The sequence below is a fragment of the Nicotiana tabacum genome, chromosome 19, assembly GCF_000715075.1.
Source record: "Nicotiana tabacum cultivar K326 chromosome 19, ASM71507v2, whole genome shotgun sequence".
NCBI classification, from domain to species: domain Eukaryota; kingdom Viridiplantae; phylum Streptophyta; class Magnoliopsida; order Solanales; family Solanaceae; genus Nicotiana; species Nicotiana tabacum.
This window is the reverse complement of record NC_134098.1, coordinates 118,009,176-118,081,264: the sequence shown is the minus strand read 5'-3', so window position 1 is coordinate 118,081,264 and position 72,089 is coordinate 118,009,176. Positions and strand designations below refer to the sequence as shown.

Genomic DNA, 72,089 nt, shown 5'->3' with positions numbered 1-72,089 from the left:
ATTTTTATCCGAAAAATTTGTAAATTCATATGGAATTAATTCCTATGATTAGTATTGAATATATTGAATAGTTTGTGAATAGATTTGAAGCTTTCTGAGGCAAATTTAAAAGGAAAAGTTGTGGTTGAATAATTAATTGGAATTTGCAAAGCGAGGTAAGTGTTGGGGTTAACATTGACTTGAGGGAATAGAATCCTTAAATTGTTTGTTATGTGAATTGCATGTAAATGACGTATAGGCTAGGTGACGAGTGTCTATACGTCATCAAATTAATTGTTTGTCTGCTTACTTGAAAAATCACAAATTATTTTTAATCATAAATTAATTATTATAATAACTATTTCTCTCTTATTCTTTGCAAATATAAATTCTTGAATTCCTGCATTAATTGTTACATGCTATTTGAATTATGTGCCTTAATTGTTATTTGACATTTAGTATAATAAATATTAAACTGCTTATTTGCTCCCTGATTTCCATAATAATTTGCTATTTGTCATTGTTTGCTTCATAATTAAACCATAATTATTGTATGCTTGTTGTCTTGTAATTTTATATTAATTGTTACATTTATTGGGAAAATTTCTTCTATAAGAATTGGTAAATGAAAATGTTGGAGGGGCGGGTTGCACGCCGCAACATGATTAATTATAATGAATATATTAGAGGATCGAGTTGGACGCCGCAACAGACTTATTAAAAGTCTATATTGGAGGATCGAGTTGCACGCCGCAACAGACTTATTAAAAGTCAATATTGGAGGATCGGGTTGCACTCCGCAACAGACTTGTTAAAAAGTTAATATTGGAGGATCGGGTTGCACGCCGCAATAGACTTGATTAAAATGAATATGTTGGAGGAGCGGGTTGCACGCCGCAACAGAACTGAATGTGAATATATTGTGAGAGCGGGTTGCACGCTGCAATAGAATTGAATGTGAATATATTGTGAGAGCGGGTTGCACGCTGCAACAGAATTAATGGAAATGATAATTGGTTATGACTGCTGAGTTGCCTTCAATTATTATAAATGAATTACCTGATTTATTTCTATTATTGTTGTTGTTACTAATATTGCGTACAGGTTAATGTAAGTGAACCGCCTTAGCCTCATCACAACTTCGTCGAGGTTGGGCTCAGCACTTACCAGTACATGGGGTCGGTTGTACTGATAATACACTCTCTACTTCTTGTGCAGATCTTGGAGTTGGTCCCAGCGGCGTACCATAGACTTGCTCGGATTTCAGCTATCAGAGGAGACTTGAGGTATAACTGCATGGCGTCCGCAGTTCCGAAGTCCCCGTCTATTGTACTTTACCTGTGTGTTTATTTTCACACAGCTTTATTTTATTCAAACCTTTAATTTTTTATTCTAGAAGCTCGTGCACTTGTGACACCAATTCTGGGATGGTATTTAGACACCGTTATTATTATGGATTATTTCAAAATTGCTTCCGCATTTGCTTCCTTGTTATTAATAAATTTAAAAATTGTTTTACAAACGGTTAATATTATTCTAACGTTGTCTTGCCTAGCAAGTGAAATGTTAGGCGCCATCACGGTCCGAAGGTGGGAAATTCGGGTCGTGACAGTTGGTATCAGAGCACTAGGTTACATAGGTCTCACAAGTCACGAGCAAGCTTAGTAGAGTCTGAAGGATCGGTACGGAGACGTCTGTACTTATCTCTCAGAGGCTATGAAGTTTAGGAACAATATCACTTCTTTCTTATTCTGTCGTGCGATTTTATTCTATCATTGATGATTGAACCATTCTACTCTTATTCTCTCGCAGATGGTGAGAACACATAATACCTCTACCGATGGACAGGGACCAGAATCCCCAGTGGCAACTATGGTCAGGGGTATAGGTCGAGGCTGAGGTCGTGCTAGAGGCCAAGGCAGAGGCCGAGGTATAGCTCAGTCAAGAACTCGAGTAGTTGCACCTGTTGAAGAACCTCAAATAGACCTTCAGGAGGAGGTCCCAGTTCAAAATGTACCAGTTGGACCGGTTCAGGTCCCAGAAGGATTCATAGCCACTCTAGTGCTTCAGGATGCTCTAGTACGATTGGTGAGTCTTATGGAGGGTGTGGCCCAGAATGGTACATTTCCAGTGGCACCAGCCGTCTCACAGGCTGGGGGAGGAGCACAAACTCCCACTACCCCCGCTCCGGAGCAGATGGCTCCCCAGAATCAGGCTCCAGCAGCCCCGCCAGTTGGGGTAGTTCAGCCAGTTGTTGTGGCACAGACCGGTGATAGGCCCGCCATGTCTTTTGAGGCCTTATTGAGACTGGATAAGTTCACTAAGCTCTTTCCAGTTCACTTCAGCGGTACACCTTCTGAGGACCCACAAGATTATCTTGAACGCTGCCATGAAGTGCTGCGAAACATGGGTATAGTTGAGACCAATGGAGTTGATTTTACTGTATTCCAGATGACAGGTTCCGCCAAGAGGTGGTGGAGAGATTACACATTGACCCGACCAGTCGAATCCCCTGCACTTACATGGGAGCAGTTCTCTCAGCTATTTCTCAAAAATTTCCTCCCTATCACACTAAGAGAGAGATTCTGCAAGCAATTTGAGCGTCTACAGCAGGGCAGTATGACTGTTACTCAGTATGAGTCCCGTTTTATGGATTTGGCCCGTCATGCTCTCCTTTTACTACCCACGGAGGGAGAGAGAGTGAGGAGGTTCATTGAGGGACTCACTCACCCTATCAAACTTCAGATGGCCAAGGAGACCGGAAGTGAGATTTCTTTTCAGGTGGCTGCTAATGTAGCAAGGAGGATCGAAATGGTTCTTGCACAGGAAAAAGGGTAGAGGTCCGATAAGAGGCCTCATCAGTTCGGTGGTTACAGTGGTGCCTCGTCTGGAGGCAGGGGTAATTTTAGTAGGGTCATCCTCCCAGACCGTTTCATTCAGCACTTCATGTATCTCCCGGTACTTTAGGGAGTCACAGTCCTATTATGCCTTACTCTAGGTAGCCAGTATTCAGTGCACATTCAGATCCTATCAGTGCACCACCACTCCAGAATTACTTTAGTGGTTATCCAGCCCATCTGGGTCAGCTTCAGCTTCAGCAGCCACGGCATCGGGATGGGTGTTATGAGTGTGGGAACATTGGTCACATCATGAGGTATTGCCCTAGATTGGCGAGTAACAGATCTCGACAAGATTCTCGTGCCATCATACTAGCACCGGTTGCTTCACTGCCTGCTCAGCCAGCTAGAGGTAGAGGTCAGTCCATTAGAGGTGGAGGTCAGTCCATTAGAGGTGGAGGTCAGACCGTTAGAGGTGGAGGCCAGCCAGTTAGAGGCCGTCCCAGAGATGCAGTTCAGAGTGGTGGGGCCCAGCCCCGGTTTTATGCTTTTCCAGCTAGGCCTGAGGCCGAGTCATCTGATGCTGTGATCACAGGTATTATTCCAGTTTGCCATAGAGATGCTTCAGTTCTATTTGATCCATGATCTACTTATTCCTATGTGTCCTCCTATTTTGCTTCATATTTTGTTGTGCCTTGTGATTCTCTGAGTGCTTCTGTGTGTGTATCTACACCGGTGGGAGACTCTGTTGTAGTAGATCATGTCTATAGTTTGTGTGTGGTTACTATTGGTAATCTTGAAACTAGTGTGGATCTTCTACTTCTTGATATGGTAGATTTTGATATCATCTTGGGTATGGATTGGCTGTCTCCTTATCATGCTATATTGGACTGTCATGCCAAGACAGTGACCCTAAATATGCCGGGGTTACCTTAATTAGAGTGGAAAGGAACTCCTGGCCATTCTGCCAGCAGGGTTATTTCTTATATGAAAGCTCGGCGTATGGTAGAGAAAGGATGTCTAGCCTATTTGGCTTATATTCGCGATCCCAGTGCGGATGTCCCTTCTATGGACTCAGTACCAGTTATTCGTGAATTTTTAGAAGTATTTCCTGCAGATCTGCCGGGGATGCCACCCGACAGAGATATTGACTTTTGTATTGATTTGGCTCTGGGCACTCAGCCCATTTCTATTCCACCATACCGTATGGCCCCGCCAGAGTTGAAAGAATTGAAAGAGCAATTACAGGACTTACTTAATCAGGGATTCATTAGATCCAGTGTCTCGCCCTGGGGTGCACCAGTATTATTTGTAAAGAAGAAATATGGCTCGATGCGGATGTGTATAGACTATCGGCGGTTGAACAAGGCCACTATCAAAAAACAAATATCCGCTGCCAAGAATTGATGACTTATTTGATCAGCTTCAGGGTGCCAAGGTATTTTCAAAAATTGATTTGAGATCTGGTTACCATCAGTTGAAGATTAGGGCATCTGATGTCCCTAAGACAGCTTTTCGAACTCGGTATGGGCATTACGAGTTCCTAGTGATGTCATTTGGGTTAACAAATGCTCCAGCATCATTTATGGATTTGATGAATCGGGTGTTCAAGCCTTATTTGGATTCTTTTGTGGTTGTATTCATTGATGATATCTTGATTTACTCCAGCAGTCAAGAGGAGCATGAGCAGCATATTCGAAGTGTGCTTCACACCTTGAAGAATAATCAGTTATATGCCAAATTTTCAAAATGTGAGTTTTGGTTAGACTCAGTTGCCTTTTTGGGACATGTTGTATCGGTAGAAGGCATAAGGGTGGATCCTAAGAAGATTTAGGCTGTTCAGAATTGGCCTAGACCTACTTTGGTTACAGAGATCCGGAGTTTCCTGGGTTTGGCAGGTTATTATCGTCGGTTCGTGGAAGGGTTTTCATCTATAGCAAGCACATTGACCAGACTAACCCAGAAGGGTGTTCCATTCAGATGGTCAGACGAGTGTGAGTTGAGCTTTCAGAAGCTCAAGACCGCTTTGACTACGGCGCCAGTATTGGTATTACCCATATGCTCAGGATCGTATACGGTATATTGTGACGCATCTCACATTGGGCTTGGTGCTGTATTAATGCAAGATGGCAAGGTAATTGCATATTCATCGCGGCAGTTGAAAGTTCACGAGAAGAATTATCCTGTTCATGACTTAGAATTGGCAGCCATTGTTCAGGCGTTGAAGATTTGGAGGCATTACCTCTACGGGGTCTCGTGTGAGGTATTTACTGATCATCGTAGCCTTCAGCATGTGTTCAAACAAAAAGATCTTAATTTGAGGCAGAGAAGATGGTTGGAGTTGTTGAAAGACTATGATATCACCATTTTGTATCACCCCGGAAAGGCCAATGTGGTGGCCGATGCTTTGAGTAGAAAGGCTGTGAGTATGGGCAGTCTTGCGTATATTCCGGTTGGTGAGAGGCCATTAGCTGTAAATGTTCAGACTTTGGCTAATCAGTTCGTGAGGTTAGATGTTTTAGAACCCAGTCGGGTTCTAGCTTGTACAGTCGCTCGGTCTTCTTTATATGAGCACATCAGAGAGAGGCAGTATGATGATCCTCATTTACTTGTCCTTAAGGACACGGTGTGGCACGGTGATGCCAAGCAGGTTGCTGTGGGGAAAGATGGAGTTCTGTGAATGCAGGGCCGTATTTGTGTGCCTAATGTGGATGGGCTTCGTGAATTAATTCTTGAAGAGGCACACAATTCCAGGTGTTCTATTCATCCAGGTACCGCTAAAATATATCAAGATTTATGGCAACATTATTGGTGGAGGAGAATGAAAAAGGATATAGTTGCATATGTAGCTTGGTGTCTGAATTGTCAGCAAGTTAAGCGAGCATCAGAGACCTGGTGGTTTGCTTCAGAAGTTAGAAATTCCTGAGTGGAAGTGGGAGCGTATCACTATGAATTTTGTTGTTGGGCTCCCACGGACTCAGAGAAAATTTGACGCAGTTTGGGTCATTGTGGACAGGTTGACCAAGTCAGCCCATTTCATTCCAGTGGCAGTTACTTATTCTTCAGAGAGGTTAGCCGAAATTTTGTGAGATTGTCCGCCTTCACGGTGTGCCCGTGTCTATTATTTCAGATCGAGGTACGCAGTTTACCTCATATTTCTGGAGGGTTGTACAGCGTGAGTTAGGCACGCGGGTGGAGTTGAGTACAACATTTCATCCACAGACAGACGGACAGTCAGAGCGCACTATTCAGATATTGGAAGATATGCTTTGCGCTTGTGTTATAGACTTTGGAGTTCCTTGGGATCATTTCTTACCACTTGCGGAGTTTGCTTATAATAATAGCTACCAGTCGAGCATTCAGATGGCTCCATATGAGGCATTATATGGAAGGTGATGTCGATCGCCAGTTGGTTGGTTTGAACCGGGAGAGGCTCGGTTGTTGGGTACCGATTTGGTACAGGATGCCTTGGATAAGGTCAAGATTATTCAGGATCGACTTCATAAAGCTCAGTCTAGGCAAAAGGGTTATGCCGACCGTAAAGTTCGTGATATTGCATTCATGGTTGGAGAACGAATATTGCTCCGGGTTTCACCTATGAAAGGTGTAATGAGGTTCGGAAAGAAGGGCAAGTTGAACCCTAGGTATATCAGACCTTTTGAAATTCTTGAAAGGGTGGGTGAAGTAGCCTACAGGCTTGCATTACCACCTAGTTTATCAGCGGTTCATCCGGTGTTCCATGTGTCTATGCTCCGGAAATATCATGGTGATCCGTCCCATGTGTTAGATTTCAGCTCAGTCCAATTGGACAAAGATTTGACTTACGAGGAGGAGCCAGTGGCTATTCTAGCCCGGCAGGTCCGACGGTTGAGGTCTAAGAGTTATCCTTCAGTTCGAGTGCAATGGAGAGGTCAGTCGGTAAAGGCATCTACCTGGGAGTCCGAGTCGGACATGCGGAGTAACTATCCACACCTTTTCTCCAGCTCAGGTACTTTTTTCTAACTCCGTTCGAGGACAAACGTTTGTTTTAGAGGTGGAGAATGTGATGACCCAAAATGTCACCTTAAAATTTAATAAGTAATTCTATGTCCTAAGACCTCGAAAAGCACCATTTATCATTCCTCGACTTGTGTACGCAGTCCGTACATTTTTCCGGAAAGTTTTTATGTGAAAATGGATTAAAATGGGAAACAGAGCTTTAAAAGTCAACTAAGTTGACTTTGGTCAACATTTTGAGTAAACGGTTTCGGATCAGTGTTTTAAAAATTTTGATAGGTCCGTATCGTGATTTGGGACTTGGGCGTATGCTCGGAATCGAATTCTGAGGTCCCTAGCCCGAGTTATGGAATTTTGATGAAAAATTAAAAGCTTGAAAGCTTAATGATTTCTAAGAAATTACTGATGTTGGATTTATTGACCTCGGGTCCGTATTTTGGTTCCGGAGCTCGGTATAGGTCCACTATAACATTTATGACTTATCTGCCAAATTTGGTGAGAATCGGAGTTGATTTGACGTGATTCGGACGTCCGGTTGTAAAAATATAAGTTTTAAAGTTTTCTTGAAAACTTCCTTTGATTTGGTGTCCGATTCATAGTTCTAGGTGTTATTTTAGCGATTCGATCGCGCGAGCAAGTTCGTATGATATTTTAGAACTTGTGTGCTTGTTTGTTTTGGAGCCCCGAGGGCTCGGGTGAGTTTCGGATAAGCTACGGGATGATTTCGGACTTAGAAAATCTGGTTTTCTGCAGACTTCAAGCTTCTTGTGTGTTCTTCTTCGCGTTCGCGAAGGTACTCTCGCGAACGCGAAGAGCAAATTGGGCCGGCACATTTTGTACTTTGCGTTCGTGCCATAGTGACCGTGTTCGCGAAGGCTTGAGGTTCAAAGCGTCGACTTCGCGATAGAAGCCTCGCGTTCGCGAAGGGAAAGAGACTGGCTAGGAAAAATTAACCTTCGCGTTCGCAAAGGGCATCTCGCGTTCGCGAAGGCCAAGCCAGACATGCATCGCGTTCGCGAGGTAACCCTCGCGTTCGCGAAGAGTAAAATTTGACAGCACATAATTGTGCTTCGCGAACGTGAGGCACTGACCGCGTTCGCGAAGGGTAAAAATCCCAGAAACAGAACTTAAGTTTTGGAAATGGGGTTTCGACCCATTCTCAATTCTTTCCCATTTTTGAGCCCGAGTAAGGCGACTTTTGGGCGATTTTCACGGAAAAATATTGGGATAAGTGTTCCTTATCCTATATTAATTATATTTCATGATTTCATACTCATTTATATCATGAATCCGTGAATTTATGGAAGAAAAATCAGATTTTTATAAAATCTTCCAAAAACGAAAAATTAAGATTTGAAGGTCCATTTGATATCGGAATTGGACAAATTTGGTATAGTTGAACTCGTATAGGAACGGGTGTTCGAATTTCGCGAGTTTTTTTGAGATTTGAGATGTGGGTCTCACTGCCGAATAGTTTAATGAATTTCGGATTTTTATCCGAAAAATTTATAAATTCATATTGAATTAATTCCTATGATTAGTATTGAATATATTGAATTATTTGTGAAAAGATTTGAAGCTTTCAGAGGCAAATTTAAAAGGAAAAGCTGTGGTTGAATAATTGATTGGAATTTGCAAAGCGAGGTAAGTGTCGGGGTTAACCTTGTCTTGAGGGAATAGAACCCTTAAATTGTTTGTTATGTGAATTGCATGTAAACGACGTATAGGCGAGGTGACGAGTGTCTATACGTCGTCAAATTAATTGTTTGCCTGCTTACTTGAAAAATCACAAATTATTTTTAATTATAAATTAATTATTATAATAATTGTTTCTCTCTTATTCTTTGCAAATATAAATTCTTGAATTCCTGCATTAATTGTTACATACTATTTGAATTATGTGCCTTAATTGTTATTTGACATTTAGCATAATAAATATTAAACTGTCTATTTGCTCCCTGATTTTCATAATAATTTGCTATTTGTCATTGTTTGCTTCATAATTAAACCATAATTATTGTATGCTTGTTGTCTTATAATTTTATATTAATTGTTACATTTATTGGAAAAATTTCTTCTATAAGAATTGGTAAATGAAAATGTAGGAGGAGCGGGTTGCACGCCGCAACATGATTAATTATAATGAATATATTGGAGGATCGGGTTGCACGTCGCAACAGACTTATTAAAAGTCTATATTGGAGGATCGGGTTGCACGCCGTCAATATTGGAGGATCGGGTTGCACGCCGCAACAGACTTATTAAAAGTCAATATTAGAGGATCGGATTGCACGCCGCAACAGACTTGTTAAAAAGTTAATATTGGAAGATTGGGTTGCATGCCGCAACAGATTTGATTAAAATGAATATGTTGGAGGAGTGAGTTGCACGCCGCAACAGAACTGAATGTGAATATATTGTGAGAGCGGGTTGCACGCTGCAACAGAATTGAATGTGAATATATTGTGAGAGCGGGTTGCACACTGCAACAGAATTAATGGAAATGATAATTGGTTATGACTGCTGAGTTGCCTTCAATTATTATAAATGAATTACCTGATTTATTTCTATTATTGTTGTTGTTACTAATATTGCGTACATGTTAATGTAAGTGAACCGCCTTAGTCTCGTCACTACTTCGTCGAGGTTAGGCTCAGCACTTACCAGTACATGGGGTCGGTTGTATAGATACTACACTCTGCACTTCTTGTGCAGATCTTGGAGTTGGTCCCAGCGGCGTACCATTAGACTTGCTCGGATTTCAGCTATCAGAGGAGACTTGAGGTATAACTGCATGGCGTCCGCAGTTCTGAAGTCCCCGTCTATTGTACTTTAGCTGTGTGTTTATTTCCAGACAGCTTTATTTTATTCAGACCTTTATTTGTATTTATTCTAGAAGCTCGTGCACTTGTGACAACATTTCTGGGATGGTATTTAGACACCGTTATTATTCTGGATTATTTCAAAATTGCTTTCGCATTTGCTTCCTTGTTATTAATAATTTTAAAAACGGTTAATATTATTATAACGTTGGCTTGCCTAGCAAGTAAAATGTTAGGCGTCATCACGGTCCGAAGGTGGAAAATTCGAGTCGTGACACTTACCAACCTTTTTCTTTCTCTTTCTCACATATTTATATTCTTAAAAAAACTCTTAGTTGTTCTTTAATAATTAGGTATATTTTTCAATATTACACAAAAAATTAATAATAATAAAATTTTATTTGAGTAGAAAAGCAGTTCAAATATAATATAAAAATATATCATCATGGGGATATTTTCTCTCAATTTCAATGCTTTATGTAGTCCATTTAACATTACTTCTATTTTTTCTTAGTATTGAGTATTATGGAGTGATATTGTATTACCAATACGGAGGATTCTTATGAAATTGATTATATCAAACCTTCCTACATATTTTTTACAAGAATTAAATAGACAAAATTTTATAAGTTATTACAGTTACGTCCTTTCCCTATGAGTTCTTCTGTTTAATATTTTAAGAATATTTTCGTCTATCAATATTATATTTGTGCTTTTTATAATAATATAAGCTTTCCTTTTTTCTAAATGAATTTTGACAATATAATACATTCTAAAATTAAATTAGTAATTGGACAATATAATACGTTTTCAAATTAAATTAGTAATAGGATTTTTTAAGAAGTATATCCTAAAAGTAATAGGATTACATGACTAAAAGTATTAAGATTATACTAATAGCTAGGATTCCTAAAGGTAATCATGTATGATTCATAACGTGTATTATGTCTTAAAACTAATATGATTACAAGACTAATGTGTAGAATTCCGGTTATGTCATTTTATTGTGAGTTATTATGTTTAATGTTTAAAGGTTATTTTTATAAACCGACATTATATTCATACTTTTATAATAACTAGTTTCCCGACACATGCGTTGCACGTATATGTCAAGTGATGTAAAATAATATTAATATTTTTAAATAAAATTTTGAGTAAGTAATTTTACATGGAAAAATACAATATAAGTTTTTGTGAATGACTGATGTAAGTCGTCGTATGGTGGCTTATTTGTTGAGGTAAATATGATTGGATAACAATCTACAAAGATAAACAACGAAAACTTAATTTGATACATGTGATATTTTTTGTACTTCTTTTAATTTATTTTGTACAGGTATGTAATGAAGCTTTTGTAAATAAAATAACATTGATAAAAAGAAATTACTAACTCTTTTTTTAACTTTATGTTAAAAGGCACCATCCATTCTAGGAGAAAAGTAGCAAAGAATAATATTGACATGTATATCAATATCAATTTTTATAATTAACAAATATATAGTTATTAAGCAAATAATAAGATCATTCCCCCAGTAGCAATTAAACTAAAAAAAAAACTATTATAAAACGTGGACTAACTTTAGATTGGAAAAAACAACAACTAATTTTATAAGTTGCATGAGCTTTGCAAGACATGACTTCTAATGCAATCGTATTATCACAAGTAAAAAAAAAATTATATGCGAATAAATATACATTACCAATTTCGGAGATTTGTTGTTTGTTGAATCATTCGATTGATTAGCACTGTTCTAATCAACTTTTTGAAGAAATCTAAAGACAACAGAATAATTTTCAAATTAAATACTACTCTGAATTACGTTTTATTTTCGTATACCGTTACATGACTAATAAGAACCATCATTCTCCGTTGTTCCCAATCAAAGTCTGCCCAACATGTAATTTTCAATATTCACTCTTTTTTTTTCTTGAAAAGAAAAACTTGACAAAGATGTATATATTTTTTAAGAATAAATTACAAGACAGTCAAAAAAGGAAAAATACTTAGCCGTCTATATGAGCTTGTGCAGGTCCCAAACTTTTGTAGAAAAGCTAAGTGACTGGTTCATCTCCTGGAGTCCGCGACCATTACAAAGGCCAGAATAACTATCTAAAGTACTATGAATCGAAATTTTATCAATTAATAGACTTTCTTTCATCATAATTGGAAACTTGTTGTCATGACTCCCACACAAAATAGTACCCATCTTTAGTCTCTATGTTAGACAAGGCACATTTGAAAGTGCGTTTTGCCATTAGAATCACTTCTTTATACCTTTTCCTCAAATTGGTCTTGAGATAAAAGTCACTGCATTATCGAATGAATAGTCAAAATAGATATGGTGCAAATAAATCTGTTTGCAGGTTTTTTCACTAATAGTTGTGACTGTTAGTGTTGCATGAACCGTTGGCATGGTATGTTTGTAAGTGACATTTTTTATTTTATAAATAAAGCATTTAAATTATTTAGAAGGACATTTTAATAATTCAACTTTTAACTTTTGAGGTTCCACTTGTGATGACCCAAAAGGTCATCTTATATTTTTGAACTCGAATCTGCGCTCTTAAGCCTTTAAAATCTCATTTTTACCCTCCTCGATTTGCGTGCGCAGTCCGGGCAGGTTTCCGGAAAGCTTTTATGTTGAAAATTGATGAAAATAAGAATTTATGCCTTAAAAGTTGATTTTAGTTGACTTCGGTCTATATTTTTGGTAAACGGGCCCAGATCCGTATTTTGACGGTCCATGTGGGTCCATATCGAATTATGGGACCTGGGCGTATGCCCGGAATCGAATTCGAAGGTCCCTAACTCAAGTTATGAATTTTTTATGAAAATTAAAATTCTGGAAATTATTTGTTTTTAAGAATTGATTGATATTTGTCATCGTTAGTATCGGGTCCGTATTTTGGTTTCGGAGCCTGGTACAGGTTCGTTATGATATTTAAGACCTGTCTGAGAAATTTGGTGAGAAACGGAGTTGATTTGACGTGATTCGGACCTTCGGTTGAGAAAATAGTAATTTTAAAGTGTTCTTGATAATTTCATTCGATTTGGTGCTAAATTCGGAGTTCTAGGTGTTATTTTGGCGATTTGATCGTGCGAGCAGATCCGTATGATGTTTTTAGACTTGTGTGCATATTTGGTTTGGAGCACCGAGGGCTCGGGTGAGTTTCGGATAGGCTACGGGGTAATTTGTACTTAGAAAATCTGAGATTTTTGCTGCAGCAGCTTTTCTGGTGTGTCCTTCGCGTTCGCGTAGGTAGTGTCGCGAACGCGAAAGGTAAAATGGGGGCAGGGAAAATTTCTTCTTCACGAATGCGAAGGACTGGTCGCGAACGCAAAGCGTTGGGGGTGGTACCCTTCGCGAACGCGATCTGTCTCATGCAAACGCGATAGTTTAAGGGACCTGGGGGAGGGGGTCATGTTCTTCTACGTGAACGCGTCCACCGGGTCGCGAACGAGAAGGTTTGGGGGAGCTGCCTTACGCGAACGCGTAGAAAGATTCGCGAATGCCTTAGGTCGCTGTGCATCGCGATCGCGACAGGCCTCTCGCGAACGCGATGAAGGCATGTCCAGTGACTTAAAACAGACTCCAAACACGGGTTTAAGCCATTTCTTCAATATTTTTCAAGAACCAAACGGGTAAAGGTGATTTTCAAGAGTCATTTTCTTCCCCAAATTATTGGTAAGTGATTCTAAACCATTTTCTTTCAATTATCCATTACATTTCTTGAATTTTCAACCTAAAATCTAGAGTTTTCATGGTAGAATTAGGGGTTAGGGTAGAAACTAGGAATTTCGTGAATTTGGGAATTTAGACCTCAATTTGAGGTCGGATTCCAAAACCAAATATATATTCGGGCTCGGGGATGAATGGGTAAATGGATTATGGTCCGAACCTCGGGTTTTGACCAAGCAGGCCCGGGGTCGATTTTTGCACTTTTTGGAGGAAAATTTGGGAAATTTAATTTATGCAATATATTTGATTTCTTTAGCAATATTTGATATTATTGAATCTTTTTTGAATAGATACGAGTGGTTTGGAGGTGAATTCCAAAGGAAAAGCTGTGATTGAGAATTAAGTGGCCTTCGGAGCGAGGTAAGTGTTGTGTCTAACCCTAACTTGAGAGAATCAGGAACCTTAGATTACTTGCTAAGTGAAATTCATGTGAGCGGCGTATATGTGAGGTGACGAGTACTTATGCGCCGCCAATTTACCTATTTTCCATGTTTCTCTGTTTTTTTCTTATATTGTCTCATTCATATGCCAAATTTCTACATGTTATACTAGTGTTGTTCAATTTATCGTTCTTATCATGTTTACGGATTTTCTGGTGATAATTGAGATTTTTTTAATTTCAAAGTTGAGATTGATATTATAGAACCAAATGTTGAAGTAAGGTCTGTACTTGTTATTCTATCTCCCTGTTATTATATATGCATTGCATTATGGTAAGGGAGAGTGTTAATGCACGAAGGGTGATGTCGTGTCATATTGTGAGTGTTAATACACGAAGGGTGATGCCGTGCCATATTGTGAGTGTTAATGCACGAAGGGTGATACTTTGCCATGATATGAGAGTTAATGCACGAAGGGTGATACCGTGCCGTTTCTATTAATTTTATGGTGAGATTGAGAGTAAAAGCACGAATGGTGATGCCGTGCATTTTTCTTACATTATGCACTATTTCTGTTGATTCATGGTATATTGACTGCTCCGTGATCATTCTGTTGTAGTTCTTTATCTTGTATTCCCCTCAGTATGTTCCCCTCCCGATATTTCCTGTTTAGTTCTTCATTTCTGTTATTTGCATATACACTGTTAAATTGTACAGGTTGATTTGTAGGTGACTTGCCTTAGCCTCGTCACTACTTCGTCGAGGTTAGGCTCGATACTTACTAGTACATGGAGTCGGTTGTACTGATGCTGCACTCTGCACTTTCTGTGCAGATTTTGATACCGGCTCGGGTTGATCAAGATTTTGCTATTGGTCCGCTGTCCGGAGACTCAAGGTAGATCTGTCGGCGTTCACAGACCTTGAAGTCTCCGTCTATCTTTTCTGTTCTATTGTTTCTTTCATTCAGACAGTTGTATTTCTTTCTGACTATTACTTGTAGCAAATTCTAGAATGCTCGTGAATTGTGACTCCAGATCCGAGTGGTAGTAATTAATATAGTTTTATGATATTTCACACTTATTATATTTCATCTTAGTTAATTATTGTTATTTACTGAATGAAAATAAGAAATTGGTTTAATGATTCTCTAACATTGGCTTGCGTGGCAAGTGAAATTTTAGGCATCGTCATGGTCCCGTCGGTGGAAAATTTTGGGTCGTGACAGTTGGTACTAGAGCACTAGGTTGCCTAGGTCTCATGATTCACGAGCAAGCTTAGTAGAGTCTAGAGGATCGGTACGGAGACGTCTGTGCTTATCTTCAAGAGGCTATGAAGTTAGGAGCAAGTTTCACTTCTTTTCTTCTCTGTTGTGCGATTTTGCTTTCTCAATACTGATTGAACTCTTCTACTCTTATTCTCTCGCAGATGGCGAGAACACGTATCACTTTCTCAGCTGAGCAACAACCAGAGCCTTCAATGACAGCTCCTAGCGGGGCAGAGGTCGAGGCCGAGGCCGTGATAGAGGCTGAGGCAGGGGCAGGGCTCAGCCTAGGGCTCGAGCAGCATCCCCAGCAGTGGAGCCTCAGATAGAGCTTGACGAGGAGGTTCCAGCCCAGACTGTTCCTGTCGGACCAGCTCAGGTTCCGGAGGGGTTCATTCCTACCCCAGTACTTCAGGACGCTTTGGTCCGTTTGGTGGGCCTTATGGAAGTGTGGCCCAGACTGGCGCATTTTCCATGGCACCAGCAGTCTCTCAGGCTGGAGGAAGAGCCCAGACCCCCACCACTCCCGCTCCGAAGCAGATAGCTCCCCAGTATCAGGCTCCAGTAGCTCAGCCAGTCGGATTAGTTTAGCCGGTTATTGTGGCACAGGTCGGAGATGGGCCAGTTATGTCTTCTGAGGCTTTATGGAGATTGGACAGGTTTACCAAGCTCTTTCCTGTTCACTTCAGTGGTGCTCCTTCAGAGGATCCCCAGGAGTATCATGACAGCTGCCACGAGGTTCTGCAAAACATGGGTATAGTGGAGACCAATGGGGACGATTTTGCTGCATTTCAGATGACTGGTTCCGCCAAGAAATGGTGGAGAGATTACTTGTTGACCAGACCAGTTGGGTCGCCTGATCTTACTTGGGACAAGTTCTCTCAGCTCTTCATAGAGAAGTTTCTGCCTATCACATTGAGAGAGGAGCGTCGCCGTCAGTTTGAGCATCTCCAGCAGGGCAGTATGACTGTTACTCAATATGAGACCCATTTTGTGGATTTGGCCCGTCATGCCATTCTTCTACTTCCCACCGAGAGAGAGAGAGAGAGGGTGAGGAGGTTTATTGATGGACTTGCTCAGCCTATCAGATTGCAGATGGCTAAGGAGACTGGGAGTGAGATTTCTTTTCAGGCGGCTGCTAATGTCGCCAGACGAGTCGAAATGGTTCTTACTCATGGAGGTCAAGGGTCTGACAAGAGACCTCGTCATTCCGGTGAGTTCAGCGGTGCCTCATCTAGAGGCAGGGGTACTTTTGGTAGAGGCCATCCTCCCAGGCCGTTTCATTCAGCGCTCCAGGCATCCCACGGTGCCTCAGGTGGTCGTGGCCCTTAGATGCATTATTCCGACCAGCTAGCCTACAGTGCACCACCAGGTCCTATTAGTGCACCTCCACTCCAGAGTTATCAGGGTGGTTATTCAGGTCGACAGGGTCACTTTCAGGGTCAGCAGTCACAGCAGCCGAGGTTATGTTATACTTGTGGTGATCCGAGGCACATTGCTAGATTTTGCCCTCGGGCAATGGGCAGCTCACAACATCAGAGTTCTCGTGCCATGGTTCCGGCACCAGTTGCTGCACCACCTGCTCAGCCAGCCAGAGGCAGGGGTCAGGCAACCAGAGGTAGGGGTCAGACAGTTAGAAGTGAAGGTCAGGCCGTTAGAGGTGGAGACCAGCCAGCTAGAGGCCGTCCCAGGACGTAGTTCAGGGTGGTGGGGCCCAGCTCCGGTGTTATGCTTTCCCAGCCAGGCCTGAGGCTGAGTCATCTGACGATGTTATCACATGTACTGTTTCAGTTTGCAGTATAGATGCTTCAGTTCTATTTGATCCGGGATCTACTTACTCCTATGTGTCATCCTATTTTGCTTCCTATTTGGTTGTGCCCCGTGATTCTTTGAGTGCTCATGTGTATGTGTACACACCAGTGGGAGATGTTATTGTGGTAGATCATGTTTATCGTTTGTGTGTGGTCACCATTAGGAGTTTTGAGACTCGTGTAGATCTTCTACTTCTCGACATGGTTGATTTTGATGTCATACTGGGTATGGATTGGCTGTCACCTTATCATGCTATATTAGATTGTCATGCCAAGACGGTGACTTTAGCCTTGCAGGGGTTGTCTCGATTAGAGTGGAGAGGGAATCTTGGCCATTCTGCCAGCCGGGTTATCTCTTATGTGAAGGCTCGGCATATGGTCGAGAATGGGTGTCTAGCTTATTTAGCTTATGTCCGCGATTCTAGTGCGGAGGTTCCTTCCATAGGTTCGGTGCCGGTTGTTCGTGAGTTTCCAGAGGTGTTTCCTGCAAACCTGCCGGGGATGCCACCCGACAGGGATATTGATTTCTGCATTGATTTGGCTCCGGGCACTCAGCCTATTTCCATTCCGCCATATCGCATGGCCTCGCCAGAGTTGAAAGAATTGAAGGAGCAGTTGCAAGATCTGCTTGATAAGGGCTTCATTAGACCTAGTGTCTCGCCCTGGGGTGCACCTGTGTTGTTTGTGAAGAAAAAATATGGATCGATGAGGATGTGTATAGATTATCGGCAGTTGAACAAAGCCACTATCAAGAACAAATATCCATTGCCGAGGATTGATGATTTATTTGATCAGCTTCAGGGTGCCAAGGTGTTTTCAAAGATTGATTTGAGATCTGGCTACCATCAGTTGAGGATTAGGGCATCCGATGTTCCTAAGATAACTTTTCGGACTCGGTACGGGCATTATGAGTTTCTAGTGATGTCATTTGGGCTGACAAATGCCCCAGCAGCATTCATGGATTTGATGAACCGAGTGTTCAAACCCCACGTGGATTCCTTTGTGGCTGTGTTTATTGATGATATCTTGATCTACTCCCACAGTCGAGAGGAGCATGAGCAGCACCTTCGGATTGTTCTTCAAACTCTGAAAAACAGCCAGTTATATGCTAAGTTCTCAAAATGCGAGTTATGGTTGAGTTCAGTTACTTTCTTGGGTCACGTTGTATCAGTAGAGGGTATTCAGGTGGATCCTAAGAAGATTGAGGCAGTTCATAACTGGCCTAGACACACATAAACTATAGAGATCCGTAGTTTTCTGGGTTTGGCGGGCTATTACCATCGATTTGTGGAGGGGTTTTCATCCATATCAGCCCCGTTGACCAGATTGACCCAGAAGGGTGCCCCGTTCAGGTGGTCAGACGAGTGTGAAGCGAGCTTTCAGAAGCTCAAGACTGCTTTGACCACGGCACCGGTATTGGTGTTACCCACAGTTTCAGGATCTTATACAGTATATTGTGACGCATCTCGTATTGGCCTGGGTGTGGTATTGATGCAGGGTGTCAAGGTTATTGCATATGTTTCACGGCAACTGAAGGTTCACGAGAAGAATTACCATGTTCATAATCTAGAGCTGGCAGCCATTGTTTACGCGCTGAAGATTTGGAGGCACTATCTTTACGGCGTGCCATATGAGGTATTCACTGATCATTAGAGCTTGCAGTATTTGTTCAAGCAGAAGGAACTCAATTTGAGGCAGAGGGGGTGGATGGTGCTATTAAAAGACTATGATATCATCATATTGTATCATCCCGGGAAGGCCAATGTGGTGGCCGATGCTTTGAGTAGAAAGTCAGTCAGTATGGGTAGCCTTGCATATATTCCAGTTGGTGAGAGACCGCTTGCATTGGATGTCCAAGCCTTGGCCAACCAGTTCGTGAGGTTGGATGTTTCTGACCCAGCCATGTCCTAGCTTGTACAGTTGCTCGGTCTTCTTTGTTTGAGCGCATCAGAGATCGGCAGGATGTCGATCCTTATTTACTTGTCCTTAGAGACACAGTGCGGCACGGTGGTGCCAAGCAGGTTATTGTTGGAGATGATGAAGTTTTGAGGATGTAGGGTCGTATTTGTGTGCCTAATGTGGATGGACTTCGTGAGTTGATCCTTGAGGAGTCCCACAATTCCCGGTATTCTATTCATCCGGGCATTGCCAAGATGTATCAGGACTTGAGGCAGTATTATTGGTGGAGGCGAATGAAGAAGAACATAGTTGCCTATGTAGCTCGGTGCCTAAATTGCCAGCAGGTAAAGTGTGAGCATCAGAGACCTGGTGGTTTACTTCAGAGGTTAGATATTCCTGAGTGGAAGTGGGAGCGTATCACTATGGATTTTGTTGTTGGACTCCCACGGACTCAGAGGAAGTTCGATGCAGTTTGTGTTATTATGGACAGGCTGACTAAGTCAGCGCACTTCATTCTTGTGGCAGTTACCTATTCCTCGGAGTGGTTAGCAGAGATTTATATTCGTGAGATCGTCCGTCTTCACGGTGTGCCAGTGTCTATCATTTCTGATCGAGGTACGCAATTTACCTCGCACTTTTGGAGGGCAGTTCAGCATGAGTTGGGTACGCGGGTTGAGTTGAGCACAACATTTCATCCTCAGACGGACGGGCAGTCCGAGCGTACTATTCAGATCTTGGAGGATATACTCCGCGCTTGTGTTATAGACTTCGGAGGATCGGGGGATCAGTTCTTGCCCCTTGCAGAGTTCGCCTACAATAACAGCTACCATTCGAGCATTCAGATGGCTCCCTATGATGCATTATATGGTAGGCGGTGCCGGTCGCCAGTTGGGTGGTTCGAGCCGGGAGAGGCTCAGTTGTTGGGCACAGACTTAGTACAAGATGCCTTAGATAAGGTCAAGATTATTCAGGATCGACTTCGCACAGCTCAGTCCAGGCAGAAGAGTTATGCCGACCATAGAGTTCGTGATGTTGCATTCATGGTCGGAGAGAGAGTATTACTTCGGGTATCACCCATGAAGGGTGTAATGAGGTTCAGAAAGAAGGGCAAGTTGAGCCCTAGGTATATCAGACCTTTTGAGATTCTGGAGAGAGTGGGAGAGGTGGCTTACAGGCTTGCGTTGCCACCTAGTTTTAGCAGTTGTTCATCCAGTATTCCACGTGTCCATGCTTCGAAAGTATCACGGCGATCCGTCCCAAGTGTTAGATTTCAGCTTTGTCCAGTTGGACAAAGAATTAACTTACAAGGAGGAGCCGGTGGCAATTCTAGCCCGGCAAGTTCGCCAGTTGAGATCAAAGAGTTACCCTTCAGTTCGAGTGCAGTGGAGAGGTCAGCCTATTGCGGCAGCTACTTGGGAGTCCGAGTCCGATATGCAGAATAGATATCCCACCATTTCACCAGCCCATGTACTTTTCTATGTCCGTTCGAGGACGAACGGTTGTTTTAGAGGTGGAGATTGTGATGACCCAAAAGGTCATCTTATGTTTTAGAACTCGAATCTGCGCTCTTAAGCCTTAAAAATCTCATTTTTACCCTCCTCGATTTGCGTGCGCAGTCCGGGCAAGTTTCCGGAAAGCTTTTATGTTGAAAATTGATAAAAATAAGAATTTATGCCTTAAAAGTTGATTTTAGTCGACTTCGGTCAACATTTTTGGTAAATAGGTATGGATCCTTATTTTGACAGTCCCAGTGGGTCCGTATCGAATTATGGGACCTGGGCGTATGCCGGGAATCGAATTCGAAGGTCCCTAGCTCAAGTTATGAATTTTTGATGAAAATTAAATTTCTGAAAATTATTTATTTTTAAGAATTGATTGATATTTGGAATTGTTAGTATCGGGTCCGTATTTTGGTTCCAGAGCCCGGTACAGGTTCGTTATGATATTTAAGACATGTCTGAAAAATTTAGTGAGAAACGGAGTTGATTTGACGTGATTCGGACCTTCGGTTTAGAAAATAGTAATTTTAAAGTGTTCTTGAGAATTTCATTCGATTTGGTGTTAAATTCGGAGTTCTAGATGTTATTTTGGCAATTTGATCGCGCGATCAGGTCCGTATGATATTTTTAGACTTGTGTGTATGTTTGGTTTGGAGCCCCGAGGGTTCAGGTGAGTTTCAGATAGGCTACGAGGTGATTTGCACTTAGAAAATCTGAGATTTTTGCTGCAGCAGCTGTTCTGGTGTGCCCTTCGTCGCATTCGCATGCGTAGTGTCGCGAACGCGAAAGGTAAAATGGGGGCAGGAAAAATTTCTTCTTCGCGAACGCGAAGCATTGGGGGTGGTACCCTTCGCGAACACGATCTGTCTCATGCGAACGCGATCTGTCTCATGCGAACGCGATAGTTTAAGGGACATGGGGGAAGGGGTCATGTTCTTCTACGCGAACGCGTCCACTGGGTCGCGAACGTGAAGGCTTGGGGGGAGCTGCCTTACGCGAATGCGTAGAAAGACTCGTGAACGCGAAGGCCTTAGGCCGGTGTGCATCGCGATCGCGACAGGCCTCTCGCGAACGCGATGAAGGCCTGTCCAGTGACTTAAAACATACTCCAAACACGGGTTTAAGCCATTTCTTCAATATTTTTCAAGAACCAAACGGGTGGAGGCGATTTTCAAGAGTCATTTTCTTCCCCAAATTATTGGTAAGTAATTCTAAACCATTTTCTTTCAATTACCCATTACATTTCTTGAATTTTCAACCTAAAATCTAGAGTTTTCATGGTAGAATTAGGGGTTAGGGTAGAAATTAGGGATTTCGAAAATTTGGGGATTTAGACCTCAATTTGAGGTCTGATTTCAAAACCAATTATATATTCGGGCTCGGGGATGAATGGGTAAATGGATTTTGGTCCGAACCTCGGGTTTTGACCAAGTAGGTCCGGGGTCGATTTTTCGATTTTTTGGAGGAAAATTTGAGAAATTTAATTTATGCAATATATTTGATTCCTTTAGCAATATTTGATATTATTGAGTCATTTTTGAATAGATACGAGTGGTTTGGAGGTGAATTCCAAAGGAAAAGTTGTGATTGAGAATTAAGTGGCCTTCGGAGCGAGGTAAGTGTTGTGTCTAACCCTGACTTGAGGGAATCAGGAACCTTAGATTACTTGCTAAGTGAAATTCATGTGAGCGGCGTATATGTGAGGTGACGAGTACTTATGCGCCGCCAATTTACCTGTTTTCCATGTTTCTCTATTTTTTTCTTATATTGTCTCATTCCTATGCCAAATTGCTACGTGTTATACTAGTGTTGTTCAATTTATCGTTCTTATCATGTTTACGGATTTTCTGGTGGTAATTGAGTTTTTTTTTATTTCAAAGTTGAGATTGATATTATGGAACCAAATGTTGAATTAAGGTTTGTACTTGTTATTCTATCTCCCTATTGTTATTTATGCATTGCGTTATGGTAAGGGAGAGTGTTAATGCACGAAGGGTGATGCCGTGCCATATTGTGAGTGTTAATGCACGAAGGGTGATGCCGTGCCATGATATGAGAGTTAATGCACGAAGGGTGATGCCTTGCCGTTTCTATTAATTTTATGGTGAGATTGAGAGTAAAAGCACGAATGGTGATGCTGTGCATTTTTTCTTACTGTATTCACTATTTCTGTTGATTCATGGTATATTGACTGCTCCGTGATCATGCTGTTGTAGTTCTTTATCTTGTATTCCCCTCAGTATGTTCCCCTCCCGACATTTCCTGTTTAGTTTTTCATTTCTGTTATTTGCATATATACTGTTAAATTGTACAGGTTGATTTGTAGGTGCCTTGCCTTAGCCTCGTCACTACTTCGTCGAGGTTAGGCTCAACACTTACTAGTACATGGGGTCGGTTGTACTGATGCTGCACTCTGCACTTTCTGTGCAGATTTTGATACCGGCTCGGGTTGATCGAGATTTTGCTATTGGTCCGCTGTCCGAAGACTCAAGGTAGATCTGTCGGCGTTCACAGACCTTGAAGTTCCATCTATCTTTTTTGTTCTACTGTTTCTTTCATTCAAACAATTGTATTTCTTTCTGACTATTACTTGTAGCAAATTCTAGAATGCTCGTGAATTGTGACTCCAGATCCGGGTGGTAGTAATTAATATATTTTTATGATATTCCGCACTTATTATATTTCATCTTAGATAATTATTATTATTTACTGAATGAAAATTAGGAATTGGTTTAATGATTCTCTAACGCTGGCTTGCCTGGCAAGTGAAATGTTAGGCGCCATCACGGTTCCATCGGTGGAAAATTTCGGGTCGTGACAGTACTTTTATAATAATATTAGTTTCTATCCACGTGCGTTGCACGTAATTTTTCGTGTTAATCAATAAAAAAAATATATGATAAGAAAATACTTTTATAAATTCATATTAAATTAACAAAATATATATGACAAGAGATATAGTTCTTTCAATAATTGTATCAATGAGTGGGAAATTTTTCAAATGAAGAGACGTTTTCTAGAGCGTCAAAATCAACAACTAGGCGGTACTATTACTTGTATAAAAATGTAGTTAAATAATATATTTTACACCAAGTAGCTAGATATCATTAACCATTTATTGGCATAACAAAAGGAGAAAAATCATTGTCTCGAAAAAATTATTCAGTTACTCAACATTAGAAAGTGTCTGTTCTTAGAAACCTCAATTTTTATTTTTAGAATCATCATAAAGTTTCTTAAATATTTTCATTTTACTCTAACTTATAAACTAATGAAAATCGTTAAAACGATGCATAACCAAGCAAACACACTCAAAGAAGTCATTCCACCTAATTTCCGTCCAAAGAATCATACTCATACCATATGAAACAAAATCTTATATAGAATAAATTTTTTAACATTAAAATATACACTTGTGATTTTCAAATTTATAAGTGAAATTTTGCAACCTATTTTTTAATCTTTAATTATTGATTCCACTATATGTTAATTTTTAGCTCTAATTCAGAAGTTACCAGTATTTTATGTTACAATTATTCATTAGCATCTAGTCTGTATAGAGTTTCGTGCAAATAGTATAGTAAAAATACATTCCTAAGTATTATAGTAATTTTTGTTAACTTTTAAATTGTCTTTTCAGTTCAATGTTGGTATTAAACACACTATAAAATATTTCAGTCTACGAAAATTTAAACTTATAACTAATTCATGTGAATAATTTGAAGTTACTAAAAATTGGATGAGCAATTACAATCCATAAAAATCACTTAAATCTCAAGAAGTATCAATCACCAATGATGATATTATATGTGAAATTCAAAAACTAAAATATAAAAATATCAAGCTAAGAGACAATACGTAGAGGAGTAAATAAATAATAAGAGAAGAGAACTTATATAAAATAATTGGATTTCGCTTGTACTATGTGGCACTGATGACAAGAATTCTAAGTGTATAAATTATAAGAATCCTAGTGAAAGTTTAACTTTGATTGAATAATGTACGTATCTAATATGAATCCTAATGGAAATAAACTATAAACTTTGTAGGGTTGCATATGTGCAATTTAAATCTGAAAAGAATTCTAATCTTGGGTAATTGCAATTATATTCTTAAATTATACAAATATTTAAGGGCATAAAAGTCAATCAAAGTTTCAAGAATATTTTAATCGTTCAACATTTAGCATAAAACATACGTGCTTTTATAATAATATAGATAGATATAGATATAGATAGATTAATGTACCGCCTCCCCTCCCACTCTCTCCAACCCGTCGCTTTTTAGGGAAGATGATGAATTTTCTTCAAGAGCTTTAGTTATCATCAATAAATTGAAGAGGCAAAGGGAGGCTCTTGTGAGGAAAACAGATTTTCTACAGAAAAAATCAGATCATCTTCATATTGAAATCAATGTATTAAAGGGAAAAGTTGCTGCCTTTTAAGCTTCTTCTATTGATCATGATAGAGTAGTTGCAAAGTTGAAAGAAAAACTATTTTGGCAGTGGATTATCATTTTTATGTTATTGGGTTGCTTTTTTGGGATATTCAGATTGAAACCAATGTATTAAATGCATTGTTGTTGTTCGATCGATTGTAATGGCATTAGGATGTTTGACGAAATATAAAGTATGAAATGTATTTTCGTATGGTAAAAGACATTAGCAATGTTGTTTGAGCCTATAAGAAATTGACTTAACTACTACTATTGTGATGCATTTTCAAGTTAATGTATAATTACAGTGCAATAAAGCTTGCTGAAAAACTATTTTGGCAGTGGATTCATGTTAATGTTTGAGCCTAATGCCTTTACATAAGAGCTATCATCAGTGCTAAGGTTAAGAAAAGGGACTCCAGTGATTGATTCCTCCAGAATCTCTAATAAGCCAATGCATTAAACACTTCATAACATTGTAAACAAAATTTGGAACTAAAATGCAAATTTATAACTGACGACGCACCTCAATCCCCAGTAGTTGGCGCTGCAGTAAGTTGGGTGAAGAACGAAAAAGGGGCATTTCTGTTGGATGGGGAACGAAAAAGGGGCATTTTTGGCCCAAGGTATTAACGGGAGGGGTAGGCTTGTGCCAAAGTTTTAACGGAGGGCAGATGCCCTCAATTTGGCATAGAGGGGCATTTTTGGCCCTTTTCCGTTAAAAAAAGGGTGACAGGTGGAAGTCATTAAGTGGTAAGAAGTAGCAACTAAGTTATGCTGCGAAGGAGCAAACAAATCCTCCTTAAACCCTCTTCTCAAAGTTCCAAAAACCTTCCTTTTCCGCTCTGTTTCCCCTCTCCTTGATCATAGATGGCTTTAGGACGATATCATGCGCTTCGAAACATCTATCAAACACTTGAAATTCGAGAGTTTTCGACCTTGTAATTAGCTTAATTATAGTTTCAGCCATTTTTTATTCTGTATGCTCAAATTCTAGTAATGCATATATAATTTTTTCTCCAAAGACTGGTAATTTATCAACATATGATATCGAGTTTATTAGCAATAAGCCAGCTACCCTTTTTCCACTATCTTGTTTGATGCCTTTTTTTTTGATTTTTTTTTTTGGATTAAATGTGTCTCTTTGTTTCAAATCTGATTCTTTTTCTGATAATGCAGGCTAACCAGCTCAAGAAGCTATTCAAAAGCTATTACAAATGGTATGTATATGCATATAACGCTAATACGTTCTGATGTTCTATTTCTCAAATGGGGTTGTTGAAATTTACTTCATTTTGGTTGTGTCTAGAAGCTGATGGAAAGATATAAGTGGAATAGGCGAATGAATTGTACCTTTTAATTGTTTTTAGGGAAACGGTCCAAATTTGCCCCTGTACTGTCCAAAATTGCTCAATCCTCTGTTACACTTTTGGTCAATTCATAACCTTGCCATTAAAAGAATTTCTCGTATTTGCCCTTGCCATTACGGGAGCTTCAGCATAAAATGGGTGTACTCCAGGTGTCCAAAAACCTCCAGAAAATAGGTCCAATTCTACCGTCAATGGTTGACTATGGTTTAAAATTACCCTCAGGTTGGAGCTGCCTTACTGGTCAAGAGCAAAAATGAGACTTTTTCATGACAGTGAGGGTATTAGACCAAAAAATTAATGAAGGGTAACGTTGCTCTAATTTGGATAGTACAGAAGCATATTTGATCATTTCCCCTTGTATTAAGAGTATCATGTTCACTTAATGGGATTGGTTACACTACGATATGCTATATTAAACTGGTGTATGTATAGCTTAATTGCATTCATGTTGGAATAAATATGTTGTTTTTTGATTATCCTATTTACAATTTCTGCTGTCCTTTTTGTGTTTCAATCATTTAGTTCTTATTAGGGATAACTCTATCTATTGGAATGAATTGTCTTTCCCTGTGATCAGATACAAAGTGCTGGAGCAATTCCTCTTGCTTATATAAATGGACGGACTTCCATCCATGGAATAATATATCTACGGCAAAGACCTGTTCAGTTGGTGCAAGACCACTCACTCTAAATCAATTAGTTTCTTTCTTCATTTTCTTTCCTTTTTTCTTTCTGTTGACCTTTCTGCCTTTTAAAAGTTGAATTCTGAGCTATTATTAGAACGAAGATCTTTCTTAATTCAGCTGTTTGCTCCTGTGGTCAGTTCCACATCTCACATTGAGGAACATATCATCCTGCGTACGTAAGGACCATGGATGTATCCCCTGGACATCTGGAGATAAACCAATGCTCCATTCCACTACAGTAAGTTGTATTTAAAATAAATTCAAAATTGTATCAGGAGCCAGCTTTTTTTCTTTTTGTAATTCTTATTCTGTGAGCATTTTATCTGAGTTTTAACTTGCTGAGTAATTATTAGCTGTCTCAAGTGGTTTCAGCACCTTGTGTTTGAGAGAACATATTGAAAGTCAAGAGAATCATTAGGAATATTTTGTTGAATGATAGATTTGATTACTCCCATCACTTTTACTTTCCATGTAGATGCAGGAGCCAATAAGCTATGGTGACATGCGATCAGTTACAACGCAAGTAAAAGCTCCAGCCCAAGCACGACAAATGGTAACAAAACCTTTTAATGGAGACACTGCTAATGAAGAATAAATATGCATTTCATTTTGGTTGTTACTTGTTAGTATATAACAGATTAATTTTTTACAGCTTTTAGAATTAAGTTGGATAAATGTTTAAGTTTTTAATTTTTTCCATTTATAGGGAGCAGTCAAAGTGTCTATGGTTAGTCCGGGAATCGTATATGATCCTTATACCCCTCGTGAGAAAATCCCATTCTGGAAGAGGTACGTAAAACTGTTCGTAAAATTGGCTATCGATTTTGGCTGCTCTCTCTTCTGATTAACATTAAATATAAGAGAATACTCTCTGGAATCAGTTTGTCTATATCTAACAGAGAGAAAACTGTTATGGTATTTAGGTAACTTTTGATGTGGCAAGCTGGGACAACCCAATTCTTTTTATTATTTTCTTGATAAATGGGACCGTCATATTCTTGTTCTAGTTATAATATCCAAAATGGCATTGATTCAGACAGGAGGGATTGTATATGCTCACAAGAGACGGTATTGTAAGTAGAAAAATATAATGTGGATTGTGGAGAAAAGTGGGGCAAGCTAAATATGGACAATAAGCACCATGGTGCACAGAAGAGGTAGTAAGTTCTTACGGGGTTGGTGTATAGAAACATATAAGAAACCAATGGACTATTTTATTAGCAATACTCTAGTTCAAAGTAGAAATAAGAGGTGTTTTCAAGACAAAGAGGAGATGCTTCATGTTGTCAAATATAGATGTGTTCAAAATTTGTAATATTGGATGAAAGTAAATTTTGTTCAAATATGTATGACATTCTGGACTTGTTAGAATCTTTGAACCTGTAATGTAAACAAGTCCTGTTTTTTGTACTTGCTGCTGTATTATCTTGGTACTGTTATCAATAAACTGTACCTTATCAAAAAAAAAAAAACATTTAGTTCAAAGTAGGGAATGGCAGGAGAATTCACCTTGGCTTCATCAGTTCCTTACAGGCATATATCTAGGCCTGTGTAAACCAACTTATGTACTCCCAGCACATAGTGCTGATTGTACTATTTACAAATTCTTGCATTCAATCATCCAATTAATCAACTGAGCCTCAATCCCGAATAGTTGGGGTTGGCTATAAGACTCCTCTATATCCATTCCGCTCTATGCGGACAAAATTCTAACATTACTTGCCAAAGAAAGAAAAGGATCATTATTCTTTTAGTTGTGCTTAGTTCAGTTATTCTTCATAGACCACTATCCTTAATTCATCATGAAGGGATGACGACAACACCATCTTTCTAGACCAAACTTATACATAAAAGTAAAAGTGCTTCATTAAGTGATTTGGAGTTCTTTATACTTAGTGCAATCGTGCAAAACAATCCGTGTTCAACTTTTGTAATGTTGATATCAGGTATTTCACTAGAAGTGGTTGGAAAAGGACAAAGGAGGAACTTAGTTCAGAGGTAATTATTTGTAATCTGACCATTATATATGTACACCCTTTTGTGTATCTGCTACTTCACAGAATAAGAAATTGTTTCAAGATCTGCTATTCTTAAATTCCTTTTCCTGTAGCCTATTCCTTTTACCTGGACTCTGAGTGGTTAAAAACTTTTATTGAGATTATATTAGGGTGAGCACGCACAAAGTTCTGAATTAGTTTTTACGCATCAAATTTGTCTTTGCAGCTCAAAAGTGCATATGCCATTGCTAAATTACGAAAATCTGGATATTCAAAACAAAAGTTCTATGCTGAAGCTGTTGGCATATACAAAGAGGTGTGCTTTTTTCATAATTATAGACTTTTGAGTTATCGACTTATCGTCAATCTGTGGTTTCTGTGTATTTGTTACATATTTTATGTTCAGCATTTGACTCGTGTGTATTTCTGCCTTTTCCCTTTCAGATAAATACGCAAATCGCAAACGGAGGAAAGACACCTTTGAGGAAATTAGTCACGGAGCATATGTACTCTGTAAGTTCTTTTACCTGGTATTTTTACTCTGAATTCATACGGAGCCTTCAATCTTGCTGCTTAACCTGGTCATTTGGATGAAATGTCGAGATTATGCTTTTGGCATGGGGGTAGGTCCTGTTTGTGTGAGTGGTTCTTGAACCACTTCGATACATAGTTGGCCGTCGAGGTGGTGCAGTGTTATCTATGTCTGTCATGGGCTATTAATTAATTCCCTCTTTCTGACTTAAAAATCAAAACTAGTTTGTTTGACATATTTTTTCCTTTGATCTTACAAGACAGGCTCTCAAGAATGAGATCAAGCAACGAGAATCAGTGTGGCCTACTGTCCACTGGGAACTAATTGAACCAATTGTTAAAGTGCGAACTCTGCGAGCTCGATTGGCAAGTACCAAACCTTAACCCTGCTTAAGCTTGTAACTGTCTAGATTTGCATGTGTAGGAAACATTATATAACACTACCAGGACACTAGGTGGAGTTCAAGATGATTACATTTTTCATGTGATGGATATGATCTACATTTTTGGTCTCTTATTATTTGGTTTGTCAGGAGCAAAGCCTTTTCTGCTGACCCTTTATAAATTCTCTTCTTCGGGTTCTGATGACCACTTTTTCATGTGATGGATACAATCTACTTTTTGGTCTCTCTGATTTGGTTTTTCCGGAGCCAAGCCTTTTTTGCTAACCCTTCATAAATTCTCTTCCTGGTTTGGTTTTGGTAATCGTCTTTCTTGGAGAAACCATATTCAATAGGGTCGATAACAAAACCCACAAGGGTTTAGACTTTAAAAATAGTGTACTCGAGCTTCTGATGATATTATTACTTTTTGTGCCTGTGATGTCACCTATGTCTTCACTTTAAAATGAGGTTACCATGTGATTGATTGGGAGAGAGTTCTAGTTTAACTGGGAGGATAAAGATTAAGAGGCTATTTGGATATTGGAAGTTTTTAAGTTGCTTTTCTACTCAGTTTTCGATATCATATATATGTCTTGGATTTCTTCTTACCTTTTTTAGACGAAGACAAACTGTAGAGCTCATTATGTCAAAAGATTATGTGAATTGAAAGCTCTTTACTTTCTGATGTTAAATTGTTTACCCTTCTCCTCCACTCAAATCTTTTTCCCCAAAAATTTGGGAAATACTATAACATCAAATGGAACCTCTATCATGTAACAAGAAACGGATTTCATTGTCTTTAGATTTTCTCTCTGCCAAGTGATTATTCATGTGAAAGTTTGGTCCTTGAACTTTTACCGCTTCTTAGTTTTGCAATGATAGAACTCTGTAGCCGCTTCTTTTGCAGATTGGTGTTGACAAAAATGATCTGAGTAAGGCGTTCATACAGCTTACACTCGAGTTTCTGTCTAAGCAGGTAAACTGGCCAGTAATCGAATTTTTTTGGACTGTTTTGAGCTCATTTGGTGCTGATGCCTGCTCCCGTCAATGGTGTTGTAGTTGTTTCAACTTTTCTGGATCTCACGATTGTAATGCTTGATTCAGTTGTAACACTTGACATCCAAACCAGTTGATATGGCCAGATATCTGCATAATTTGTCCATATGACCACACCTTTAGGACTTCCGAGTAAACCTGGCGAGTAATGTTTGTTTAGCGCTAATCATTAATCAACATGGCAATCAAAGATATCCATTTTATAGAGAATTACTCGGAAAAGAAAAAAAGACAAGCAAAAGATAATGTCATCATTCTGATCGTAACCTGAGAAAAGAATGAAGGGAATAGGTGCCGTCCGGTGTTCTCCTACCCTAGTACCTAAAACAGGGTTCCTGCATACAACCTTAAATTGAACCATGTCATGGCATTAGGCAGTGAGTTGACCTAATTGCTTGCTTCTTTTGATAGACTACTTTAGCTCATGAAAATTTCCTGCTTGCAAGGAAAGAAACAAGAGTATTGAAAGCTCACTTTCTGGTTTCAAGCTGCTTATTCATGAACCAGTGGCCTCTGTGCCCAAAACAGATGCACTAACTGGACTGTGCTTGCAAATGACAATGATTTGCAGTTAATGACAAACTTGCTTCTTTGTCTGTAAATGGACAAATTAATTGATTTTTGCAGATTCATTCATCAGAGTTTTGAAAATTATGTTTATGCTTTGGTCACGTAGTGTAATAAAGAAAAGTTAATAAATTAATTTTTGTGGTTGTTAAATAAGCCTCAAAAAAAGAAAGAGTTCTGTTAGCATCATATCGGCCTTATCTTGCTACCCAGTGTTGTCAAAGGCGCGCTTAAGCCCTGAAGCGAGGCTCAAAACATGTTGAGCGCTTCGCCTCGCTTTGTGGGCGCTTTAGTGTCGCATCAAGGCTCTAAGGCATATTTTTCCTTGCCAATGAGTGTAATCCTGAAAATGCGACATTAAACATTTGATATTTCACTTTATCGTAATTTTTTTTTTCAATTTCTTTGTCCATATAAATTATTCATGATTATAATTATTAGTCTTGGACTACATATACATATTTTTACTTTTTCTCCGGTTGCGCCTTTTTTCATTAAAGCTCACGCTTTATTTGCGCTTTGCGCTTAAAGTCCCAACGGACCTTAAAGCTTTTTTGCGCTTTTCGCCTTTGATAACACTGTTGCTACCTTGAAACTACAAGATCCTGCTGTAACTTATGGATAAGGGAATAAACCCTTATCTTGCTACCTTTAAACTAAGAGATCCTGCTGCCACTTATGGATAAGAAAAGGAATAAACTTTGAGGGTCTGAGGAAGAGATTTTGTTATCCTTGTCAGGAGTTGAAAAATAAGGACCTTTTTCAAAATTTAATTTATATTTGTTTGGGGTGCAATGGGTGATGCCGGGTACAGTGAAGGAGGCGTTGCATAGTTGGGTTCACATGAGTGGAAAGAGAAGTCCAAGGGCATGGAGTGTCGCTCCCTTAGCAATCATGTGGGTGATATGGAAAGAGAGACATAGGAGGGCTTTTGAAGGGGTGGAACAAGATTTTGTGAAATTGCAAAGTAGTTTCTTGTTCCTAGTTTCTTTTTGGTGTACTCATGAGGTCCCTATTTGTATAGAGGATTGGATCTGTTTTGTTGAGAACTATATTTCGGTGTAGGTTCTCTTTTTTTTGGTATACGGCTTGTATACGGGGTTAGTCCCCAATTGTTAATAAAATTATTTACCTTATAAAAAAAAACTTATCAAAGAATATGATACGACACTCTGTCTGAATCAAGTAACTAGAGTATATAAGTGCTTTTGGAGAAAGCTGGCTAAGAGTTCATGTCCTTGATTTTAAACATCATATCACCTGAGAAAAATCTGTTTGTAGAAAATGAAATAATTGGAGAACAGACTCTCTCATGATTTACTAGTCCAAAGTAACTCCATTTAGTTTCCAAGAGTGCATCAGGTTTTACTTTTAATATTGAAAATCTAAAAGACCAACACGTCTATTATTTTAATGCGGTCTAGGGTATTAGAAATGACTGTCCTGTGTTGATATTAAGCTATTATTGCAGAAGTTTGAGGCATATGATGGGAAAGGAGCCGTTGTCTCAGGAGATAGAAATAAGGAGGTATGTGATAGAGATTCTATATAATGCATTCTTGCAAATGCCAATTTCATTGACTGAATGCATCCGACATCACTGTGAAGAAAGTCACTTTTCTACACTTCAAAATTGGTGAATGCTGAATAGTTGTTATCTAGACTAGAACCCTAGATAATGGCTTCCTTCTTACAAATATCTATCTGGGATATTAACATATGGACTGGGATGCCAGAAGCATTACCTTTCAAGCCTCTTAAAAATTTCAATATTAAAAAAAAACACAGCATTCCTGGTTGCATCTAGTAAAGGGGTGCTAAGTTAACCGTAGATATTAGTGACAGTGAGACCCTACGAGGTCTAAATATTGGGTGTTTTCCTGCTGAAAATTATAGTTTTCCACCATCATAGTAGTTATGTTAGTGAAGCATTTTGTTAGCAAGTACAACTATCTGACTGCCTACTTAATAGCAGTAGGAAGCACTATTTTCTCATATTATGTTTTTTTCGGATCCAGGTCTTGGTACGTGATATATGGGTTTTTGAGAAGTCTCTCTTCCACCCTGGAGCATACTGGCGTCTATGTGGACGAATCAAACTTTAGATAGACTGTTGTGAAGAGGAAATGGTATTGTTCAATTTTGTAAGATGCTAGAATTTGTAACTTATCCAACCCTTAGATATACATGTCTTTGGTTCCTCTCAAGCTAATTATTTGGGGACCTTCCTCTTGGGTTGAAGAGTACTTTCATGTGCTTTATTCTGTAGTCCATTCAGAAAATTTTCCTTTAGACTTGTGTAGCTGCCATTTTATGACTCAATAAGCAGGTGCAAGTCCTACATAATTGTTCTTAAAGGAACACCTATAAAGATGTATTTTTGTTTTCTGGAATTGTTTTAAAGAGTTGTCAGTGTGATCTAAGGGAATGTCTTTCCTTTGACTTGGTGAAAATTGTGTAAGGAGAAGCATATTCACTTGCTTCATCGCTTGGTAAATGGTAATCCATCTTGTTTGGTTTCGTTCTCTTCATGTGCTCCTATGATCAATTAGTATTTCGTTGTTCCAAAGTATTGTGCTCAGTTAAAGCTGAACAAGCCCTTTAATCCTCTTTATTAGTTTTCCTTGGTCAATTGGCTTCATGTTCTCAAGCTGAAATTAACAATCAGAGCCCCTTCTTTGGTAATCATTTGTAAGAAACTCTAAGTTGAGAAAGAGGGAAGGAATAAAACCTATAAGCATTAGCTTTATGGAGGGGAAATATAAGATGCTATCTGGTTTTGCCTTTGTTTTTGCTCCCAAGAAAAGAAAAGGAACATTGCTTGCAACTGTTGCCTGTCTTTGGCAGAAAGAATCTAATGGCTACAGCAGTCTAAAAGCCTACATTATTTTTTCAATTTCCTTTCTTAAAACAGACCAAGAAATGGACAAAGGAGAAAACAAGATCCAGCTCCTTGGCATTTGCAATGAATTCTTGTGTTATATCGTGTCTTTTGGATGCCCTGTGTGCTACAGTTTATCCATCTGTAGATGGCTATTCAACTTGTTCAAAGATACTACAGCAGGTCATGTTAACATGATCACGAGTTTGGACTATTCTTGGCGCAATGGCTTCCTTATTATCAATAGGCTCTTCGAATTTGTTGTGCAGAGCCTTGCTGCTGAAGCTATCAAACCTGTGACTTTGGGTGACTCCATGAATTACAGTTTGGTCAAAACGAGCCAATCTCGAGCTAATCCAGGTAACAGGAATAGCTCAAGCAATGAACAGATTCTGCATTCTGAAGATTCGACTTCTGATGTACTTCCCAAGTTGGAAGAAACTGCAGTTGAAGATGATTCAGTCCTAAAAAATGGAGAAAATGATCTTTCTCAGCAAACTAGTGAAGAGAACGACGACGAGATTGTTGAGGAAGAAGCCCCTGGACCATCAATTGAAACTCAAAACAAAGCTCCGAAGAAAATGGTTAGCATAAATGATAATGTGGAGGAGATTTATTTCAGTAAGCAGAAGAAGATGAAGAAAAAGAAATCTACAGAAAAAGTGCCTTACATCAAAGAACAAGAAAAAGAAGAGCCAAAACCATTGAAATCAATTCTCAAGGTGGGCTCGAATGCAAACGAAAATTGGGATCAGAATAAGTAAATCATTGCTGAAAAAATTTAGTAAATTTATAATGCATTCCTCTCGTGGAATAGAACAAATGGCCTTGTTAATGATGCATATTATGTTAGGGATATGAAAGAAGTTAACTTATTAATTAAATTAAATATTAGTTTTTTGTTTACTATGAAAGAGAAAAGTTAATGATATTAGAATAATTTCTGATTGATTATGGATATGAAAATTATAATTAATAATTATCCTATCTATATCGAATACTGATCGTAATTAAGATTTCTAATTCATTTGTTGTTGGAAATAATTACGAGAATATGAAACTGAAATGACGTCCTTGGAATATAACTGAAATGTATGCAATATAACATTTGTTCGAACATATAAGAATGTCACTCGCTTCCAAATTGTAATCCAAATTTTTTCATTTTCGTAAAAATATTTAGTCACATCTAGTTTTTATACCTAATGAAACACTTAAACCTTAAAAGTTGTAAATTAAAATAAGAATATATATCAATTTAAATTTGAATTGCTAATCATCTTCCAACAAAAATGGACTTCAATACTAGTTAGGTGGACCCAGAATTCGACGGTCGCGGGACATCATGATATTCAATATAAATTTATCACTGTTCATAAAGATTGATACGGGCCTATGCTAATATCTAACTATTTTTTGAAAAAATTTGCAAGTATACATGAAATTTCTGTCGAAGTTTTCGGATGCCAGTGACCCCTCAATCTATAATATGCGTCTGCTTCTGTTTGGGGTTGTCATGAAATATACTCATATTTTTCAAAACATACATCATAATTTAACTATATTTGCAATATTTAGGCATGAGGAAAAAATCCTCACAATTTGTGATACATAATACTTACTGTGATATAATCCTCAGAAGAGTGATATTTCTTACTCTTCAATAGTCAAGATCTATTCTCCTAGTTTTGCCTCTACTTTACCGTAGATATATATAGTTTTCTACCATTTCCCTAATTCTTGATGTAAGCAGTGACATCTTCCCATTTTCAATTAAAGACTGGGTCGATTGGAGATAAAACATAATTATATGGGATGAATTGATAATTTTTAGCATCTTCTTTTTCGCTTGTTCCCACAATTAATAAAACAAAGGTGCCACACACTTTCCAAATTGGCAAATTCAAGAAACAATTCTCTGTCATTAGCAACCAGCCAAACGTAAAGAGGCACTTTGGACGATAATAAGGTAACACAAAAGAGGGGTCCAAAGAATGTCAAAATGGGCAGCGGCTATTCTTCATCTTTTTCACAAAGCAGCAGCACTTGCTTAACACACTATTGTGCTACCGCTCCTTTTCAACTCCAAGAATCACACTCAAACTCTTTAAATTTCTGCTCAGCCACTAGATTCTTGGAACCCCATCTTCACAAATCTTCCAAAATTTTAATACCTAAATCCCCATTTTCGGCAATCTTGCCATTGAAGTGTGCTAAAAAAATGCAGACCCAAGTGGAAGATTCTGTGAAACCCATTGTTGATCCTCATGATATTGACCCGAAATTGCTGCAGAAACTTTCTTATGATGCACTTGTCTTTTGCTCTCTTCGTGGTCTTGTTGTTGGTGACAGGAATTCAGAGGTCAGTCTTTATGTCAATATAAACTTTATTTATTTCCTCTTTTTTTCTTGTTTAATCACAGAGAAAGGAGTTTATATTACTGAATTATCTATGAATTTTTTTTTTTATAAATTTATTGTACTACTTTGATTAAAGTTTGGTGCTTTATTTTATCTTTTGTAATTTGTTGATCAAGAAGGTTGTTAGGTGTTATTTCTTTACTGTTTTAATTGTGTTTTCTTGAAATTTGAAGAAATCAGGAACTGTTCCTGGTGTTGGTATGGTTCATGCTCCAGTTGCTCTTTTACCAATGTCATTCCCTGAAAGTCAATGGAAGCAAGCTTGTGAAGTTGCTCCAATTTTCAATGAACTCGTCGATCGTGTGAGTCAGGATGGAGAATTTTTGCAGCAATCACTGTCTAGGTTGGTAATTTTCTCATTTGCACATAATTGCTACTGTGCTTATTATGCCCTTAAAAATGTACTGAAACTGAATGCACAAGTCTCTAGTATATATGCCTGTATACTTGTAATAGTTTGTCCTGGCTGACATATAACATAGTTCAGGTCTTTGGGGATTGAAAGAGATAATGGTACTTCTTTTAGTGTTTTGTGAAACTTAAATGCCATATCTGTGGGAGCTCTTGCGCAATGGAGGTAACCTGTTTCTGATACTTATAGCGAGTCCACGTAATATTAATCTCGTTTGGCTCAGCTAATATCATACCTGGCCCACAAAATCAGTGAAACTTGAGTGCTTCCTCATTTCCTACTGCTTGAAATGTCAAAGATGCAACCTTTTTTGGCCCTCCTGTAGTTATGCTTAATTGTTATTCAAATTTCTTTCTTAAACCAGTATGGTGTAACAGAAAGTCCTTTACTTTGTACAATTCGTCTAAATATAATATTACTGTCTCTTCAACATAACGTGTCCAGTTTTTATTGGCATGCACAGTTAGGCCTTGTTACCAATCTGATGTTGGAAACATGATTATAAATACTGAGATACCTACGTAATATGCCATTGACATGACAACAACAACAACAACAACCCAGTAAAATCCCACTAATGGGGTCTGGGGAGGTTAGTGTGTACGCAGACCTTACCCCTACCCCGAAGGAGTAGAGATGCTGTTTCCGAAAGACCCTCGGCTCAAAAAAAACAAAAAGACAAGGACAAAAAGGATAAAAAGGGAGACAATATTAGTATCACAACAACAATCATAGGATAAATAGGAACACCATGAAATCCAGAAGAAAGATACAAAGCAAAGGGAGACAATATTAGTAAATATTAGTATCACCACAACAGTCATAAGAAAAATAGGAACACCATGAAATCTAGAAGAAAGATGCAAAGCAAAAGCGATAGCTAGTAAATAGGACATGCACTGAAAAGCGAAATAGTAAGCCACAACATTCCCACTAGCTATCTTAGACAAAAACCCTACATGGCTAGTCCCACAATGGTACGAAGTAAGGCACGACTCAACTACCTCCTAACCTACAACCCTAATACTCGACCTCCACATCTTCCTATCAAGTGTCATGTCCTCGGAAATCTGGAGCCTCGCCATATCCTGCCTGATCACCTCTCCCCAATACTTCTTAGGCCGCTCTCTACCTCTTCTCGTGCCCTCCGCAACCAGCTGCTCACACCTCCGTACCGGAGCATCTGGGCTTCTCCTCTAAACATGTCCGAACCATCTAAGCCTCGCTTCCCGCATCTTGTCATCAATGGGAGCCACATGCACCTTCTCCCGAATATCATCATTCCTAATCTTATCTATCCTAGTGTCACGACCCGAAATTCCCACCTTCGGACCGTGATAGCGCCTAACATTTCACTTGTTAGGCAAGCCAATGTTAGAATAACATTATCCATTTTGAAAACAAATTTTAAATTTATTAATAACAAGGAAGCAAATGCAAAAGCAATTTTGAAATAATCCATAATAACATCGGTGTCTAAATACCATCCCAGAATTGGTGTCACAAGTGCACGAGCTTCTAGAATAAATACAATTAATGGTCTGAATAAAATAAAGCTGTCTGGAAATAAACACATAACTAAAGTACAATAGACGGAGACTTCAGAACTGCGGACGCCATGCAGTTATACCTCAAGTCTTCTCTGGTAGCTGAAATCCGAGCAAGTCTATGGTACGCCGCTGGGACCAACTCCAAAATCTGCACAAGAAGTGCAGAGTGTAGTATCAGTACAACCGACCCCATGTACTGGTAAGTGCTGAGCCTAACATCGACGAAGTATTGACGAGTCACTTACATTAACCCGAACGCAATATTAGTAACAACAACAATAATATAAACAATTCAGGTAACTCATTTATAATAATTGAAACCAACCCAGCAGTCATAATCCATTATTATTTCAACCAATTCTGTTGCAGCGTGCAACCCGCTCTCACAATATATTCACATTCAGTTCTGTTGCAGCGTGCAACCCGCTCTCACAATATATTTATTTTAATCAAGTCTGTTGCGGCGTGCGACCCGATCCTCCAATATTGACTTTTAATAAGTTTGTTGCGGCGTGCAACCCGATCCTCCAATATTGACTTTTAATAAGTCTGTTGCGGCATGCAACCCGATCCTCCAATATATTCATTATAATCAATCATGTTGCGGCGTGCAATCCGCTCCTCCAACATTTTCATTTACCAATTCTTATAGAAGAAATTTTCTCAATAAATGTAACAATTAATATAAAATTACGAGACAACAAACATACAATAATTATGGATTAATTATGAAGCAAACAATGACAAATATCAAATTATTATGGAAATCAGGGAGCAAATAGGCAGTTTAATATTTATTATGCTAAATGTCAAATAACAATTGATGCACATAATTCGAATAGCATGTAACAATTAATGCAGGAATTCAAGAATTTATATTTGCAAAGAATAAGAGAGAAACAATTATTAGAATAATTTATTTATGATTAAAAACAATTTATGATTTTTTAAGTAAGCAAGCAAACAATTAATTTGACGACGTATAGACACTCGTCGCCTCGCCTATACGTCGTTTACATGCAATTCACATAACAAACAATTTAAGGGTTCTATTCCCTCAAGTCAAAGTTAATCCCGACACTTACCTCGCTTTGCAAATTCCAATCAATTATTCAACAACAGCTTTTCCTTTTAAATTTGTCTCCGAAAGCTTCAAATCTATTCACAAACAATTAAATATATTCAATACTAATCATAGGAATTAATTCCATATGAATTTATAAATTTTCCGGATAAAAATCCGAAATTCATTAAAATATTCGGCAGTGGGACCCACGTCTCAAATCCCGGAAAAACTCACGAAATCCGAACACCTGTTCCGATACGAGACCATACCAAATTTGTTAAATTCCGATATCAAATGGACCTTCAAATCTTAATTTTTGCGTTTTTGGAAAGTTTTACAAAAATTCCAATTTCTTTCATCTAAATCCGAAATAAATGATGAATATAGACATGGATTTGTGAAATATAATCACTTTTGGTTAAAGAACACTTACCCAATTCAAAGTCGTGAAAATCCCCCTTGAAATCGCCCAAATCCGAGACTTAAAACTCAAAAATGAGTAAAATTGTCGGACTCTTCGATATATACACTGCCCAGGTATTTCCGCACCTGCGGTGCCTGTGCTCGCACTTGCGAGCTCGCATCTGCGAGAAAAATCTCGCATCTGCGGAAAAGGGGCTGCCAGGCGAGGTTCCTCCTCTGCGGACAAAATGTCGCTCCTGCGACGTCCGCTTCTGCGCAAAAGGGCCGCACCTGCGAAGACCGCATCTGCGATCGAATGCTCGCTTCTGCGAGCTCGCACCTGCGGTAAAATATCCGCAGGTGCGATTATCACAGAAGGCAAAAATACAGATTTTGCTTAAGTCGAATTCTTGATCCGATTTCAATCTGTTTCACTCTCGGGGTACTCGGGACCCAGTCCGAATATACCAACAAGTCCCGTAACATAATACGGAATGACTCGGGGTCTAAAATCACGTCAAACAACACTGAATTTACAATTCACACCCCGATTCGAACTTCGAGTTTTAAACTTTCAATTTGCAAATCTCGTGCCAAAACATATTAAATGAATTCAGAATGACTTCAAATTTGGCACACAACTCATAAATGACATAACGGAGCTGTTCAAATTTCCAGAATCGGATTCCGGCTCCAATATCAAAAAGTCAACCCCGCGGTCAAACTTGGAATATTTAGCCTTTAAATTGCTAGTTCCGTTAAATGGTCATAACTTGAGTTAGGGACCAAATTAAATTTCGGGCATACGCCCAAGTCCCAAATCACGATACGGAGCTACCGGAGCTATCAAAACACTGACTCGGGTCCGTTTGCTAAAAATGTTGACCAAAGTCAACTCAGTTTAGTTTTAAAGCTCTATTTTCCATTTTAATCCATTTTTCACATAAAAATTTTCCGGAAAAATGTACGGACTGAGCACGCAAGTCGAGGAATGATAAATGGTGCTTTTCGAGGTCTTAGAACACAGAATTACTTATTAATTTTAAAGATGACATTTTGGGTCATCACATTCTCCACCTCTAAAACAAACGTTCGTCCTCGAACGGAGTTAGAAAAAGTACCTGAGCTGGAGAAAAGCTGTGGATATTTACTCTGCATGTCCGACTCGGACTCCCAGGTAGATGCCTCTACCGGTTGAGCTCTCCATTGCACCCGAACTGAAGGATAACTCTTTGACCTCAACCGTCGGACCTGCCGGGCTAGAATAGCCACCGACTCCTCCTCATAAATCAACTCTTTGTCCAATTGGACTGAGTTGAAATCTAACACATGGGACGGATCACCATGATATTTTCGGAGCATAGACACATGGAACACCTAATGAACCGCTGATAAACTAGGTGGTAATGCAAGCCTGTAGGCTACTTCACCCACACTTTCAAGAATTTCAAAGGGTCCGATATACCTAGGGCTCAACTTGCCCTTCTTTCCGAACCTCATTACACCTTTCATAGGTGAAACCTGGAGCAATATTCGTTCTCCAACCATGAATGCAATATCACGAACTTTACGGTCGACATAACTCTTTTGCCTAGATTTAGCTGTGCGAAGTCGATTCTAAATAATCTTGATCTTATCCAAGGCATCCTGTACCAAATCGGTACCCAACAACCGAGCCTCTCCCGGTTCAAACCAACCAACTGACGATCGGCATCGCCTTCCGTATAATGCCTCATATGGAGCCATCTGAATGCTCGACTGGTAGCTATTATTATAAGCAAACTCTGCAAGTGGTAAGTAATGATCCCAAGAACCTCCAAAGTCTATAACACAAACGCGAAGCATATCTTCCAATATCTGAATAGTGCGCTCTGACTGTCCGTCTGTTTGTGGATGAAATATTGTACTCAACTCCACCCGCGTGCCTAACTCACGCTGTACAACCCTCCAGAAATGTGAGGTAAACTGCGTACCTCAATCTGAAATAATAGACACGGGCACACCGTGAAGGCGGACAATCTCACGAATGTAAATTTCAGCTAACCTCTCTGAAGAATAGGTAACTGCCACTGGAATGAAATGGGCTGACTTGGTCAACCTGTCCACAATGACACAAACATTGTCAAATTTTCTCTGAGTCCGTGGGAGCCCAACAACAAAATCCATTGTGATACGCTACCACTTCCACTCAGGAATTTCTAACTTCTGAAACAAACCACCAGGTCTCTGATGCTCATACTTAATTTGCTGACAATTCAGACACTGAGTTACATGTGCAACTATATCCTTTTTCATTCTCCTCCACTAATAATGTTGCCACAAATCTTGATACATTTTTGCGGTACCTGGATGAATAGAATACCTGGAACTGTGTGCCTCTTCAAGAATTAATTCACGAAGCTCATCCACATTAGGCACACAAATACGGCCCTGCATTCGCAGAACTCCATCTTCCCCCACATCAACCTGTTTGGCATCACCGTGCCGCACCGTGTCCTTAATGACAAGTAAATGAGGATCATCATACTGCCTCTCTCTGATGCACTCATATAAAGAAGACCGAGCGACTGTGCAAGCTAGAGCCCGACTGGGTTCTGAAACATCTAGCCTCACGAACTGGTTAGCCAAAGTCTGAACATCTGCAGCTAATAGCCTCTCACCAACCGGAATATACGCAAGACTGCCCATACTCACAGCCTTTCTACTCAAGGCATCGGCCACCACATTGGCCTTTCCGGGGTGATATAAAATGGTGATATCGTAGTCTTTCAACAACTCCAACCATCTTCTCTGCCTCAAATTAAGATCCTTTTGAACAGACACTGGAGGCTACGATGATTAGTAAATACCTCGCACGAGACACCGTAGAGGTAATGCATCCAAATCTTCAGCTCATGAACAATGGCTGCCAATTCTAAGTCATGAACAGGATGATTCTTCTCGTGAACTTTCAACTGCCGCGACGCATATGCAATTACCTTGCCATCTTGCATTAATACTGCACCAAGCCCAATGTGAGATGCATCACAATATACCGTATACGATCCTGAGCCTGTGGGTAATACCAATACTGGCGCCGTAGTCAAAGCGGTCTTGAGCTTCTGAAAGCTCAACTCACACTCGTCTGACCATCTGAATGGAACACCCTTCTGGGTTAGTCTGGTCAATGTGCTTGCTATAGATGAAAACCCTTCCACGAACCGACGATAATAACCTGCCAAACCCAGGAAACTCCGGATCTCTGTAACCGAAGTAGGTCTAGGCCAATTCTGAACAGCCTCAATCTTCTTATGATCCACCTTTATGCCTTCTGCCGATACAACATGCCCCAAAAAGGCAACTGAGTCTAACCAAAACTCGCATTTTGAAAATTTGGCATAAAACTGATTATTCTTCAAGGTGTGAAGCACACTTCGAAGATGTTGCTCATGCTTCTCTCGACTGCTGGAGTAAATCAAGATATCATCAATGAATACAACCACAAAAGAATCCAAATAAGGCTTGAACACTCGATTCATCAAATCCATAAATGCTGCTGGAGCATTTGTCAACCCAAATGACATCATTAGGAACTCGTAATGCCCATACCGAGTCCGAAAAACTGTCTTAGGGACATCAGATGCCCTAATCTTCAATTGATGGTAACCAGATCTCAAATCAATTTTCGAAAATACCTTGGCACTCTGAAGCTGATCAAATAAGTCATCAATTCTTGGCAACGGATATTTGTTTTTGATAGTGGCCTTGTTCAACTGCCGATAGTCTATAAACATCCGCATCGAGCCATCTTTCTTCTTTACAAATAATACTGGTGCACCCTCGCGGCGAGACACTGGGTCTAATGAATCCCTGATCAAGCAAGTCTTGTAACTGCTCTTTCAATTCTTTCAACTCTGGCGGGGCCATACGATATGGTGGAATAGAAATGGGCTGAGTGCCGGAGCCAAATCAATACAGAAGTCAATATCTCTGTCGGGTGGCATCCCTGGCAGATCTGCAGGAAATACTTCTGAAAATTCACGAACAACTGGTACTGAGTCCATAGAACGGACATCTGCACTGGGATCACGAATATAAGCCAAATAGGCTAGACACCCTTTCTCTACCATACGCCGAGCTTTCACATAAGAAATAACCCTACTGGCAGAATGGCCAGGAGTTCCTTTCCACTCTAATCGAGGTAACCCCAACATAGCTAGGGTCACTGTCTTGGCATGACAGTCCAATATAGCATGATAAGGAGACAGCCAATCCATACCCAAGATGACATCAAAATCTACCATATCAAGAAGTAGAAGATCCACACTAGTTTCAAGATTACCAATAGTAACCACACACGAACGGTAGACATGATCTACTACCACAGAGTCTCCCACCGGTGTAGATACACACACAGAAGCACTCAGAAAATCACAAGGCACAACCAAATATGAAGCAAAATAGGACGACACATAGGAATAAGTAGATCCTGGATCAAATAGAACTGAAGCATTTCTATGGAAAACTGGAATAATACCTGTGATCACAACATCAGATGACTCGGCCTCAGGCCTAGCTGGAAAAGCATAAAATCGGGGCTGGGCCCCACCACTCTGAACTGCATCTCTGAGACGGCCTCTAACTGGCTGGCCTCCACCTCTAATGGCTTGACCCCTACCTCTAGCTGGCTGAGCAGGCGGTGAAGCAACCGATGTCGGTATGATGGCACGAGAATCTTGCCGAGATCTGTTACTCGCCAGTCTAGGGCAATACCTCCTGATGTGACCAATGTTCCCACACTCATTACACCCATCCTGATGTCGTGGCTGCTGAAGCTGAAGCTGAAGCTGACCCAGATGGGCCGGATAACCACTGTAGTAACTCTGGAGTGGTGGTGCACTGATAGGAGCTGAATGTGCACTGAATACTGGCTGTCCAGAGTAAGGCCGTGACTCCCTGAAGCACCGGGAGATACATGAAGTGTTGAATGAAACGGTCCGGAAGGATGACCCCTACCAAAATTACCCCTGCCTCCAAACGAGGCACCACTGTAACCACCGAATTGACAAGGCCTCTTATCGGACCTTTGCCCTCTTTCCTGTGCAAGAACCATCTCGATCCTCCTTGCGACATTAGCAGCTGCCTGAAAAGAAATTTCACCTCCGATCTCCTTGGCCATCTGAAGTCTGATAGGGTGAGTGAGTCCCTCAATGAACCTCCTCACTCTCTCTCCCTTCGTAGGTAGTAAAAGGAGAGCATGACAGGCCAAATCCACAAAACGGGACTCATACTGAGTAATAGTCATACTGCCCTGCTGTAGACGCTCAAATTGCTTGCGGAATTCCTCTCTCAGTATGATAGGGAGGAACTTCTCCAGAAATAGCTGAGAGAACTGCTCCCAGGTAAGTGCAGGTGATCCGACTGGTCGGGTCAATATGTAATCTCTCCACCACCTCTTGGCGGAACCCGTCATCTGGAATACAGCAAAATCAACCCCATTGGTCTCAACTATACCCATGTTCCGCAGCACCTCATGGCAGTGTTCAAGATAATCCAGTGGGTCCTCAGAAGGTGTACCACTGAAGTGAACTGGAAAGAGCTTAGTGAACTTATCCAGTCTCAATAAGGCCTCAAAAGACATGGCGGGCCTATCACCGGTCTGTGCCGCAACAACTGGCTGAACTACCCCAACTGGCGGGGCTGCTAGAGCCTGATTCTGGGGAGCCATCTGCTCCGGAGCAGGAGTAGTGGGAGTTTGTGCTCCTCCCTCAGCCTGTGAGACGGCTGGTTCAATTGAATTGACCGACTAATTTATCTAGCTTATTGGTTGACAGGGTTAATATTGCTCATAAGAATCTGTCGAGTTCTTACTCGCCTATTCAAGCTAACCTAACGCCTATATGTCTATGGAGTTAGAATCAACAAGAACGCATTTATAATTCCTGTAAATCAACCAAGCAAGGCAATTAGGTATATGTCTATCCTAACCACGAATCCGTTCCCCGATGCCCGAGTTCAAGAACTTGCCCTACTCAATCCTATATGCAATATAGAATTCCCACTTTCGAGTTCAATTCTAGATTCGTAGATAATATTCAATTGGTGATCAAGCAATTAAATAATTAAGCGCAAGATTGAATAAATAAACTAATATGATAAATCAAGAAGTCAAAATCAATATCCGAATAACAATAGTCATGAAAGAACCATAACCCTAGAACGTGAAGTTTAGCTCCACATAGACATGGTAGCCAAACAACAAATCATATAAAGAAACATAAAAATTACTAAGTTTGGTGGGAGACAGATGAAACTTGATGAATTCCGGCCTCCACAGCTTTTTCCTGGCTTTTTCCCTCTTCCCAATATGTTCCATCCCCTAAAAGAGGCATTTTTAGCTTATATATTGCGTACAAAAGTCGTGGGCCAAAGCTCTCCCGTTCCTAGTCCAATTCGGCTTCAGGGATTGATGCTAAGGTGGATGCGTCGCATCCACCTTATCCTCCATTTCAATTTTTGCCTGCGAAGGTGGATGCGACGCATCCACCTTGTCCTCTATTTCTCAGCTTCGCATGCGATGGTGGACGCGATGGCACAACTTCACTGCTAAGGTTGCATGCAGGATGATGTTTTCCTAGGTTGGATGCGACGCATCCAACCCTTCTTCCTCTAGCTAAACCACCTTTTCTTCATATTTTGCACTCCGAACACCTTAAATCGTCACACATAACTTAATTAGTCATCAAACCAATAATTACACCATGTTGGGTGTTTTAAAGATTAAATAACATCAAAAAGTGGTTAAAGCATGGGTAAAGTAACATTAACACATATCGAAATATGCCAAACATCACTACCCCACACTTAAACCTTTGTTCGTCCTCGAACAAACCATCATATAGTAGACGAAACAAAATTAAACTCTTATCATTCAAAGCACACTGCACCTATGACCGTGGTTATTTGCTACAATTAGGTTCTAGACTATGCATCAACACACTTCCCTTTTCTTATGCCCTTCTTTAAACATATTCGAGCAAAGACAACATGCTCACAACAATCCTAACCTCAAAAACCGACTCAATGTCACAATGCACTCATGGCTTGAACAACCAACATCATAGAGAAGTCTAATAACGTTACCTATCCCTCGTGAAACCATGTGCCCTCACAACAAAAGCAAAGAGAGTAGAATCAATCCACACATTCGAATCTCATGCTCACAAAGAAAATTGCTCACTCTCACAAAAAGAAGTCGCATGCATGCAATTGGTACCATAGGCTTGCCCTTAATGTAAATCTCTACTAATGTAAGCTCGCTCGATCTAAAATCAATTAGGACTTTTTTCATGGTTGTAATGTGGGCTAAGGGACGGGTAGGATATATTTTAGGAATAGTGACTCAACTTCCTAAGCACTTTAACACATCATCAAATAACTTAAGCGCAAATTCTTCAACACCACTTCAATTTCACAAATAATATCACCCCAACAATATTTCCTCTTTCTTTAAGCACTACTTTAATTCATACCCACTAGCAAGAATAAGACAACAATTTATTCATTTATATTTTTCTTTCTTTCAATTTCCGCTAGTGGTGTATTATTTTACAAAATAAGTGCACCCTTCTTTCTTTCATTGGTTCCACTCAAAAGTCACCCCACACTTAGTCCCTTCTTACTTCTTTCAGCGCTCATCTAACAATTAAAGTGCTTTAAGAGGTAAAAGGATCAAAACAATGTCAATTAAGAATAAAAAGGGTATAGGCTTGTAATGTGGGTACCAAATAAAAGGTCTACAGGCTCAAAAGGGTTAACTAGGGATAGATTTTATTTGTGATAAGCAATAAGCTCAAAAAGATCAAAGAAAGCCTAAAATCATTTTTCAAACCGAGCATCACCTAAAATTTCGCTTCAACTCACATACCGGGCAAGTTCTAGACACAAGTACATTACATGGACTACACAAAAACCTCACCACACATGGCACATGACTCGCTAAGGACGGTCACATTCCGACTCTCAAACAATGCAAGTATTCACGGAGCCACGAGATATTAAGCATTAAGCGCAAAGTGAACACAAGTCAAGAAAATGAGAAATAGGCGCCACAAAACATGCTATCCATTTTAACAAGGCATCATCAATAATTTCAAATCATACAGAAGATACTACACATGCGAAAGTATAAATATGTTACTATCAAATAAGTCAAGGGCGCCTAGGTTCATCATTCTTACTCCTTTTATTCCCTAAATTCCTAATCTACTCGGAAAGAAAAAAACTACCCGGTTCAAACTACATCCCATGGAAAAGAACCGAGGCACAAAAAAAAAACCACAGGGGATTATTACTATCTACAAAGATACTTTTTTTTTTTTTTTTTTTGATAAACTAATAGATAAACTGATAGTTACTCCATATAGATGAATTTACTGTTATTTTATGCCATTAATCCAGTGAATATATTAGTACATTCATCCATACATCAAACATAAATCACCCCCACCCCACACTTAGGGTTGTGCGTTGTCCCCAACGCATACAAACAAGGTAAAGTAGGGTGAGAAGGACTCCCTGAAGTCAAGGTGGAGGAGCATCTGCATCCATAGCATTCCTATCATCAACAACTGGTGCTGATTCTGTATCAGGTGTTACAGCAACTTCAATAGGCCTGTTGAGTGGAGCCTCGGTGACTATGGGAGGAACAGGAGTGGATGGTCCGGCAGTGGATGATGCAATCAGCTGGGAGATGTCTGTACCTGCACATTGAACCAGAGCTCTGAGGAGTAATGATATCTCCTTCATCATCGTGGCCTGCTCGGTCTGAACTCGGCTTAGATCCGCACGAGTCTGTCTCAACTCATCCCTGGTGGCACTCAACTCGACACGAGTCGCTATCAGCTCAGCCCTGTTCTCTTGCATATCTGCTTGCATATGCTCAAATAATTGTTGGACGGTGAGCTTAGAAGACCTTCCCTTGTTCGGCTCTAGAACATGAGTGACATCATATGGTCCTGGAGCTTTAGCCTCAATGTCATCATTCTCCTTGTCCCATAGTACTCCCCTCTCTGTTAAAAAAGCCGTTAGGGTATTAGCAAAGAACAGCCTCCACTTGTAATTCATCCTGGTTCGCTGCATTTGATCATGCATGATGGCTCCGAAGTTGAGTGGTATCCCCTCTAATAAAGCATATAATACGAGTGCGCGGTAACGAGGGACATCAGTTTTATGTTGGCATGGCAGCAGTCGGTTACAAATGAAATTTAGAGCCACACGTGCTAACGCACTCATGAATTCCTTTGCTATAGAGTGGTACTCCATACTCCCATGCTTCCATTCTGCATCCTTCCTGGTAGGGCATAGGACAGACTTAATGTGTGCATAATCTGGTGTTTTGCATATGGCGTCAAACCTGTCAGTGAGTGTGTGTGGCACCCTTAAGAAGTTATTCAGAGCTTCAGCTGACACATTAATATCTATCCCTCTCACTCGCACAATGTTTCCCCGTGCGTGACGCCAATTGGCGTAGAGCTCTCTAACAATGGTGAGGTTGGCTTTGCCATGACCTTTCAGAATGGGTCCCCATTTTTGCACCTCTCGAATTGACTGGAGAAACTCTGAGTACTTTGTCTTAAGTGGTCCGATGTTTATCGGCTTTTCCGGAATGTACTTCTTTGAAACCAATATCTTCTTATAGGCTCGGAATGCCTTCTCATTAACAAAGTATTTCTCCCAATCAACTCGGTCTATGGGTTCACCTTCGTCTTCATCACTCATGTTGATCTGTAGGTGGTCATTGTCCGAATCGGAATCGGATTCAGATTCTGTAGTAATCTTCTCCTTCCCTTTATCAGTTGGAGCACTCATTCTCGAAGCTTTTCTTTGGTATGTCACAGGCTCTCGTATCTCTATTCCTTTGCTCGGTGTAATACCCTTCTTCACTATCCTCCGGACCAATGTTTCCTCCTCCTCTTGCTCTGAATCATCACTTAACTGCCTAGGCAGCAGTTCCATTTCCTTCTCCGTCCGCTTCCTCTTTTTCTGTGGATTTGGACCGCCCGCTGCCCTTCCGGTAGGCTTTTTGGGCGGTTGTTTGTTACCATCTTTGTCTTGTTTCTTGGATGGTTTACTCGCTGCTGTCATTTTACGAATCTAAGTACCTGCAATGCAAAGAATTCAACAATTAGCAGATGAAACAGCGAAGTTCAGCCTGAAAGCAATTGCGACAGCTTGCAGACTTCAATTTATTTGTAAAGTCATGCCATTCACTCTTCATGGAATTGTAGCTCATGACTGTCAGCAAGTATGTGATAACTTTCTTCAAAAACTCAATTTCACATAGCCCCTCACTCGACCCCACACTTATTCTCAAGCATACACCAATGTTGCTCGGTTACTCAGACTTCACCGACGCCTAAATTTTTCTCAGGGACAATTCGTCGAACATGTGGTATGCAACAAGTGTGCCTAGTTCATTCTATCAGTTGAGCAGTGCCACTACCCTCCCAAAGTTGGACGAGATGAAGGGAATTATAGTTTATCATCTCTCAACCATTACAACTACCAAGAACGACAGCCCTAAAAATCTTGAAATTGCAAAACCTACTTGTTGCTACCACTGAAGGAGGGAGGAGAGACGAATTTGGAGAGAAGCCAACGGAAGAACGAAGAGGATGATGCGTACCTGTCGCGTTTGATCTTATTGCGATACAATTTCGATGAGAGAATTCTGTTCTGCGTTCGTAGGCGTCGCCAAAACGAGACGAGTGGATGCGTCGCAAGAAACGTTTTTGTTCGAATAGGTTATCTTAAGATGTGTTAAAATATATATTATTTACCTGTGCGTGCGAGCTTTGACGCGACGCATCCCCTTGTCTTCCTTCAAAAATTTTGGGACGCGATACGGGCGCGATAGGCAGACTTCACTGCCTTGTCTGCCTTAAAAAATATTTTTTTTTTTTTTTTTGCTGAGGGGGACGCGACGCATCCGCCTCGTTTTCTTGAATAAAATCTATGTCCTACGAAAAAAAACTAACTAACTTGGGTGGCCTCCCAAGAAGCGCCTGATTTAACGTCGCGGCACGACGCAACATGTTCTTCATGCCTCCACTAAGTCCATTGTGGTCTTGTGACGTGCAATGTCACCACCCCAATAGTGTTTTACTCTTTGGCCATTTACCAAGAATGTCGTATTGGACCCCTTTTCACACAATTCTATCGCACCATGAGGTTTCACACTAACCACTTCAAACGGACCCGACCATCGAGATTTAAGCTTTCCTGGAAAAAGCTTTAGCCTTGAATTAAACAGTAGAATTTGTTGACCTGGTTCAAACTCACGATGTTGGATATGCTTATCATGCCATCTTTTTGTCTTCTCTTTATACAATTTGGCATTTTCATACGCATGCAATCGAAACTCATCAAGCTCGTCGAGTTGTAGCAATCTCTTTTCACCGGCCAAGTCCATCTCCATATTTAGCTTTTTAATCGCCCAATAAGCTTTGTGTTCAAGCTCGACGGGCAGATGGCAGGCCTTCCCATAAACCAACCTGTACGGAGAAGTGCCTATTGGGGTCTTGTACGCAGTGCGATATGCCCATAATGCGTCATCCAGCTTCCCGGCCCAGTCCTTTCTATTCATACTTACTGTCTTTTCCAAAATCTGCTTGACCTCTCTGTTGGAAACTTCTACTTGACCACTCGTTTGGGGATGATAGGCAGTAGAAACTTTGTGCTTGACTCCGTATTTTGCAAGAATATTATTCAGCAGTTTGTTACAAAAGTGAGTTCCCCCGTCGCTTATCAACACTCTTGGGGTCCCAAAACGTGTGAAGATGTGCTTCTTTACAAAGCCTACCACAACTTTTGCGTCGTTAGTAGGAAGAGCTATGGCCTCTACCCACTTAGAAACATAGTCGACCGCCACCAAGATGTATCTGTGTCCGTTAGAATATGGGAATGGTCCCATAAAATCAATCCCCCAAACATCAAAAAGTTCTACCGCCAGTATATTTTGCAAGGGCATCTCGTGCTTCCTCGTGATAGTTCCAGTTCTTTGGCATCTATCACAATTTTTAACGAAGGCATGTGCATCCTTAAACAATTTTGGCCAATAAAAACCTGATTGTAGCACTTTTTGAGCGGTTCTATCCCCGCCTTGATGACCTCCATATGGTGACGCATGGCAGTCATGTAGTATAGCCTTCATCTCTTCCTCAGGAACACACCTTCTCACCAACTGATCTGCACACTGCCTATATAGGAATGGCTCATCCCACACGTAGAACCTTACATCATGTAGGAATCTTCTTCTATTGTCAGCTGTCCACTCTAGTGGCGTTACCCCACTTGCGATAAAATTCACATAATCTGCATACCATGGGGCTTCACCTGAGGTGATTGCCAATATTTGCTCATCCGGAAATGTTTCTTTAATTGACCCTCCTTCAGCTACATGGTTCCGGCTCTCTAATCTGGATAAATGATCGGCCACTTGATTTTCTGTCCCTTTTCGATCTCGGATCTCTAAGTCAAATTCTTGCAAGAGGAGGACCCAACGAATCAGCCTCGGCTTGGCGTCTTTCTTTTCAAATAGGTATCTGATAGCTGAATGATCTGTGTAGACGATGACTTTGGTTCCCACTAGATAGGATCTGAACTTGTCAAACGCCCACACCACTGCAAGCAACTCCTTTTCAGTCACTGTATAATTCATCTGAGCTGGATTCATAGTTTTGCTTGCATAATAAATGGAGTGAAAGATTTTATCCCTCCTTTGCCCCAACACCGCTCCAATTGCTATGTCACTTGCATCGCACATCAACTCAAATGGTTGTGCCCAATCGGGGCCAATGATAATTGGTGCAGTCACCAATCTTCCCTTCAGCTCCTCAAATGCTTTCAGACATGCATTATCAAACTTGAAGGTAACGTCTTTCTCTAGAAGCCTGCACAAAGGGGAAGAAATTTTCGAAAAATCTTTAATGAAACGACGATAAAAACCTGCATGACCCAAGAAACTGCGAATGCCTTTTATGGATGTCGGCGGGGGCAATTTTTCGATCGTCTCCACCTTTGCTTTATCCACCTGTAGACCATCTTTTGAAACCTTGTGCCCCAAAACTATACCTTCACGTACCATGAAATGGCACTTTTCCCAGTTTAGCACCAAGTTCGTCTCTTCACACCTAGCTAGCACTTTATCAAGGTTCATCAAACAACTATCAAAAGAACATCCAAACACAGAAAAATCGTCCATGAATACTTCTACATATCTTTCAACCATGTCAGTGAAAATAGCCATCATACACCTTTGAAAAGTCGCAGGTGCATTACAAAGACCGAAGGGCATTCTCTTGAACGCATACGTGCCATAAGGACATGTAAATGTAGTTTTCTCTTGGTCTTCTGGGGCTATAGCAATCTGATTATACCCCGAATAACCGTCCAGGAAACAGTAGTATTCCTGGCCAGCTAATCTATCAAGCATTTGGTCAATAAAAGGCAGGGGAAAGTGGTCTTTCCGGGTGGCATTGTTTAGTTTTCTGTAATCTATGCAAATTCTCCATCCAGTTACAGTTCTTGTCGGAATTAAGTCATTATTTTCATTAACTACTACGGTTATCCCCCTTTCTTCGGCACACATTGAACGGGGCTTACCCATTTACTATCAGAGATTGGAAATACAATACCTGCATCAAGCCACTTAATCACTTCTTTCCTTACCACTTCTTTCATGATTGGATTTAGTCGGCGTTGGTGTTCTACACTCGGTTTGTGTCCGTCCTCCATGAGGATTTTGTGCATGCAGAAAGCTGGACTAACGCCTTTAATGTCAGACATTGTCCACCCAATTGCTCGCTTGTGCTCACGTAGCACCCTTAATAGCTTTTCTTCCTGTAATTTAGACAAGTGAGCAGAAATAATAACAGGTAAAGTGTCAGAACTTCCCAAATAAGCATATTGAAGGTGAGGGGGTAGGGGTTTAAGTTCCAAATTTGGAGCTTTTTCAATTGACGGCTTTGGTGGGGGGCCACTTGGCCTATTCAGGGGCTCAAACGGGATTATTCCTTGCATGTAACCACATGATGTATCTAGGATTCCCTTTATCTCCTCAACCTCATCATCCATCTCCAAGCTATCAAATAGCATGATTGCTTTTTCTAAACAGTCGCCTAGATATACGCTCGTGTTAAGAAGTTTCTCATCCACTTCTACCACAGATATCATAGAGAGCTCCTCATAGTGGCGGGGGAGTTGGATTGCTTTGTAGACATTGAAGACTGCCTCCTCGTTGTCCACTCTCATAATCATTTTCCCTTCTCTCACTTTAATTATTGCATCGCCAGTAGCCAAGAGAGGTCGTCCCAATATGATTGGAACTTGTTCATCAGCCTCGAAGTCTAGAATAATGAAGTCAGCTGGGAAGATGAATTTTCCAATTTGCAGCAGCACATCTTCAATCACTCCTTCAGGGTAGGCTATGGACCTATCAGCTAATTGCAACATCACGGTGGTTGGTCTCGGAGCTCCCAGACCTAATTGCTTAAACAAGGATAACGGCATCAGATTTATGCTTGCACCCAAATCACACAGAGCACGTCCCACGTTAATATTACCGATTTGTACTGGAATAGTGAAGCTGCCAGGGTCCTTAAGCTTTTGGGGAAGCTTGTTTTGGACCCTTGATGTGCACTCCTCAGTAAGTGCAACCGTCTCGAACTCAGTCAATTTCCTCTTATGAGCCACTATGTCTTTTATGTACTTAGCGTACTTTGGAATTTCACGAAGTACATCCACTAATGGAATATTTAATTGAACCTGACTCAACATGGAGAGAAATTTGTTGAACATGCGATCGTCATTCCTTTTCTGCAATCTTTGGGGGAAAGGTGGTGGTGGCCTTGTAACCTCCATTCGCTCTGAACTTGCATCATCTTCCTTTGACTCTTGTGTTGCCTTAGGTGTCAACTCCCCCCAGGTGTAGGTTTTTCTTTTATCTTCCTTGGCGCTTCCTCTAGTTCCCTCCCGTTTCTAAGTGTAACTGCATTAATTTGAGGGTTCTTCTCTGTATCACTGGGAAGTGAGCCTGTAGGTCTAGTATTTTGGTTTGCTGCTAACTGCCCCATTTGCCTCTCAAGATTTCTGAAATCGGTCCTGAGCTGTTGATTGTCTAGTAACAACTTTTTCAGCAAGTCATTCGTACTTTCTTCCATTTGTTGGGGTGGCTTCTGAGGTTGAGTAAAATTCCCTTGAGGCCTATACTGATTCTGTTGACTCCCGCCCCATGAGAAGTTAGGATGATTCCTCCAGTTTGGGTTGTAAGTGTTTCCATATTGCGCATGTTGATTCATAGGACCTCTGTTTTGTTGTCCCACATAGTATATAGATTCAGGATTCGTGGGGCACATGTCAATCATATGACTGTCTCCGCATAGTTCGCAACAAATAGACATCTGCTGTACATGTTGCATTTGTTGTGTTGTCATTCTATTCATCTGATTTGCCAATTTTGCTATATCGGCTCTCATGGCGGAAAAGTCATCAAGCTCAATCAAACCGGCGGCCTTCTGTTTAATTACCCTTCGTGAATCCCCCTCTCCTTGCCAATTATGGTCATTAGCAGTGAAATTATTTAGCAGGAGTTGTATTTCACTATACGGTCTTGCCATGCAACTACCCCCACAAGCTGAGTCAAGATTCATCTTTGATGCTTCATCTAACCCATCAACAAAAGTGTGACCCAATACCTCATCAGTTTGACAATGATGCGGGCAGTCTCTGAGTAGTTTCTTGTATCTTTCCCAAGCTTGACGAAGTGTCTCGCCATCCCGTTGTTGGAACCCAAGAATTTGGCTCCTCAACGACTTTGTCTTCTTAGTTGGGAAAAACTTGATCAGGAATTTCCTTGCTAGATCATCCCAAGTGTGGATAGAGTTCGCGGGCTCCTTTTGCAACCATTCTTTAGCTTCCCCCAACAGTGAAAAAGGGAATAGTGTCAGCCTGACATAGTCCTTGGAGACGTTCGGATAATTGTAAGTGTCCGTGATTTCCAAGAAGTTCTGAATATGCCTCTGCGGGTCCTCATGAGATAGACCCACATATTGTCCTGTGGACTGAATCAGCTGTACCATGTACTGTTTGAGTTCAAAATGCCCAGTGATATCAGGCTTCACAATAGCCTGAGTCATATTCGCAAGATTGGGCCTTGCGGCTTCGATTACCGGACGCTCTTCATTGCCTGCCATATCTATTGGCTGTGGTTGGATTGCGATGTCCAAATCTCTTTCTATTCTCGTTCTAGCTTCGTGTTCTCTTCTCACTCTATGTAATGTTCGTTCGATTTCTGGATCAAGAGGAATGAGGTTGTTTGCACTTCTACTCCTCTGCATTCGAGAGTAAACCCTGCGTTGACACAAACCAGGCAAACTGAAAATTAAAACTTGAAAACAAATATCTAATAAAAGCTTAACTTAGTCACGTAGCTAATTTCTAAGTCCCCGGCAACGGCGCCAAAAACTTGTTGCGACCAAACACACTCACGCAAGTATACGCGGTCGTCAAGTAATAAAGTGACTAAAAGTCGGATGTCGAACCCACGAGGACTTATGATTAACTATTAACTAAATTAGACTATCCCAATTATCTAAATAAGAATTAAATCTAAAAATATTTTATTCTAACTAATTAAATAAGAAAAATATAAATAATAAACTTTGAACAGAGGAAGAGCAGATTTTAATGATATCAATGTAATGAAAACGATCTAGGGTTATGGGCTATCTAACAATCCTATTGTATTCTTCAATTGAATTGACCGACTAATTTATCTAGCTTATTGGTTGACATGGTTAATATTGCTCATAAGAATCTGTCGAGTTCTTACTCGCCTATTCAAGCTAACCTAACGCCTATATGTCTATGGAGTTAGAATCAACAAGAACGCATTTATAATTCCTGTAAATCAACCAAGCAAGGCAATTAGGTATATGTCTATCCTAACCACGAATCCGTTCCCCGATGCCCGAGTTCAAGAACTTGCCCTACTCAATCCTATATGCAATATAGAATTCCCACTTTCGAGTTCAATTCTAGATTCGTAGATAATATTCAATTGGTGATCAAGCAATTAAATAATTAAGCGCAAGATTGAATAAATAAACTAATATGATAAATCAAGAAGTCAAAATCAATATCCGAATAACAATAGTCATGAAAGAACCATAACCCTAGAACGTGAAGTTTAGCTCCACATAGACATGGTAGCCAAACAACAAATCATATAAAGAAACATAAAAATTACTAAGTTTGGTGGGAGACAGATGAAACTTGATGAATTCCGGCCTCCACAGCTTTTTCCTGGCTTTTTCCCTCTTCCCAATATGTTCCATCCCCTAAAAGAGGCGTTTTTAGCTTATATATTGCGTACAAAAGTCGTGGGCCAAAGCTCTCCCGTTCCTAGTCCAATTCGGCTTCAGGGATTGATGCTAAGGTGGATGCGTCGCATCCACCTTATCCTCCATTTCAATTTTTGCCTGCGAAGGTGGATGCGACGCATCCACCTTGTCCTCTATTTCTCAGCTTCGCATGCGATGGTGGACGCGATGGCACAACTTCACTGCTAAGGTTGCATGCAGGATGATGTTTTCCTAGGTTGGATGCGACGCATCCAACCCTTCTTCCTCTAGCTAAACCACCTTTTCTTCATATTTTGCACTCCGAACACCTTAAATCGTCACACATAACTTAATTAGTCATCAAACCAATAATTACACCATGTTGGGTGTTTTAAAGATTAAATAACATCAAAAAGTGGTTAAAGCATGGGTAAAGTAACATTAACACATATCGAAATATGCCAAACATCACTGTGTTGTGGCCCAGTCTTCAAGACTCACCAATCGGACTAGAGCGTCCTGAAGCACTGGAGTGGCTATGAATCCTTCCGGGACCTGAACTGGTCCAACTGGTACACTCTGAACTGGGACCTACTCCTGAAGGTCTATCTGAGGTTCTTCAACAGGTGCAGCTGCTCGAGCTCTGGACTGAGAAAACCCTAATGCTGACTAAAAGGAAAGTTCAGTTTAGGGTTTAAAACGCTAATGCAGATTGCATGTTCTCACCATCTGCGAGAGAATAAGAGTAGAATGGTTCAATCATCGATGATAGAATAAAATCGCACGACAGAATAAAAAAGAAGTGATATTGTTCCTAAACTTCATAGCCTCTGAGAGATAAGTACAGACGTCTCCGTACCGATCCTTCAGACTCTACTAAGCTTGCTCGTGACTCGTGAGACCTATGTAACCTAGTGCTCTGATACCAACTGTCACGATCCGAAATTCCCACCTTCGGACCGTGATGGCGCCTAACATTTCACTTGCTAGGCAAGCCAACGTTAGTGTTAGTTTACAACATGTATATAGTGTAGTATTGTCCCACATTGGTAGAAGAGTAGTATGTCCTTGTATAGTATAGCTATAAATAAGGACTTCTTGTATTGTATTGTTATCTAATATCAATAACATATTTTCTCCTGTGCCTTCTCACATGGTATCAGAGCAATTGTGAGAGACTTATCGCTGTGCATAAATTCCAGCGATTTCGGGAAAGAGAAATCAGTACTTTTTTAAGGTTGTTTTCTATCTGCTTCATTTTTGTCAGTGTTGTGCAAAATCCAACACTACCACAAGAGTCGTCACTGTCCGGCGACCAAACCCCAGTGAAAAACTACGGCAGCAGCCTCCTCACGCGCCACCAGAAGCTCACGCGCCGGCGCGTACGACCACTTCCGGCCATTTTTGAAAATCTTCCTTCAGAACAGTTGGGTCGCCTGGTAATTCCAATCCTACCCCTACTGTTTTCATTTCATTCCGAAAACTTTGAGTTTTTTCCGGCAGCTACAGTACTATTCCGACAGCTACAGTATTTCAGTATTCTGTTTCTGTGTTTCCGTATACTGTTTCAGTGGATTACAGTTGATTCTTTCTCCTATTTGGTAATAATTTGCAACAATGTCTTTGGGATTTGATGCTTTTGGGTCTAGAAACATGAGTTCTGGAAGCTCTAGTGCTATTATTACCTCGAAACCTTTAATGGGAGGTTCAAACTACTTAGCTTGGGCTTCATCTGTCGAGTTATGGTGTAGAGGTCAAGGTGTTCAAGATCATCTAATCAAACAGTCTAGCGATGGAGATGAAAAGACAATAGCACTTTGGGCAAAAATCGATGCTCAGTTATGTAGCATCTTGTGGCGATCTATTGATTCCAAGTTGATGCCCTTGTTTCGTCCATTCCAGACATGTTATTTGGTTTGGGCAAAGGCACGGACCTTATACACTAATGACATATCTCGCTTCTATGATGTGATATCACGGATGACAAACTTAAAGAAGCAGGAATTGGATATGTCTACTTACTTGGGTCAAGTACAGGCAGTCATGGAGGAATTTGAGAAGTTGATGCCAGTTTCTGCTAGTGTGGAAAAACAACAAGAGCAGCGACAGAAGATGTTTCTCGTTCTTACCCTCGCTGGACTTCCTAATGATCTTGATTCAGTACGCGACCAGATTTTGGCTAGTCCGTCTGTCCCTACAGTTGATGAATTATTCTCTCGATTACTCTGCCTTGCTGCAGCACCAAGTCCACCAGTGATATCATCACAGATACTTGATTCCTCTGTTCTTGCATCCCAGACAATGGATGTTCGGGCATCTCAAACTATGGAGCATAGACGAGGAGGAGGTCGTTTTGGAAGATCTAGACTCAAGTGTTCTTATTATAATAAACTTGGACACACTCGTGAAATGTGCTATTCCTTACATGGTCGTCCACCCAAAAATGCTTACATTGCTCAGACCGAGACTCCAGGTAACCAAGGATTTTCTTTATCTAAAGAAGAATATAATGAGCTCCTTCAGTATCGAGCAAGTAAGCAGACATCTCCCCAAGTAGCCTCAGTTGCTCAGACTGATACTTCTGTTACTGGTAATTCTTTTGCTTGTGTTTCCCAGTCTAGCACTCTTGGCCCATGGGTCATGGACTCCGGCGCTTCTGATCACATCTCTGGTAATATATCACTTTTGTCAAATATTGTATATTCACAGTCTCTTCCCACTGTTACTTAAGCCAATGGATGTCAAACTAAGGCAAAAGAAGTTGGACAAGCTAATCCCTTGTCTTCTATCACCCTAGATTCCGTTCTTTATGTCCCTGGCTGTCCTTTTAGTCTTGCATCTGTTAGTCGTTTGACTCGTGTCCTCCATTGTGGTATATATTTTATTGACGATTCTTTTATTATGCAGGACCGCAGTACGGGACAGATAATTGGTACAGGACGTGAATCAGAAGGCCTTTACTACCTTAACTCACTCAGTCCTTCCACAACATGTCTAGTTACAGATCCTCCAGATCTAATCCATAGACGTTTAGGACATCTGAGTTTAGCCAAACTTCAGAAGATGGTGCCTAGTTTATCTAGTTTGTCTACATTAGATTGTGAGTCGTGTCAACTTGGGAAACATACCCGAGCCTCCTTTTCGCGTAGTGTTGAGAGTCATGCAGAGTCTGTCTTCTCCTTAGTTCATTCTGATATATGGGGCCCTAGTAGAGTCAGTTCATCCTTGGGATTTCGTTATTTTGTCAGTTTCATTGATGATTATTCAAGATGTACTTGGCTTTTCTTAATGAAAGATCGTTCTGAGTTATTTTCTATATTCCAGAGTTTCTGTGCTGAAATCAAAAACCAATTTGGTGTTTCTATTCGCATTTTTCGCAATGATAATGCCTTAGAATATTTATCTTCTCAATTTCAGCAGTTTATGACTTCTCAAGGAATTATTCATCAGACATCTTGTCCTTATACCCCTCAGCAAAATGGGGTTGCTGAGAGAAAGAATAAGCACCTTATTGAGACTGCTCGCACACTTCTAATTGAATCTCGTGTTCCGTTGCGTTTTTGGGGCGATGCAGTTCTCACAGCTTGTTATTTGATTAATCAGATGCCTTCATCTCCCATCAAAAATCAGATTCCGCATTCAGTATTGTTTCTCCAGTCACCCTTATACTCTCTTCCACCTTGTGTTTTTGGGAGCACGTATTTTGTTCATAACTTAGCCCCTGAGAAAGATAAGTTAGCTCCTCGTGCTCTCAAGTGTGTCTTCCTTGGTTATTCTCGTGTTCAGAAGGGATATCGTTGTTATTCTCCAGATCTTCGTAGGTACCTTATGTCAGCTAACGTCACATTTTTTGAGTCTTAACCTTTCTTTACCTCTGCTGACCACCATGATATATCTGAGGTCTTACCTATACCGACCTTTGAGGAGTTTACTATAGCTCCTCCTCCACCTTCGACCACAGAGGTTTCATCCATACCAACCGTTGAGGAGTCTAGTGTTGTTCCCCCTAGTTCCCCAGCCACAGGAACACCACTCTTGACTTATCATCGTCGTTTGCGTCTTCCATCAGGCCCAACTGGTTCTCGTCCTGCACCTGACCCTGCTCCTGCTGCGGACCCTGCTCCTAGTACACCGATTGCACTTCGGAAAGGTATACGGACCACACTTAACCCTAATCCTCATTATGTCGGTTTGAGCTATCATCGTCTGTCATCTCCCCATTATGCTTTTATATCTTCTTTGTCCTCGGTTTCCATCCCTAAGTCTACAGGTGAAGCGTTGTCTCATCCAGGATGGCGACAGGCTATGAGTGACGAGATGTCTGCTTTACATACAAGTGGTACTTGGGAGCTTGTTCCTCTTCCCTCAGGTAAATCTACTGTTGGTTGTCGTTGGGTTTATGCAGTCAAAGTTGGTCCCGATGGACAGATTGATCGACTTAAGGCCCGTCTGGTTGCCAAAGGATATACTCAGATATTTGGGCTCGATTACAGTGATACCTTCTCTCCCGTGGCTAAAGTGGCTTCAGTCCGCCTTTTTCTATCCATGGCTGCGGTTCGTCATTGGCCCCTCTATCAGCTGGACATTAAAAATGCCTTTCTTCACGGTGATCTTGAGAATGAGGTTTATATGAAGCAACCACCTGATTTTGTTGCTCAGGGGGAGTCTCGTGGCCTTGTATGTTGCTTGCGTCGGTCACTTTATGGTCTAAAGCAGTCTCCTCGAGCCTGGTTTGGTAAGTTCAGCACGGTTATCCAGGAGTTTGGCATGATTCGTAGTGAAGCTGATCACTCTGTGTTTTATCGGCACTCTGCTTCAAGTCTCTGTATTTATCTGGTAGTCTATGTTGATGATATTGTTATTACTGGCAATGATCAGGATGGTATTACCAATCTGAAGCAGCATCTCTTCCAGCACTTCCAAACTAAGGATCTAGGCAGATTGAAGTACTTTCTAGGTATTGAGGTTGCCCAGTCTAGCTCAGGTATTGTTATTTCTCAAAGAAAATATGCTTTAGACATTCTTGATAAGACGGAGATGATAGGTTGCAGACCTGTTGACACTCCGATGGATCCGAATTCTAAACTTATGCCAGGACAGGGGGAGCCGCTTAGCGATCCTGCAAGCTATAGGCGGCTGGTTGGAAAATTAAATTATCTCACAGTGACTAGACCCGACATTTCTTATCCTGTGAGTGTCGTAAGTCAGTTTATGAATTCTCCTTGTGATAGTCATTGGGATGCAGTTGTCCGCATTATTCGATATATAAAATCGGCTCCAGGCAAAGGGTTACTCTTTGAGGATCGAGGTCATGAGCAGATCATTGGATACTCAGATACTGATTGGGCAGGATCACCTTCTGATAGACGTTTTACGTCTGGATATTGTGTTTTAGTAGGAGGAAATTTGGTGTCCTGGAAGAGCAAGAAACAGAATGTAGTTGCTCGGTCTAGTGCAGAAGCAGAATATCGAGCAATGGCTATGGCAACATGTGAGCTAGTCTGGACCAAACAATTGCTCAAGGAGTTGAAATTTGGTGAAATCAGTCGGATGGAACTTGTGTGCGATAGTCAAGCTGCCCTTCATATTGCATCAAATCCGGTGTTCCATGAGAGAACTAAACACATTGAGATTGATTGTCACTTCGTCAGAGAAAAGATACTTTCAGGAGAGATTGCTACAAAGTTTGTGAGGTCGAATGATCAACTTGCAGATATTTTCACCAAGTCTCTCACTGGTCCTCGTATTGGTTATATATGTAACAAGCTCGGTACATATGATTTGTATGCACCTGCTTGAGGGGGAGTGTTAGTTTTAAGCATGTATATAGTGTAGTATTGTCCCACATTGGTAGAAGAGTAGTAAGTCCTTGTATAGTATAGCTATAAATAAGGACCTCTTGTATTGTATTGTTCATCTAATATCAATAACATATTTTCTCCCGTGCCTTCTCACAGTTAGAATAACATTATCCATTTTGAAAACAAATTTTAAATTTATTAATAACAAGGAAGCAAATGCGAAAGCAATTTTGAAATAATCCATAATAACATCGGTGTCTAAATACCATCCCAGAATTGGTGTCACAAGTGCACGAGCTTCTAGAATAAATACAATTAATGGTCTGAATAAAATAAAGTTGTCTGGAAATAAACACATAACTAAAGTACAATAGACGGAGACTTCAGAACTGCGGACGCCATGCAGTTATACCTCAAGTCTTCTCTGGTAGCTGAAATCCGAGCAAGTCTATGGTACGCGGCTGAGACCAACTCCAAAATCTGCACAAGAAGTGCAGAGTGTAGTATCAGTACAACCGACCCCATGTACTGGTAAGTGCTGAGCCTAACATCGACGAAGTATTGACGAGTCACTTACATTAACCCGAACGCAATATTAGTAACAACAACAATAATATAAATAATTCAGGTAACTCATTTATAATAATTGAAACCAACCCAGCAGTCATAATCCATTATTATTTCAACCTTCTGTTGCAGCGTGCAACCCGCTCTCACAATATATTCACATTCAATTCTGTTGCAGCGTGCAACCCGCTCTCACAATATATTCACATTCAATTCTGTTGCAGCGTGCAACCCGCTCTCACAATATATTTATTTTAATCAAGTCTGTTGCGGCGTGCAACCCGATCCTCCAATATTGACTTTTAATTAGTTTGTTGTGGCGTGCAACCCGATCCTCCAATATTGACTTTTAATAAGTCTGTTGCGGCGTGCAACCCGATCCTCCAATATATTCATTATAATCAATCATGTTGCGGCGTGCAATCCGCTCCTCCAACATTTTCATTTACCAATTCTTATAGAAGAAATTTTCTCAATAAATGTAACAATTAATATAAAATTACGAGACAACAAACATACAATAATTATGGTTTAATTATGAAGCAAACAATGACAAATATCAAATTATTATGGAAATCAGGGAGCAAATAGGCAGTTTAATATTTATTATACTAAATGTCAAATAACAATTGATGCACATAATTCGAATAGCATGTAACAATTAATGCAGAAATTCAAGAATTTATATTTGCAAAGAATAAGAGAGAAACAATTATTAGAATAATTTATTTATGATTAAAAACAATTTATGATTTTTCAAGTAAGCAAGCAAACAATTAATTTGACGACGTATAGACACTCGTCACCTCGCCTATATTTCGTTTACATGCAATTCACATAACAAACAATTTAAGGGTTCTATTCTCTCAAGTCAAAGTTAACCCCGACACTTACCTCGCTTTGCAAATTCCAATCAATTATTCAACAACAGCTTTTCCTTTTAAATTTGTCTCCGAAAGCTTCAAATCTATTCACAAACAATTAAATATATTCAATACTAATCATAGGAATTAATTCCATATGAATTTACAAATTTTCCGGATAAAAATCCGAAATTCATTAAAATATTCGGCAGTGGGACCCACGTCTCAAATCCCGGAAAAACTCGCGAAATCCGAACACCCGTTCCGATACGAGTTCAACCATACCAAATTTGTCCAATTCCGATATCAAATGGACCTTCAAATCTTAATTTTTCGTTTTTGGAAAGTTTTACAAAAATTCCAATTTCTTTCATCTAAATCCGAAATAAATGATGAATATAGACATGGATTTGTGAAATATAATTACTTTTGGTTAAAGAACACTTACCCAATTCAAAGTCGTGAAAATCCCCCTTGAAATCGCCCAAATCCAAGACTTAAAACTCAAAAATGAGTAAAATTGTCGGACTCTTCGATATATACACTGCCCAGGCATTTCCGCACCTGCGGTGCCTGGGCTCGCACTTGCGAGCTCGCATCTGCGAGAAAAATCTCGCATCTGCGGAAAAGGGGCTGCCAGGCGAGGTTCCTCATATGCGGGAAAAATGTCGCACCTGCGACGTCCGCTTCTGCGCAAAAGGGCCGCATCTGTGATCGAATGCTCGCTTCTGCGAGCTCGCACCTGCGGTCAAAAATCCGCAGGTGCGATTATCACAGAAGGCAAAAATACAGATTTTGCTTAAGTCGAATTCTTGATCCGATTTCAATCCGTTTCACTCTCGGGGTACTCGGGACCCAGTCCGAATATACCAACAAGTCCCGTAACATAATACGGACTGACTCGGGGTCTAAAATCACGTCAAACAACACTGAATTTACAATTCACACCCCGATTCGAACTTCGAGTTTTAAACTTTCAATTTGCAAATCTCGTGCCAAAACATATTAAATGAATTCAGAATGACTTCAAATTTGGCACACAAGTCATAAATGACATAACGGAGCTGTTCAAATTTCCAGAATCGGATTCCGGCTCCGATATCAAAAAGTGAACCCCGCGGTCAAACTTGGAATATTTAGCCTTTAAATTGCTAGTTCGGTTAAATGGTCATAACTTGAGATAGGGACCTCCAAATTAAATTTCGGGCATACGCCCAAGTCCCAAATCACGATACGAAGCTACTGGAACTGTCAAAACACTGACTCGGGTCCGTTTGCTAAAAATGTTGACCAAAGTCAACTCAGTTGAGTTTTAAAGCTCTATTTTCCATTTTAATCCATTTTTCACATAAAAACTTTCTGGAAAAATGTACGGACTGCGCACGCAAGTTGAGGAATGATAAATGGTGTTTTTCGAGGTCTTAGAAAACAAAATTACTTATTAATTTTAAAGATGACATTTTGGGTCATCTATCCTAGTGTGCCCGCACATCCACCGCAACATCCTCATTTCTGCTACTTTCATCTTCTGGATATGTGAGTTCTTAACGGGCCAACACTCAGCCCCATACATCATGGTCGGTCTAACCACCGCTTTATAAAACTTACCTTTGAGTATCGGTGGCACTCTCTTGTCACACAGGACTCCAGATGCTAACCTCCACTTCATCCATCCTACCCCAATACGGTGTGTGACATCCTCGTTGATCTCCCCTCCCCCCTGGATAACCGAACCAAGATACTTGAAGCTGCCTCTACTCGGGATGACCTGCGAATCAAGCCTTACATCCACGCCCATTTCCCCTGGCTCAGCGCCATTGACATGACATCTATGAAAATAAAGGTTCTATTGGCATAATGACATCAAAACTTTCAGTAATTTTAGTGATAGAAGGTTGCTTTTGGAAGTCCAAGGATTAAGCTCCCATGAAAATTGAATTCACTGGATGACCAAATTTACTCCACTAGCTTCTTAAAATAAGTTTAAAATCATGTAGAGTTTCTTTACATGTATTGATCAAATACCCTAAAAATAGCCTCTACTTAATGATTTTCTGAAGATCTCAGTTTCAAATAGGAAAACCATTCTTAGCTTTGTTTTTTTTCCTCTCCTTTTTTTGGGTGAAATCGATCCGAACTAGGCATCTAATGTTTTTGAGATCTCTTCCTTCAAGGATTACATACATTATTCTTTGTGAATGCGAGTATCTTTTGGATCAGGAGATTTGGACAGATCAGGTCTGAACTTTATCTGCTTTATATTGTAGGACGAAAAAAGTTGATCCTTTCACCTCCAGACTACTAGAAATCCACTCCAAGATGCTAAAAATCAATAAGAAAGAGGTACAGTTTGATCATGCATACATATTTAATTTTCGTAATGCGTGTACTGCATTTGTAAGCTCTTTATATATTGACATTTCTTTTCAACTTCTTTAGTTTTCTCAGTTGAGTCTAAAGCATAAACTGACGAAGTCAAGTTTCCTAGTTCTGTGGGGTTGTTGCGTGATTTTGATATTCCTAATACTAGATATCAATCACCATAATTTTGTTTGGATCCTATATCATTGAGATGGTGTTCTCCGATTGTGCTTTAGTAAAAAGATTCTCCTTGGCCCTTGCTGCTTCAGATGTTGATTCTCTCATATTTGATCATCAGGAGAGGAAAGGTTGTCTTGTATTTTCTCTGTCTTTATAAGAAGGGGAATGCTTTGTAATTATGTGCCTAAATCTACTTTTCTTAGTTGTAGTCAGACTGTCAGTATTTTGTTATTTCTTTGGTTTTAGGGGATGATTTACCATTTGATACGACATTAATGTAGGAAATACGCTTGGGGTTGCATCGCTCAGACTATATGCTGGATGAGCAAACTAAATTACTTCTGCAAATAGAGCTTAACACTATTTCATCATCATTTTCGGGGCTAGGTTGTCTTGTCAGTGAGCTTCACAGGTAAAATTAGTTTATGTTAACTTTCATGGTAAACTTTTCATTTTTGAAATTATGAAATGCTATCTTAATATTCTAATCCAGAACTTTTATTGTAATTTTATCAAGTTGTTTGCTGTTTTCATTTTTTTAGAGGATGAAATCGTTGTTGTATTCATGTGTGAATGCTCAAAAAGATACTTCAGAATTTCAGATCATATTGCTAACTCTTTCTCCTCTGAAACTCATATGGAACTGGATCTCAACTGTCATTTGCAGGAGCTTGCTTCATCAATACAGAGAACGCATTGCATTAAATCCTAACAAAATTCCCACAAACAATTCCGTAAATCAATTTGCGGAAGCACTGGCTAAAGCTTGGAATGAATATGGTGATCCAAGGTCGATTTGATTCGAGGGATGTTTAGTTTCTTATGCTACAATGAAATAACTTTGAAGTTACACTAACTTAAATACGTAATGCAGGGCTGTAGTTATGTTTGTGGTTCAAGCTGAAGAGCGCAACATGTACGATCAGCATTGGCTTTCGGCTTCACTGAGAGAAAAATATCCTACTTTACGTGATGGATTTGTATTTGATGTGCATATCATAATAAGAGGAAATGGCCATACTTAAGACAGTTAGAATTATATTGGTTTGAAATATAACAAGATATGGATTGGTAGTACATCTGTCATGGTTTTTGCTTGTAAATTGTCCTGGAAATATTTCCTTAGCTTTTAACACACATCAAGTTACAACTACCAGAAAGACGCTAGCGGAAATTGATGCACATGGAGAGCTTCTAGAAGATGGTACCCTCGTTGTGTATGTCGCTTTTTAGTAAAGTACATTTCAATGTTAAAGTTATTGAATTTGCAGTTTCTATATGAGAAGCTTAAAATCTTAGGATTGCAGAGATGGTGAAGCAGTGGCAGTCATTTATTTTAGAGCTGGCTATGCACCAAGTGACTATCACGCGGAATCTGTAAGTCAACTTTTTTTCTGCTTGGCATTCTGGTTTGCTTTATGCTGCTGATGTCATTCTTTTGAATTCCCATGCTCCACCAAGCAATCTTAAACACCTTTTGCTGAATCGTACGTGCAAAACTTCACTCTTTGCTGACTGTTATTATCTATCCAGACACAATTTTGTGCACATGGCTCGATTCATTTATTGAGTCCCTAAATACCTTAAGCAAAAATGGAAAGAAAAATAGTTCCAAGGGGAAATCGGTAGTGAAACTAGTGAGCATGGTGTCCCGGGTGTACGGTGGATCAGGTTGGCTCCCTCAAATGAGTTTGAAGTAACGAAAAACTTTCCGTGGATGTTGTGCACGTTTCGCTTACTGTTTGATTGTATACACTGTAATATGCGTGTATAAGCTCTGAACTTTTCTATTGAAAATCAGCTTTTGGAGGATCAAACTTTGTGACAGGCTGTCTACCCATTTTATAAGGCATATTTTGCATCAGGATAAAAGGTTAAATAAGGAGAGTGAGGGCAAAATGGGAAGACCTGGGGGGACGATGAATGAGCACATGGTGGAGTGTGTTGAGTGGAAGGGTGGAAAGGAGAGACGGAGCTACGATTTGAAGTTTATGAATTCCGAACTTATCACTGAACCCATAGTTTGTCTTAGTTACTGGGTTCGCAATTAAATATTTATACATATTTTATGAATTTTTTAATACAAATACAAGGTTTAAGCAAAAGCTACTGGGGTTTAAGCTAGTGATGAAGATTGAGTGTAGAAGGAAGACAGAAGACAGTAGACTTCTGTCCTTTAGTTGAGGATGGAGAGGTCTAGTTGTTTGACATTGAAACGCAAGGGGTTAAATGCAACTCAGGGTAAGATAACTATAAATATATGTTCCCATCGTTTTCAAGGAACAGTTAAAGAGGCAGTCTGTGGTTCTTTTAGTGAAGGTGTTATGCATATCTACTTTCTGCAAAATCTTCTGAGACATCTCTAATTTGACTGTGTGTGTGTGCATGAGCACCATTTTAATATCTGATTTTTAAATTTTTAAATATTTGGAGGTTGAGCTGGGTTTGGTTCATAATTACTTTTCAATTTTGGGACTGTGAAAGTGATCACAAACAGAGAGATGATCCATTTTACTATTGCATCTCAATGTGATTCAACAGTTTCAACTTATGCATGCACTTAACAATAACCTAACGGTCTTTCTTGATCTGTTTTATGCAACTCTTTTTATCATAGGAATGGAGTGCTAGGCTTCTGATGGAGCAGTCACGTGCAGTCAAGTGCCCGTCAATTTCCTATCATTTAGCTGGGACCAAGAAGATTCAGCAAGAGCTTGCAAAACCCAATGTACTAGAAAGGTAAAATTTAATTCAAGTTGTGTCTCTTGTGATTTGTTGATAAGGTTAATAGCTGTCTATAGGTAGTCTTTGAAGTTGAGACTGGATTATTTTTGGTGTATTCCCTCTTCCTCTCCTTTATGGGTCCTGGAAACTGGAAAGGCAAAACTCAATGCATTTAGTGATTCATAAATTGATAAAGATGAGTATTGACATTCCGTGCACCCTTTCTCTGTGGAGTAAAGGGAAAGCAAAAAAATAAACATAGGAAGGGAAAAATATAGTATAAAATTCCAGACAGGGTATTAGAAAGAAAATGAAATAATAACTCTATGTATACTTTGTAAGTTGAGAGCATTAATTGATGTGATTATGCAATCACTTGTAACTCATGAGAAATTAACTGCTTGGAACAGCCATATGTATAATCTGTTAAACTTTCGTCCTTGTTTATGAGCAGGTTTCTTGAAAACAAAGAGGCCATTGCCAAACTACGAAAATGCTTTGCAGGCTTGTGGAGTTTGGATGAATCCAACACAGTCAAGGATGCAATTGAGAGACCCGGCTTGTACGTAATGAAACCGCAACGAGAAGGAGGAGGTCTTGCTCATGAAATTGCTTCTATGTATATTGTAATAGTAATTTTTATCAAAATGTCTGACATTAGATCATCTCACCTCAGGAAACAATATCTATGGGGAAGATGTGAGGGAAGCTCTTCTGAAACTGCAGAAGGAAGGCACTGGAAGTGATGCGTTTATACTAATGCAGAGGATTTTTCCAACCGTTTCTCACTCGATACTAATGCGAGAAGGCATCCCTCATAAGGAACAAACCATATCAGAACTTGGGATATATGGAACTTATTTAAGGTAAATAGTGAATGTCTCGTATTGCTTATCCTCACAACCCCTCCCCCCCCCCCCCCCCAAAACCCAAACAGAAGGATCAAAACATAACTCCCAGAAGGGGAGAAACACTGAAACGACCCTTATTCCTGAGCCACTGTCCAGTCCTGCTTTCAGCTTATGGTTGACTCATAATGTTAAATAGGGCGCAGTTTCTTTATAAAAAGATTGGCCAAGAATGATGAATATTTTTTAAACCAGAATTTTACAACCATTCTTGTCCTCCAGTGCCTTGTTTTGATATGTACTTCATATGCAGGAACAAAACGGAAGTTCTAATCAACCAACAGGCTGGTTACTTGATGAGAACAAAGGTCTCTTCGTCAAATGAGGGTGGGGTTGCAGCTGGTTTTGCAGTGTTGGACAGTATATACTTGGTTTGATGAGATTGGCTCTTGCATTGTTACTGGGGTTGAATGCGGAGGCTGCATCAGTCTTTCCTACATTACCTTGGAACACACCAGTCTTATAGCGCTTGTTCAACCTTGTATTTTTCTTGTTTAATCTTAAATAAATAGAGCTCCATATTTTTTCTGAAGGAAGTGGACACAAGATTGATAATAGATCCAAAGTTCTTGATCGTAAACACAATTCAGTGCTCTCTTTGTTTATGCAAGGGCTTTACTTATCTGCTACAAGCTGATCACTGAATTTGAACGTATGATTTGTTGCACATCACTCGTGTTATTTACATTTGTTTTTACTACCATGATTAAGTGATAAATTTATGTGAGAATGCGTATTGATTAAATATGATTTAGTTATAATAGTGTATTTAAGAAACATTTTACCGTATGTAATTATTAAGTTGGACCAAGTGAAGTGTATCAAGGACGAAAAAGGTAGAGTTTTGTTGGATGAGGAGCTTATACGTCGGAGATGGCAGACCTACTTCCATAGTCTCTTGAACGAGGAGGGGGACAAGAGCATTGTACTAGGTGATTTGGAACTCTCCGAGAGTCGTTGTGACTTTGGGTATTGTAGGCGGATTAGAGTGGATGAAGTTGATGGGGCTATGCGTAAGATGAGCAGGGGCAAAGCGACCGGGTCGGATGAAATCCCGGTGGAGTTTTGGATGTGTGCGGGCAAGGCAGGCTTGGATTGGCTCACTAGGTTACTTAATGTTATTTTTAGAATGAAAAAGATGCCCGAAGAGTGGAAGTGGAGCACGATGGTTCCTGTATACAAAAACAAGGGTGATATCCAAAATTGCAATAACTATCAGGGTATCAAGCTGTTTAGCGATACTATGAAAGTCTGGGAGAGAGTGGTAGAGCTAAGGGTGACGAGGAGTGTGTATATTTTCGAGAACCAGTTTGGGTTTATGCCG

The 72,089-nt window shown here is 40.1% G+C and overlaps 3 protein-coding genes across 6 annotated transcripts; all 3 read left to right on the top strand.

Annotated features, from left to right (window-relative positions):
- Positions 1–25,430: 25,430 nt before the first annotated feature.
- On the top strand, positions 25,431–33,690 carry LOC107778467 (uncharacterized). 3 transcript variants are annotated; one of them, XM_016598725.2, is made up of 13 exons: positions 25,433–25,599; positions 25,838–25,878; positions 26,606–26,698; positions 26,852–26,952; positions 27,190–27,267; positions 27,421–27,503; positions 28,661–28,712; positions 28,938–29,027; positions 29,156–29,224; positions 29,507–29,608; positions 30,533–30,601; positions 32,720–32,776; positions 33,267–33,611. In XM_016598725.2, exons 1-13 carry the CDS (start codon positions 25,529–25,531, stop codon positions 33,351–33,353), a joined length of 993 nt encoding a protein of 330 aa, XP_016454211.1. In that variant the 5' UTR covers positions 25,433–25,528; the 3' UTR covers positions 33,354–33,611. The 3 variants fall into 3 exon arrangements, with proteins under 3 accessions (XP_016454212.1, XP_075094589.1, XP_016454211.1); XM_016598726.2 differs by lacking the exon at positions 32,720–32,776 and having other exon boundaries at positions 25,431–25,599; positions 33,267–33,690; XM_075238488.1 differs by lacking the exon at positions 26,606–26,698 and having other exon boundaries at positions 25,431–25,599.
- A 170-nt stretch (positions 33,691–33,860) lies between these two features.
- Positions 33,861–34,990, top strand: LOC107778468 (uncharacterized). Its single transcript, XM_016598727.2, has one exon. The coding sequence runs from the start codon at positions 33,997–33,999 to the stop codon at positions 34,891–34,893; it is 897 nt and encodes a 298-aa protein (XP_016454213.2). The 5' UTR covers positions 33,861–33,996; the 3' UTR covers positions 34,894–34,990.
- A 964-nt stretch (positions 34,991–35,954) lies between these two features.
- Positions 35,955–71,510, top strand: LOC107821526 (glutathione synthetase, chloroplastic). 2 transcript variants are annotated; one of them, XM_075238487.1, is made up of 12 exons: positions 35,955–36,491; positions 36,724–36,893; positions 66,860–66,935; positions 67,415–67,545; positions 67,801–67,923; positions 68,008–68,088; positions 68,270–68,350; positions 68,441–68,510; positions 69,751–69,872; positions 70,312–70,451; positions 70,534–70,723; positions 71,019–71,510. In XM_075238487.1, the coding sequence occupies exons 1-12, from the start codon at positions 36,132–36,134 to the stop codon at positions 71,140–71,142; spliced, it is 1,668 nt and encodes a 555-aa protein (XP_075094588.1). In that variant the 5' UTR covers positions 35,955–36,131; the 3' UTR covers positions 71,143–71,510. The 2 variants fall into 2 exon arrangements, with proteins under 2 accessions (XP_075094588.1, XP_075094587.1); XM_075238486.1 differs by having other exon boundaries at positions 68,008–68,102; positions 68,278–68,350.
- The last annotated feature ends 579 nt before the right edge of the window (positions 71,511–72,089 follow it).

What these genes read in the sequence shown, in the direction of transcription:
- LOC107778467 (XM_016598725.2), top strand. Translation starts at nt 25,529, where the DNA reads ATGGCTTTAGGACGATATCATGCGCTTCGAAACATCTATCAAACACTT. An exon ending in AAAATCCCATTCTGGAAGAG is followed by an intron (nt 27,504 to 28,660) that starts GTACGTAAAACT and finishes TGTTGATATCAG; the next exon opens with GTATTTCACTAGAAGTGGTT. An exon ending in TCACGGAGCATATGTACTCT is followed by an intron (nt 29,225 to 29,506) that starts GTAAGTTCTTTT and finishes CTTACAAGACAG; the next exon opens with GCTCTCAAGAATGAGATCAA.
- LOC107778468 (XM_016598727.2), top strand. Translation starts at nt 33,997, where the DNA reads ATGGAGGGGAAATATAAGATGCTATCTGGTTTTGCCTTTGTTTTTGCT.
- LOC107821526 (XM_075238486.1), top strand. Translation starts at nt 36,132, where the DNA reads ATGGGCAGCGGCTATTCTTCATCTTTTTCACAAAGCAGCAGCACTTGC. An exon ending in TTGGTGACAGGAATTCAGAG is followed by an intron (nt 36,492 to 36,723) that starts GTCAGTCTTTAT and finishes TGAAATTTGAAG; the next exon opens with AAATCAGGAACTGTTCCTGG. An exon ending in CTTGTCAGTGAGCTTCACAG is followed by an intron (nt 67,546 to 67,800) that starts GTAAAATTAGTT and finishes TGTCATTTGCAG; the next exon opens with GAGCTTGCTTCATCAATACA.